The sequence below is a fragment of the Magnolia sinica genome, chromosome 12 (assembly GCF_029962835.1).
Source record: "Magnolia sinica isolate HGM2019 chromosome 12, MsV1, whole genome shotgun sequence".
In the NCBI taxonomy this organism is placed as follows: domain Eukaryota; kingdom Viridiplantae; phylum Streptophyta; class Magnoliopsida; order Magnoliales; family Magnoliaceae; genus Magnolia; species Magnolia sinica.
In genome coordinates, this window is record NC_080584.1 from 65,019,321 (window position 1) to 65,091,409 (window position 72,089).

Sequence of the window (72,089 nt, forward strand, 5' to 3'; positions counted from 1 at the left end):
GTATCATTTTCATTACGGCTAAGTGCGTCAACACATTTAATAAGCTGTCCTTCATATTCCAGTAATTCGTAAATAATACGAAATTACTGTGCTCCATACTCAGAAAATGCTCCAGCTCCCTTAGATCACTATAAGTTACTGTGCTCCTAGTATAACCAAAGAAAAAGATACAAATACAACTTCACCTTGAATTGTAGGGTACTGTTGATAGCATCACTTATCAGTTCCCAGTTTGGACCCATATCATGCATGAGGACAACAAGTGCCTGAAATAAGAAATTTTAGTTAGGGAGTTCTCCATTGTCCTTGCAATTATCCAAAATGATAATATGGTCAGGAGGAGCACACTGACCTGGTCTTCAAAAACTAACCATGGACTTCCTGACCCTGACTATCCAGCAAGTATCTACAAAGGTGAAAGGACAAAGGTACTAAAATTCTACAAACATTTGACTTTACTCTAAGTAATCTTTAGAAGTAACATGCACTAAAATTTTGCAACCATTTGACTTTGCTGTAATGCAATCTTTTGAGCTAACAAACACTCCTTAAAGTTTGTGGTATCTTATTAAAAAACCATGTTGAACATTAGATTTCATATTTATTCTATTTACATGGGTTTCGATTTCTCAAAACCATTAAAATGACCAAACAGAAATTTCAAAAACAGAGTGCCAACATCAATGAAAATACAGCTTCTAACAGGAACTTCATTTCCATCAATGAAAATATTCCATAAGTTCTCAAGACATAAAAAAGCATAGCTAAACCAACATGGAAGTCAAAAGATGAAAGGTTGTGCTTAAGAGAGATCTATGAGCCATGATATTAGAATGGTTAAAAAGAAAAAAATTGAAATGATGAAATAAAAATTCCAATTCACTAGCCCATAAGTGGCAGCCCAAATATGTTGAATCAAGCACTACTGTGTAATTACCGTGAAACAAGCACTACTGTTGAATCAAGCACTACTGTGTAACTACTGGGAAATGAGAAGCTTAGACCTTTGAAGGAAATTGCTAATGAGTACAACCTAGAATGGGACTCTTCAAGCACTAAAGAAGAATTTAGTAAAAAGTATGAAGATTTGTTGGGCAGCATCTTGTGTGTGTGGGTTAAGCTGCATCTTGAAAGTGCTCAGCTGGCACTCCACTCAATACTCACAAATCCCACCTGTGATTTGAAAGGCGTTGTCTGAAAAATCCAGAAGGTGCATTTTGCATTGGTTGCACATTAGATGGAAAGTGAGCTCATAAGAAACAAGTACGATGGCCATTCTATCACCAATGGAAATTTAGTACACCCAAAAGCAAGGTTGCTTAATGGCTAAAATTGCATTCTAAACTTTTCATCTTATGTGGCTATTGATTTTCTAAACAAATCTATCTGATTCCCAAACAGCTCTAAACATGCACCACTACAAGCCATGCCTGCTAACCTGCCATCGTTGTGGGACATCTTAGCCATGCATCATGTGGAACTGTGTAGATGACCTTGTCTGAAAGGCAGTCCTCTCAACTCATCAGGTGAGCCACACATATGAAACCAATAAGGCAATGAGACTGTTTGAGAGATTGCTACTGGTCCACATTCAGCATGCACATATGGCGTGCCTGGTGGGTGGACCAGCCTGAAATTTGGGTCAGGTAATTGTCATAGCAAGTCCCTCCTGATGCATAACTTTGATTCTTCACACAAAGCATGTATATGTTTGTTGAGATTCATTAAATTCCCAAGTTCTGGAGGAATAGAACCAAAAAATTGATTTTGAAAGAGGGAGAGGACTGTCAGCTTTGTCAAGTTCCTTAAAGTGGAAGGGATAGAACCTGTTAGACTGTTATTGGAAAGATTAATATTTTCGAGATTCATTAAATTCCCAAATTGTGGAAGAATTGAAATTTTGGATATCTCCTTTTTCATCACAAATTGAGAGTTGTGTTTCAGGAGACAATTTAAGCTGCTTCAGTACCTAAATGGCATCCACAAACAAGAAATGCTTCAAAATACCAAATGAAATTGAAACTATTTAAAGTACCAGAAAGTAAAACAGGCATGAACAGTGCAAAAAATATGGCTACAAGAGCATTTTCTTCTAACAAAGCCTGGATGTATTACCGCAATAGAGAAAGATGGCATAAAAGGCTCTAGCAAAGAGGCAAGCAGATAAACAAGCCCAACTGAAGTCTTCATTACAATGGAACAGGAAGCTGGGTCTTCCTTGTAAAGCTTCCAGAATTAGCTGTCCTGTATTACATATTAAAAGTAGTGCAGTTACAGTTCAGCAGAGAGATAAATCACAGGCAAAGGGGGCAATTTTACAAGCTTACTTGTAGATAAGCATTTCCCACACCAGAAATGCTCATTGTAGTTCTAAGACCTTGCTTCAGTTTAACCTAAAACAAATGACAAGCCAAACATTTGTGATTTGAATAATAGCATTGAGAGAAAGATTCCCAAAACCAAGCTAGTGCATGTTATAAGTTGCACATCCAGTTTTAAAAGAGAAAGATACGAGTTGCATGTCCAGTTTCAAAAGAGCAATAAAAAACACCAAGGATACATCAAATGATTCAAATCACCTTATCCATGGCTTCTAAATACTGATCAACATGGTTACTAACTTTCTCAGCTAATGTCGTAGTTAAGAGATGTGATTCTGCATTTGGAGCATCAGGAATGGTGGAATCGTATCCTAATTAGGTTAAGATTGTTAAGTCAATGTGATTTTTTCATTGTAGCATGAGGTTGAATGTTGAATCTAATGAACAGTCTAGATAATGGATTGGAATGTCAAAGTGTCTTAATGCAACTTGGAACACTATAACGTATAGGGGTATGAGAGCAATAGAGCATTTCTCAATCATTTCTAAATTGGATACATCCTAATAAAACTATGATTGTATATGAATCTATGCTTATTAATATTATAGTTTTAAAACTCAATGACTTAACTCAAAACATGTTTGGGGTTGTTTGGATGCACCCTCAAAAGGGCCTTTCGACATCTAAATGGCATTTTGAGCCAAACCCAGTTCGTTTTATGCATTTGGATACACTTTCAGAGACTCCATCTCATTCCCACTAGGTAAAATTGGAGCTGAAAAAAGTAGATGTGAAAACCCCTCTAAAAAGCTCAGCTTATGATTGTGACTCGGTACTGAATTCACATGAAAACTGAGTCACTGGTCTGTTTCTTTTTTAATTAAAGTTAAGAAAGCCAAAGAATTTCAAACTCACAACCTTCATTAAGGAAGCAAAAGCCTTTAACCAATGCAGAATTGGTGTGGATTGTTAGTTTAAGCTTTTTTCTAAAACCAGGGTGTTTTCACCACATAATTCTCAAGAACTCTGTTATTATCAAATAATGCCTTGCCTTATTTAAAGTACCAAAATGCGCTCATTGGTGAGTGAATGGGTTTGAGCATTCTGCAGCCCACATGATGCTATCCCACCATGATGATTATACAAATAAAAAAGCAGGCTGATCTAATCATTAGTTGGGCTACACCACAGAAAAAACCTCTAAAATCATGTGTAGCCAACCTAATGATTGGATCAAAGACTCACATTTAGTTCATATGATCATGATGGCAGAATGCTCCTGTTGGACGGGTTGGATGTCATAAACACACCACTTGAACCCCACAATGCTCGACTCTACCACTCCTTTTAGATTTTTTTTTTTTTAAAAGACAAACAAAGGGAATCTTAGTCATTTCACTCACCAAAAAGCACATTTTGGTATGAGTCAACAGGCTGGTAATCAGATTTCTTGAGGAATTTTTTGGTAAAAATCCTTTTAACCAAACATAACTAGAAATTTTTCTGCTAAAAAACAAGTTCATCTCTGTTAAACCCAGAAATGTTATATTGTGGAAAGCTGTAATCGTGTTGATTTCATTAACAATCAGATAAATATATAGAAGGGAGATTTAGGAAAATCCTAACAGATACATAGTATTAATAAAAGAGGTAGCATCCTAATTTATCTGATATCCTCTAACATTCCTCTTCAAACTCAAGGAACTCTGAAAGGAGGAACTCGAGTTTGAAAGGTACAATGAATATGAGCCAATCAAATGACAAATGATGAAGTGTGCATGAGGTGACGAAATGGCGAACAACTTCAAACAAGCAGATACTTTATTTACCAGTTATTAAGTATTTTATATATATATATAACAGTGATAAGAAATCATCCAATTAAAACAAAGAAGAAAAAGGCCTCCACAAACAATGGAAGAATTCAACCAAGCCATTGCAAAGAGACAAGAAGCCATGGCCCAATCAACCACAAGCCATTTGGCCTTCTAAAAGACCTCTTCTGGAGAAAGGATTCATCCTGTAAGGATCTCCTGTTGGGCTATTACGCTCAAGCCAAACTGACCCATAGAGTGGCAAGAAAAGATAAAAAATTGATTATAGATGTTTTATGAATGAGATCCCTTGCTAAGACACAAAGTAGAAGTGAACTACATCAAGATTAGACCAGGTCCTATTCAACACCTCTAGCCTTCTTGGTATTCTCATGCAGAATGACAACAAAAAAATAGCCTCTATCTATAAAATCATAACATTATTAACATCAGAGGTTTGAACTAGCTATATGGAGCTTGGCTCCTCCTTTTATCAAATGAAAGAAGCAAGAAGTCATTAAAACAGGAAAGCAGAGGAGATAGGCACGAATGGGTAATGGTACCAAGCTATTAAAATATACCACCTGCTCCTATTTTTGCAAGTTTATTAAACTTCCAAGAAATTTCCTTCACAGTGTGTGAATAGAAAATTTTGCTTCATAGTGTGCAAAACACATTCCACCAAGACCAATACAAGGATTCGCCAAGGTTTGGTTGGAAGCAGCAGAAATTCAATCCTGTGTAGCTTATACGGCATAACTAGCTCTATCCCTAGTTTGTCAACACCATTTCTGTGCAGTTGCCAGGCAAATTGAGGATAGACTATACCAAAATATGAGGATAGTCTGTCCTTTAAAGAAAGGTAGGATAACAAATCTTGGGCAGCGATTCATTACAGTAAATCCAGGCATATGTTTTTTTGCACGCATGGATCATATCTGCCACATGTACCACAATAGATGTGACAATGTGCCACAGGTGCCACTGTCAACCTTCAACCACTTACATGTGCCACATTCAACTTTCAACCATCCCACATGTGTCAATGTGCACATGTGACCCCAGTGATTCACATTTGGCCAACATGTGCCAACGTGCCATTGCACACATTGGCCAGATGTGCTAAATGTTCCTTCCCTGTCCAGGGTGTTTTGAAAAAACAAAATGCAGGACAGGTTTTCTTATCTTTTTCTTTTTTCTTCTCCTCTTAACCATCTGTTTGAATTAAGGAGCCTCATTTGATCGATATCACTGACAACCCAACTTGATTAGTGGTATAACTAACTTTGAATCAATACATGCAAATACATCATGTCTGCCCTTATCTACGAACACCCATTCGATCCTCTAGGCTCAAAAAGACTAGTCAGCCTATTATCTTTCACAAAAAAAAAAAAAGAAAAGAAAAAAAGTTAGAATAGAGGTAGTTTGTAGAATAGCCCACTACAGGGTGCTTACTAAACATATACAAGACAGATACATTAAGATGCATAGGCCATGCAACAACCCATTTAAATCAGGGGACAATTGAGCCATTTAGAATACCTATGAAGGTGAGAAATATAGACAGAAACCTCCTTATCAACCCCTGAAATAGCCATTACAGCCCCATTACAGTCAATTTTTTTAAAAGAAAATGTATCAGCCTAATATGGGACCATTATAGGCTCATATTGGCCTGTAATGGGCCCGTACGACTGTTATGGCTGTTACAACTTACAGGCCTATTATGGGCCATTTTTTAAGAATGGACATTACAAACCCATAACGCATAAGGGATCTCACCATTACCATTACATAACAACCATTACAGCCACTATGTACCCTTTTTTACTACCATGATATGAGCAAGTACAACTTATCAACTGAAGAATGCTAACCTTTCTAATCCAACAAGGTACTTCTCATATACAGAGAAAGAAAGCCGACCTCTAGTTGAATCTGTAAGTACATCAAATAGATGAGTACTGGTAAATACATCAGCGACAGTAGGAATTGTTGGCGCTATCTGAGAAAAAGCTTCTCCCCCCACTGTACTCTCCACATCTATCTGCCACAGAGATAGGAATGATGAATCCTGATGCATAAAACAAGCAACACCCTACCACATAGTGCTGTCAGTGAGCACCTACCAAATGGAGAGAAGATAATCAGTTCCTATACCTGGTAAAGAGGGATCCATTTCACGCTAGCACCTGCTTTACAGACAGCAAGTGATACTGCCAATATAGCATTAGCACCAAGCTGACCATATTAACACAACAACAAGATCATATCAGATACATTTTTGCAGCATCACATGCAAAATTAACACAAAACTAATACAACAAACATCAATAATTGAGGAACAACCATGATACCTTCTGCTTGCACCAGCCCCACTCATTAACTGTTCCATCAAGTTATTGTATCATGAACTTATCAATGCCAGTTTGCTTGGTTGGGTCCTGCAAAGATAACAAAAGCATCAATAAGCTCACCATCAATACCGGAACAACACATTTCAAGAGTGAAATGCTAATTTCTAAATACAAGCACTAGAAACAGGCTCGAAATGCCGATTCGAGCAAAGGAAATACACAATTCTAGCCCTGGGTTACTGGCGCTTCCAGCTGGACCAGCACTATGTGCAGGTGGGGCCATCTTTCAGCAATTCAAACCATTCATCTATTAGGCTTTACTGGATGTGTGATGAGAGGAAAATCTCCTTCACCAGACAATCACAATTATCCATTTGACAGACTTTTCCCCATTGCATTCAATCCATTCAATAAATTGGCCTTTTCCCCATCGCATTCAAACTACGGGATATATTTTCATTTTTTCATTTAGAGGCCATCTACCAGAGGCCCAGCATTGTCCAATGGAGAGTTTCTCTAAGGCCAACTTGATGAAAAGTCTATATTGCTAAAAGGAGCAACCTGTCTATACAAAACAATGATCTTTCAAAAAAAATCTATACAAAATAGTGGCCCGAAGTAATTGAGTCAGACCATTAAGTACTGTGTCACACAAACATACCTATAAAGTGAGAAAGATGGTGGTTTCAATGCCAACCCCAACACAGATTTCTGTTTTCACATGGTTGAAATCATGGTCTCAAGGAAGAAAGGTTTTATGCATTTGCAACACTGATCGAGACACTTGAACACCATTATGTTCACCCATACAATCTAGTAGTTCCCCTAATCAAACACCATTTCTTTTCATCTTTCAGTCCTATCGTTCTTTTCATCTTTCACCACCAAAAAAAAAAAAAAAGCTGGAAGACTCTCTCATCATCTGATCATGGTTAGATGATGACATACAAAAAAAAATGAAAATTTGCAATGGTCCTTATTCACCTAGAGCAGTTTAATAGCAATAGCTAAAAAACAGAGTAAAAAATAACCCAAATACATAATATTTCTCCACTAAATATAGAAAATCAAACATTCTAGGTCCACCATTAGTTCTGAGACACCAATAGCTCGGAGCAATGTCTCTAATATGTTTGATTGGTGGGACTTGGCCATTCAATAGCGATGATCCACTAATCAATGGTCCTAACCGGCATTGTTGCACAGAATAAGCCTATCCATTAGATGCTTGACTATTTTTTGTTAATGAAATTAAGCTCATTGATTCATTGGACACCACATTACATGAGAAACCCCCAATCCAATTCCGCAAAAAAAAAAAAAAAAAAAAAAAAAAAAAAAAAGAAAGAAAGAAGAAGAAGAAGAAGAAGACAGAAATATGAATAATCAAAAGAGAACAAAAGAAAATCGGTCTTGCATACCTAAAATGGTGTGGATTATGGAGTGAGAGAGGCAACTCTTTGTGAGATCGAGTGAGAGGGGATGGTTAGGGAGAGAAGAGGAGTTTGTGAGAGGGGAGATCGATCAAGAGAGAGAAAAGGGGCGCGAGAGATCCGGAGAGAGAGAGAGAGAAGGGGTGCGGGAGATTGAGAGAGAGAAAGGGATGGACGTGAGAGACTGGGATTTTTTCTAGGTGTATGAAGGTTTCATGAGAGAGAAAGGGATGAAGGTGGGAAATGAAACATCTCGTGAGAGGGGGAAAAGAAAAAGGTCCCATGGTTTTCCACATTTTCACCTGCTACAGTCCTGCTATGGTTTAAAACCGTAGCTAAAACCCTAGTTGACCATAGCCATTGTACCGTCTGTAACTGGCCCTCCACGTACGTACATTTGATAGGTTCTAGACGGATGACCTTGTCAAGGGCTTTGTGGGGTCCATCATGATTCAATCCATATATCCACTCCGTCCATTAATTTTGTAATTTTTTTATAGGAAATTACTCCAACATCTAGGCAAATCGAAGATCTAATTGAACCACACCATCGATCAATGGTATGTGTTAATCTCCATTGTTTCCTACTAGGTGGTCCACTTGAGATTTCGATCTACTTCCTTTTTTAGGCACTTGCCCTAACATGCTCTTTAAAACTGGATAGACATTTTAGATGGAGTACACACATTTAATGGGCCTCGTAGAGTCCCTTGTAGGGCTATCAAAGGTTTTATGAGCATGTGGAGGATGTAGCTTTTAGCTACGGTTTGGGTATTAGCTATGGTTTTAAGCTGTAGCAATATAGCTATGGTCTATATCCGTAGCTAAAAACTAGCATAGTCCGTAGCCTTTGGTCATTTTTTTGGTAGTGCTCACTTCTTATGCATGTAGCAAACACCCACCAGGCAAAGAGTTTTGACATCTTCTTCATTGTAATGGGAATCCTCTTTAGTAGTTTTAATTATCAGTCATCTTATGCAATTGATTTTTGAAGTTATTTGATGGAAGTTTACTAAACCCACACAAACATATACATGCTTTGTGTGAAGAATCAAAGTTGTGCATCAGGAGGGCCCCGCTGTGACAATTACCTAACCCAAATTTCAGGCTGGTCCTCCCACCAGGCATGCCATATGTGCATGCTGAATGTGGACCAGTGGCAATCTCTCAAACAGTCTCATTGCCTTATTGGTTTCATATGTGTGGCTCACCCGATGAGTTGAAAGGCCTGCTTTTCAGACACGGTCATCTGCACAGGTCCACATGATGCATGGCTAAGATGTCCTACAATGATGGCAGGTTAGCAGGCATGGCTTGTAGTGGTGCATGTTTAGAGCTGTTTGGGAATCAAATAGATCTGTTGAGAAAATCAATAGCCACATAAGATGAAAAGTTTAGAATGCAATTTTAGCCATCAAGCAACCTTGCTTTTGGGTGTACTAAATTTCCATTGGTGATAGAATGGCCATCGTACTTGTTTCTTATGATCTCACTTTCCATCCAATGTGAAACCAATGCAAAATGCACCTTCTGCATTTTCCAAACAATGCCTTACAAATCGCAGGTGGGATCTGTGAGTATTGAGTGGAGTGCCAGCTAAGCACTTTTAAGATGCAGCCTACCCCACACACACAAATGGACACTGATACGTAACCCTATCAATCATCAAATGGGAAAACCAGCAAATCTTTATGCTTTTAACAGAATTCTTCTTCAGTACTTGAAGAGTTCCATTCCAGGTTGTACTCATTAGCAATTTCCTTCAAAAGTATAAGCTTTTCATTTGCCAATGGAGCCTAAACCAATCCATGTCTTCTTTGTTGACAACCCTAGCTATTATGGTATGTATTGGCGAAGCTCAGATGTTGCATCCCATGGATGTGATTGGTGATTGTTAATGAATGCAAAATATTTCTCTTGGTCTCATGGGATTCCTAACAAATCTTATGTTATCATTGCAGGACCTAACAGAGCAAACTGGCATTGATAACTTCATTGTACAACAACTTAATGGAACAGTTAATGAGTGGGGCTGGTGCAAGCAGAAGGTATCATGGTTGTTCCTCAATTATTGATGTTTGTTGTATTATTTTTGTGTTAATTTTACATGTGATGCTGCAAAAATGTATCTGATTATTCACTGGCCTCTTCAGATCAACAGAAAATAATATTTTTTAGCATCTCTATCCAAACATAGTTCAAAATGTAAGATTATTCACTGGCCCTTCACTCAATGCTAAATATGTTTGTAAAGTCGCACTCTTTGTCATGCAGCACATTGCTAACCTTGCTGGGAATAAAATTCTAGTTCTACCTGTGCCTACATTTAACGTCATCAATGGAGGATCACATGCTTTCACTATCAACCTGAATTTGGCGAACCTTGCTTGGAACAGAACTCGATATGAATCTTCTTCTTCTTTTTTATTTTCTTTTTTTATTTTTATTTTTAAAAAACCTGAAATGGTTTCACTATCAACCTGAATTTTGGTTAGGTTGGGTTGCGTTGCATATAAAGGAAGTGCAAAGACAGGGTTGCTTTTCACACAACAATGGTAGCAGATTTTCTATACATTAAATACCATTGAAAATCCTTTTGTAGATTTTCTAAGGAACAATGGAACAATGGAAGTTGCTGTTCCATACTGACAATTGTTATTTAAATATATCTTAATGTTGTTGCTGAATAGAATAATGGTAGCAGATTTTTGAAGTGTGTGGAACAGTTGTTGGGGTATGAAGGGTTTAGTTGAATAGTTGTTGTTGTATAGAACAATTGGTGAAGGGTTTTGTAGATTTTCAGAGAGAGATTTGAATTTAGCTTTGTTCTTTTACTCTTTTTTCTTGAATTTGAGGTTGGAAGTTTGGAATTTCAGGTCCTTGGGGAGAGCGATGGATTTTGATGTGATCTTTGGTCTTTCTTCATGAACTAGAAGTGGGTATTTAGAATTATAGTTTTCTTTTTTTCCAATAGAGATTTGAATTTTAGATGTATTGCTCTTTCCATGTGAATTTGAAAATGGGCATTTAGGATTGCGTTCTTTTATAGAAATAAAGTTTAGTTTCAATATGTTCTTTTACTCTTTTTCATGAAAACAAAGATGGAAGCTTGGAATTACAGGTTCTTCTAAAGGGGGATTTAAATTTCGATCTGTTCTTTTGCTCTTTCTTAATGAATTTGGACATAGGTGTCTGGAATTATAGGTTTTTGTGGAGAGTGATTTGAGTTGGGATGCATTCTTTCACTCTCTTCCCATGAATTTTAAAATGGATGTTTGGAATTACAGGATTTTGTAAGCAGTCAATGCAAGTATGTAGCAGAGAAGAAGATACTGCTGCAAAAAATGCAGAAAGCAATGAGAAAATAAAAGGCCGGAAGCCAAAGGAGAATCCATCTCGGTTTCGTCGAAGATGATGGGGCAAATGCTGAATATGGTCTGGTATAAGCTTGTCAAGAACCCGAATTCATATGCAAGCTTGTTGGGTTTGAGCTGGGCTCTTGTATCTTGCAGGTGATTTTCGCAGGTCTTGAATTTCAAATTTCTTTCAATCTCTATCTCTTGAATCTAATTTTTTTCTAACATCTTTCTTACTGTAAATGGGATGTTAAGAAGCCTCAAATCATGGAAAATTCTATCACGATCTTGTCGAATGCAGGTCTTGGGATGGCCATGTTCAGTCTCGGTAAGATCATTGATATGCTCATCATGATTCTTAGTCCTTGTTTTTCAAGTGTTTTGAATTGACTTGAACTGCCTTTGAATTTTTTGAATTTTCAGGACTGCTCATGGCCTTACAGCAAGAATCATAGCTTGTGGGACTAAACTCGCCGCATACGGAATGGTTGCGAGGTTCCTCACTGGCTTGGCTGTCATGGGGATCACATCTGTTAGGGTTGGCCACAGAGGCAAAATCCTCAGAGTGTCCATTGTTCAAGTGGGTCCATTGCATTTTCAGCTCAATCTTCAAAACACACACAAACATATTTTCAACCTCTAATGTATAATGTCATAACATGCAATTTCTTCCATTTCGTATGATGAAATTGATTTTCAACCATGTGCAGTAAGCTTTCGGATCAAAGCGAAGCTGAGAATAGGGGGTTAGTTGATGGCAAATTGATAACTAGTAGAGGCACATCCATGGAGTTTTCACTTGCGATTGTTGAGAAGCTATTTGGCTGCGAGAAGGCTTTAGATCTTGCTGTTAATGAGAACTTTAAATAGACATATAACTATTATGCTGCCATTGTACTTTTGTGAATGGAAATGAATGATTGTATATGATTGAATGAATGAACGATTGTGTTTAATTGAATGAATGAATGATTGTGCTTATATGAGTTATTAGGGCATGTACTACAATGGTAAGAGATGCCATTATTATTAAATTTTTTTTTTTTTAAATATGCATTAGCTATGGCTATTAACCGTAGCCTTTTATTTGAAAACCGTAGCTCTTGCTAATTTTAGCCTATTGTTGCGGTTCTCACTCTACTTTTAGCTACATATATAATCCGTAGCTGTATATAATTTAAGCTATGGAAAGTATTTCTACGGATTTAATCTGTACCTATTGTTTCAATACTACGGCTATTAACCGTAACCCTTTATCTGGAAACCGTAGCTGTTGGTGATTTCAGCCTATTGCTACAGTTCTCGCTCTACTTTTAGCTACAGATATAATCCGTAGATGTAAATACCTTAGAGCTACGGAAGCTACGACTATGGATTTAATCCGTACCCATTGTTTCTGTGGCTACGGATTACATCCATAGCCATAGCTTTTAGACTAATGGCTACGGTACTAATGGCTACGATCATGCTACGAACTTTAACCATAGCCATAGGCATTTAGCTACGGCTTTTATCCGTAGACTTTTCCCAGTTTACTAGTAGTGAGTGGATATTTCCATCCTAGACCAACTGCTCCAACCGAGCTTAAACAGTGTCCAAAGACCAAAAATCAAGAGAACCAGGAGGACAGGGCTAGAAAAGACTAGACGGAGAATGGTACAGCAGACTAAGAAGGCTAAAGAGGAGGGCTATGAACTTGAGGCGTGTAACGGATGGATAAGATACTTGTTTGGAATGCCCATGGGTTGGGTAATGCACCCACAATCAGGACAACAGTAAGGCTCATCAATAAACACGATCCCTAGCTGCTAGCTATTCTTGAACCAATGGCCAAGGAGGATCACCGGGTAGGCATTGGCCTTAAACTTGGGTTCCACTCCTTGTCTAATGTGGGAGATGGAGGAAAAATATGGATCCTCTTCAAAAACTTGATCCGAGTCTTGGTTATCTCTTCCTCTAACCAAATGATTTTGTTAAATATTTCCTTACAAGCCAACTCGTTGTCAATTATTGTGTCCATCGTATATGCGAGCTACGAGAGAGTGACAAGGCGGCTACTGTGGGAAGATTTGGTTGTCATTAACAGATCTGTTCAATGCCCATGGGCAATTTGCGACGAATTGAAGCATCGAAGAGACTAAGTAGAAGAAGAGGTACTGACCTGGGTTCCATAGAATTCGCTGATGCGGTGGACAATGTGGGGCTGCTTGATGCGGGTTTCTCGGGCAACAAGTTTACCTGGAGTAATAACCAGTCAGGCAATGCTCGATCATGGGCAAGATTGGATGGGGTGTTAATCAATGGAGATTGGGCCAACAAATTTAGGCGATTCAGAGTGGAGCATCTTCCTAGAGTGAGGTCTGATCACTCTCCCCTCTTACTAGTATTTCCCTCGAATGCACCTAAAGCGGCATCACCATTAAGATTCCAAAGAATGTGCACCTTCCACGAATCCTTCCAACAGGTGGTTAAGGTGGCCTGGGAGGGCTAGCTTTCCTCTCAGCCTATGCTGAACTTCTAGCTGAAACTGAGGAGCGTTAAAAGGGCCTTAAAACTCTAGAATCTACATGTTTTTGGTAATGTATTTCATCATGTCAGCTTAGCAGAAAAGTCGGTAGAGAGGTTGGAGCGCAGGATGCAAGATTCTCAAGACCCAGACCTCCCCAATGAATTATCGACTACTAGGAATAAACTGGCTTCAGTGGAGCTAATGGAAGAGGTCTTCTGAAAGCAAAAGGCTAGAAACTATTGGCTCAATGAAGGTGACAGAAACACAAGATATTTTCATGCCTCAGCTCAAGAGGAATCAGGAGAGCAAAGATCACAACGATTACAACAGCTGATGGCAAGGAAATTACCGACGTCCAAGCCATTAAAGAGGAAGCAGATTCCTTTTTTAACAAAATGTTCAGGGTAGAAAACTCCACTGCTAATTCTGACATGCTGGATCCCATTCCTCAGTTCATGTCTAGTTTCGATAATGAGGCCCTGCGAGCCCCTCTCTCTGCAGGAGGTCCACCAAGCCATCTGCACAATTCCTAAAGATGGGGCTCCGGGCCCAGACGGCTTCTTGGGGGGTTTCTTTGCTTCTTGCTGACAGATTATTGGGCACGATATTCACATGGCTGTGATATCCTTTTTCCAAGGTGCTGCCCTTCTAAAGTCTTTCACTTCATTCCTAATTTGTCTAATCTCAAAATTAACAGCAGCGTCCTCCTTCGCCGACTTCGGACCAATCAGTCTTTGCAACTATGCTTACAAGATCTTCTCGAAGATCCTAGTCACAACGCCAAATTTGCCGATTTGCGACGCATTTTTGCGACGGTCTGTCCTTCCCAAAAATTGCTAGGTTTAACGACGGATTTAATCCGTCGGTAACGGAAAATGTCCGTCACTGATCCCCCCTTTCTCGAAAATCCCTAGTTCAAACGTTGCAGAATTTCGCGATGGACTGAACTCCGTCGCTAAAATTTAATTTACGACAGATTTACAACGGTTTTTGGTCCGTCGTAAATGAGTGACGGACTAAATCCGTTGCAAATTTTGATTTTACTACAATAAGAAGTTTCAAATTCCTGCCCAAAATACCAGTTGGTGACGGTTTTCAGTTGCTTTTGTGACGAATTGCAGTCTGTCATAAAAGGGCTTTTACCCTAGACATTAATTTTTTACATTTTTTTTTTAGAATATGGTGGAAATTTATGTTTTTTTGTAGTATAATAATTATTTTTTAATAGAATTTCAGTGGTTAATTGCACATATTTGTATATAAGATTATTTTTTAACAATTGAATGAATTTTAAAAAAAAAAAATTATTTTATTTTTATATCAAATGAGTGGAAATTATCATTTTCTTTAAATTTAAAACTAATATTTAAGTGATTTGTAATATGACAAGAAAAAGGTATATTGAAAAGTTTAAAATATTTAACAATGTTTGACAAAAAATGAGATTTTGAAAAAATAAAAATCATGATTTAATAAAAATCTATTTTGTGGGGGGGAAAAAAAAGAATATTGAATAAAGTTGATAAATTTGTAAAAAAAAAAAAAAAAAAGAATTTGATTTTGAGAAAAAAATAATATCCTGAAAATGAAAATTAAAAATATTTTTAAAAATGCGAAGTTTTTCACAATGTTGAAAAATGAAAATATTTTGAAAAAGAAAATGAGAGTTTGTATTTTGAAAAATAAAATAAAATTGACAAGTTCGATAAAAATTAACAAGTTAAAAAAAAAAATGCTTTAGAAAAATGAAGTTAGAAAGAATTGAAAATTTTAAAATAAAATGATGTTAAAAAAAAAAAAATCGATACTTTATCAAAAAACAAACATTTTGAAATGAAGAATAAAGAAGTTGAGAAAATTTGCGATTTTGAAAAACAATTGAAAATGTTCAAAATTTTGAAATTAAAAGAAAAAGCTATTTATAAAAAACGCTAAGATTTTGGGAAAAAAAATATCATTTTAAAAAAGAAAATTGAAAAGTTGGAAACAAAATGATGCTTTTGAACAAAAAATAAAAAATAAAAATAGCATTTTGGAATATTTGGGAAAAAAAATTAAAATTTGCGAAAATTTTAGAGATTTTGAAAATAAAAATTCAGAATTTGTAATTTTTTTGAAATATTTTATAATAAAAATGATATTTTGTTAAAAATTTTCAAAGAAAAATTAAGAGTAAAAAAATATACATTTTGAAAAAATGTTATTTTAAAATGGAAATTGAAATTTATTTGTGAAAAAAATATTGTTTAATAAATTATTAGGCACATCCACTAATTGAACATTTAATTGTTTTTAGATAATCGAATTAGACCAGATTGAAGAGTAAATAACTTCAGATGTTTAAATCAAACTCAAATTGTTGATCAATGTTGTATGCCTAATATCTTTCTCATATGTAGCTAGCCAAATCGGGGCGAGTAACTAGTCATATTGAGGGTATTGATCCGTGAAATAGAGTGAATGGACCAGACATATAAAATGGGCCAAATATTCTTGTCAAAATTGTGACCCAACTTATTGACCTCATGAGAACCTAAGAATTGATGATAGTAAGTTTTGTGGGCCCCATCATGATGTGTGTCGAACATCAACACTGTGCATTTGATGTGTCCCCTTTAGGTTATGAGATATCTTAAAAATCATCCGTATACGAAACTCAGGTGGGCCATACCATCTAAAACAATCCTAAAAAATATAAAAGTACTTGGTGGGGCCCACATGAGTTTTGGATGCAGCTATAACTTGGTCGGACCCCTCATCCAAGTGGGACACATAATGAGTGGGTTGGATATGTGAATCACATTTATGCAGGCCCAATATATGATTATGAATGTTTTCAGGAAACTCCTCTCCCCTACATTTAGATGAGTTCCTCATTACCATTACCAGAGTAAACTCTATGGGGTTCACCGTTACTTATTTATTTTATCCACTTTGTTCATCCATGTTAACAGATAATTTGAGGTCTAAAGAACAAAAAGAAAGCATATCCAAAGCTCAAGTGGACCACACCACAGGAAATAGTGTGATTGAACCTCTACCATTGAAAAATTCTTGGAGGCCATAGAAGTTTTGGATCAAGCTGATGTTTGTGTTTTCTATTAATTCATATCTTTTTTATAGTATGAACAAGTTGGATGGCAAATAAACATTACTGTGGGCCCAAGGAAGGTATCAATGGTGGAAATCATTATTCCACATTGTTTTGTGTGGCATGGTCCACTTGAGTTTTGGATTTATCGAAAATTTGGGATCAACCCATACCGTTCATCCATTTTTCAAGATCATTTTAGAGAATTATCCAAAAAATGAATCATATCCAAAGATTAAATGGACCACATCACAAATACCAACAGGGGCGATGATTTTCACCGTTAAAAAATTAGTAGGGCCCATCATAATGTTTATTTTCCATCCAATCTGTTCATAAGGTCACAAAGACCTGGATGAAGAGGAAAAACAAATTTCTTATTGATCCAAAACTTCTGTGATCCCCAAGAGGGTTTCAATAGTAGATGTTCAATCCCCCCTGCTTTTGATCGTGTAGTCCACTTGATAGTTAAATTTGTCTTATTTTTTGTCTCAAGCCTTACAACCAGCTTGCCATATCGATGGATGGTTTGGATATAACAGATACCTCATGATGGGACCCACAGAACTCGCTGACGTCACTCAGCCCATTCCCGGACGCGGATTGGCTACTAACAGTTGAGTAGCGAGATTGCTACTAAAGTGACGTCACAAGTTCTGTGGGCTGCACCATGATGTATTTTTTGTATCCACACCATCCATCCATCTGGAGAGATCAATTTAGTGTAAGATCCAAAGAATGAGTCACATCCAAATCTCCAGTGGACCCCACCTTAGAAAACAGTGGGGAGAGTGACGCCATCGTTAAAAACTTCTAAAGGCCACAGAAGTTTTCGAATAGGTTGATATTCGTGTTTTCCTATATTTAATGCATTTTTTAACTTTTGAATAGGTTGGATTTCCAAAAAAAAATAAAAAATCATGGTGGTCTTAGAAAGGTTTCAACGGTGGGCATCAATTTTTCCGCTGTTTTCTGTGGTGTGGTCCACTAAAGCTTTGGATCTGCCTCATTCTTTGTCTCAAGTATTAAAATTATATCTAAAAATGGATGGACGTTGTAGATATAACACATACATCATAATGGGGTCCACAGAACTTGGTGACATCACTGCAGTAGCGAGTCTGGCTACTCAACCTGTCTGTTTCTAATCCACGTCCTCCGTTCCCATCTGCGATATCTGGTTAGGGCGCCGGCCCTAACCAGCTCTGTTTCAACCCCTCTTTCATACGCTCTCCTCTTTCCCTTCCTATAGATCTCTCCTTCCTCTCTCTCAAATTGTTGATCTCTCTCCCTCCTCTCTTTTCCTTGCTCGATCTCTCTTCCCACTGTATCTCTGTCTATCCCCACCCAAGATCCTGTTGCTGAAATACTTTCATAGAGTGTTTGTACATGATTGTTGAAACTAATGTGCCTCTACTATCTTGATGTTTTAGGCTATAAGATTAACTAGTGGATCTTCCCTCACTATTCCTTCACTTCTAATGGTGATGAGATGTCCTTGTATATGTCGCATATGTACTTAACAATCCAGAACATTCAAATTGTGGACCCCACTGTGGATGGCCATATGATATCATCCACTGAATTTGGACAAATGTTTTATTAACCATCTATTTGATGGCCACTAATTGCATGGATAGAATCATCTCTGTGTGTGATTTTATAATATGCTACGTCCACAGTGTAACCTACAATTTGGGGTTGGATGGTTAGGATTGATGTACACACATGTATAGTGATGAGTGATGACTGCTGTGCCACCATTATTTAGATGGAAAATGCATTTTTTTTAATTCAAGTTCTGAATCCTGAAAAAAATTAGAAGGCTTACAATGATAATCTCTGATTCCTCTACTTGAGGACATGGAAATGTGTTTTCTTTCTTTTGGGAAGCTGAAATTGCATTTGTTTTTTCAATATGGTCCAAACGGAACTAGCAGTACTTCAGTAGCAGGTCCTGCAATGTATCGAAGGTCTGCAAGCCGGCCGCTGATCGTGTGAAGGATTGGGTTGCTGACTCCTTAGCATTGTCTCAGCTCTCTGTTGGCTGAACTGCTTGTATATAATTTTTCATTCTCTCTTTTGCTTCTATGTTTTCTGTTTTTTCGGCCCCTAGCCTTTTCGGAATAAATTAATCGTTTCAAAAAAGAAAAAAGAAAAAGAAATTGTATTTGTTTTATCACTTTTTTCTATCCTTTGTCCCACACGCATGTCTAGCACAGTCACATAAGTGCCTCCCACATGTGCCAATGTGGCACACATGCAAGATGAAAGAGTCCATAGAGGGTCCTAGATTCTATTTGCTTGCTCATCCAGTGAGGGCCACTATATAGCTTCTCTTGTACAAAATTCAGAACATCTTCTCATCAAACGTGCCATACATGTATGTTAAGTGCTCACTGCCCATTCTGTCCATATACTATTGGCTTACTTGATTTGTATCTGACCTGATTATTGAACCAAGGCATAAGCTGTGGGTGAGGTTTCCTAAGCCCACATGTGCGTGGAGCATTTCCCAACTAAATGCAACTACATCCACCAATGTAGCATAAGGGTGTAAGATAACTTTCCGTCCAGTATATTGCGGAAGAAACCTGGTAGAGTAGTAGTTTCTGATCTGCTCGAATGGGCTTGATGCTTATAGTTTCCATTTTGTGGTATCATTTGAATGGGAGAACCCTTGGTTATTGTGGTCTTGTGTGTTTTATAGTTTGTCAAGCATTTTTGGGCTTCATAGTTTCAAACAATTTCAATAGCATGTCTGTAGTTTTATCGTTTAGAGGATGGAATTGTTGAAATGGTTGTGCAGGTTCTATTTGGATCCATCCTATTTGGAGTTTCTTTTTTCATTCTAAATCTTGGTCTGTGAGCTCATGTTTTCTCCGTTACCTTTTTAATATAACTGTCTTGTGAAAATGATATTGGATCTATTTAAATGCAGGGCTCCTTTAAGACATTTGAAGATAGACTGTATCAAGAAATAAGAATATTGTCTACCATGTGAGTTCTATTAAACTTGTGAGCTTGTTCTTTGTTCTATTGTGTTAAAAGTGCTCGTGTCTTGATTGTGGGCAAGATAATGTTGTAGCTCTCTCATGTTACATTCCTTAATCCTCTCTCTCTCTCTCTCTCTCTCTCTCTCTCTCTCTCTCTCTCTCTCTCTCTCTCTCTCTCTCTCTCTCTCTCTCTCTCTCTCTCTCTCTCTCTCTCTCTCTCACACACACACACACACACACACACATTCTATAATCTCTTCATTCTCTATTACTAACCTTCTTTCTTTAGTGTGTGTTTTATTAAAAAAACCAACATTGAAAGCCCAAGAACCTTTGGTATGGTAAGCCCTACTTGAGTATCAATCAACAATTTCTAACTGTAAGATTAATTGGTCCTAACTTTTTAAAAATTAAATATTAAAGAATTATTTATTTATTTTTTAAAATTTTCTAAAAAAATAAATCTCCCCACTGCACCTTTAAAAAATAAATCTCCCCACTGCACCTTTCTTCTGCCTTATCTGGTTTCCTCTCCCATTGTCTCCATTGTTACCAAATTGGTGTGGCCCCCTTGAGTTATGGATCTAACTGAATTGTGGGATCTAGGCCCTACATGTAGCTCATATTGTAAATTCTTGATAGCACTAGACCCAATTGACTAAGGCAAAAGAAGAAGATGAAGAAGAAGAAGAAGAAGACGAAGAAAAAGTAAAATTAAACTAGAAGGATGATCAAACCAACAATGCCAAATATAAAGTTTTTCATCTTACTAAGACACTTAGTAAACTGACTTGAACAATTTGAATTCGAATGCATAATCTATCCTTCTCACATCTACCGCCAGGTAGTTGTTTTACCTTCAAATCTGGAAAGACAATGATCAGGAAAAAAAAAAATCACACTAATGGCATTCTCTTTTGTCCCTCCATCTATATGATGTATGAAGCAGTTAGATCTTCAATGTTGAAGATGGAACTGAATTGTACCTCTAGAGGAATGGTAACAAAATGTATTATTATCGATCGGTGGAAAATGGACAAAATCTTTGTTTTTCTACTCCAATTACTCATCTTCGTCCAAGGTGCTTTATACAAAGTTCATGGATTTGAAGCTCCTGCCCACAATAACTTATTGCTCTACATGCTCGGCTGTCGTTTTTTCAATTTGGTGCATATTGAAATTTTTACAAACAACTTACTCTTCATAGTGCTCTCACTCTTAGTTGCTTTTGACATTCATTTCATTTTGCTTTTCCTCTAGCAAATAACATTTTCCCTAACTTGTTAGGATGTTGTAATGCCAAGTCTTTTTCAAATGGAAATCTCCCAAGCTTTGATCAAACTATTACCATGTCACCTTCCTTCAACTAAAAAAATCACAGTCAATAAAGCATAGATGATTCCATTTAGATATGTTTAGAGTAAAAATTTGGATTATTTTTCGCAAGTTAGAGGAGGCATAGGGGACTCCATTTTGGCATCTTTGTGATCGAAGGCTTAAGTACATTTATGCATTCAAAGCAATATTCTGGCTGCTACCAAACCCGTGTAAAAGAGTTGGGTTGATGTCAGGTGGACAGCTGGTATAGGTTTTGTCAATCTAGGATTGACAACACATGATTCATGATGCTAAGTTGTCAACTCCAAATATCTGGGATAGGGCTATGACTATGATGAGTCTTTATCATTGCTGCATGTTAGATCTGTTTAAGACAGAAATCAAATTATTTTTAGCGAGTTATAGGACACAAATTTAGTGTTTGATTGACATCTGGTCTTTGACATAATAAAACTACTCTGAAGCTAAGTCTTAAGTGGTTGCAAATTTATTATTCACTTGCATGTAACCGAGACACTGATACAGAAAAGCCTGGAAAATTTTGTTAATATTGAATAATATAATTCTCATATTTTTGGTTTGTAAAAGCATAATACGCAGAAAATTTATCTGGAATCTTGATAATTAGACAATAACGATGTAAGTGGCATATAAATGGTACCAAAAAGAAATCAGTGGAAGGTAAACCATTTTTTTTCTTGCAAGCATCAGTGTGCTTGACACATCTTTTTGCTGCAGTGGTGCTATTTTTTTTTCAGTGTCTTTGTTTCATGCTGTACTTCTTCATCCTTTAGTGTTGTAATTAATTCATCTCCTTTTCTTTTGCTGGATTGCTGCATCTATTTGATATTTATGGCATAAGTTCTGGTTATTTAGAAAATCTGGGTTTTTGTGTAAAATTCTTCAACTTCATATTGCAAATTTGTATGCTTATTTTGGATGCATAGATAAGGGTTAACTCCACCGTCATGAGATTGTTTCATGAACTGCATCTCATGGCATAATGGGTTCAAACAGTTGTGGAAGTAGCTATCTGTTATATTATGATCCTCTCTGCTACTAAATGCTGTTGAGTATTTTTTTTGACACTGAGTTTCACTCTTCTGGCAGACTTTTTCCATCCTATAAGGAAGACGAACTAGAACAAGATACAGTTGTTCAAATCATGTATCCTACAAAACCTCCGGTCTATATCTCTCTCTCTCTCTCTCTCTCTCTCTCTCTCTCTCTCTCTCTCTCTCTCTCTCTCTCTCTCTCTCTCTATGAATTATATGCCAAGTTAGCTTTCAAAAAAAAAAGGGGCCAAGTTATCTGCTGTTGAATTCTCTTCCGTGTAAAATGAGATATTTTATAGACACAAAACACTTGCAAATGAACAAGGATTCAATTAAGACCAAGAACTTGGGCAAGATGACACCTCATGATACTCATGGAACTGCCTCAATCTGCAAGGGAGCATGTTGTGCTTCATTGGCAAAATTTTCAAGACTTGCAACTAATTTAACTTACAGAGGTCTGCGAGGTTGGCCCTCAAGCTGCAGTGGGGATAGAGTCTCTCATCTCCAGCATCTGTACCATGGGCCTATCAGAATGATTATTCTGATGGGCTACCTTGTATAGGGGTTTTCCTGAACCCAAGTCGCAACGTTATTTTTCACTATAGCACTCTTGTTAATCAAATTTCTTTTGTAGCCTTTTTTTTTTTTTTGAGGGCGCGGTTGGGGGGGGGGGGTGTTGGGGTTGTATAATTTTAATATTTCTACATCTAGTGTTCCGCTGGTTTTGGCAAGCAGGTCCCTTTCATAAATAGGTATTATGGCAAGGCTCACAAGGTCTTCTGAGGAAAACCAAGGCTCAGTTCACGACACCATAGGGTTTTCCTCAGAAATGCTCCTCTGCATTTTCGTAAAAGACTCAGAAGCAAAGATATTTATCTTGAAAGATCACAATGCACATGACTGTCTCAATTGCTTGAAGATACTACAAGTGGGGGCTGCCATGGATCTTGCTTCTCTTAATGTATAATTCTGAGAAAGGTATACTTAAGAATTTGAAAGGTACTTCTTACGCTTTCAATTTCAAAGAAGCGGTTTCTTTTGGGTCTTCTTCTATTCAGAAATGAAAATTTTGAGATGCATAATCAGAGTTCAAGATGAACTTAGAATTTTCTCTGCCTTAAGAGTAGGTATGATCTTTGTTTCTTTTATTTGGATTTAAATTCTCCTTTGTTTGGGTCTGTTGTACAGAACATTAGAGAGATGAAGCAATTAAAACAGTTATTTCATTTTATTTGTTTGCTAGTCTACTGGGTTTTTTTCGTTGAGAGGTATTCCAAAATTTCAGCAGTTGGCACTTTCAGATAAATAAAATTCTGGTTTACTTCTTAATGTGTAGTATCCTATGAGCCTTCTTTTGTGAGGGAACACTTAAGTATCAAGCCCATGGATGTTCTAGATGAGTTGCATCAGCCTCCATTTCTTTTGTATATTGCGCTAGACTTGAGGAGCAAAAAGACCGATTCTTGCGCGTGGTGCATCTAACGGAAAGCTGGGGTCTCATACACATGTTCCATATTGGCATGTGCAGCTGCATGTTGATGGTCATGAATCCATTTACATGTGGGTTTAACCTCTATTTTATGTTAACTTGATATGGTTTTTGACTAATTCAGTCCCATAATATTGTAGGCATTGCAGCATGTATAATCTTCAATTGCATAGTGTAGTTTTGTTGTATATAGAGAACTCAGTGAGGAGCCACTATTTTTGGATTTGTTTGCATCCAATTTATGCTATCAAGCCCATATTGATGAATATAGTTATTTCACATATTGATCAAAACATAAAACCATGTCTTATATGTTGCCTTGATGGATCTTTTTACCTTTTCCCTTTTCCCTGTTGGAGTTATAAAAGAAATAATATGAGATATAGTTTATCATCTGGTACATATTCTCTTTTCTCTATGCAACTCCAAGAAATTCATTGTTCATTTTTCTTAAGGGCTTTCTTATTGACTACAGGCCTATCTATTATTCAGAGATGAGTATTTGTTCATATTCCAGGAAGCTTACAAGGCTGCAATGCATTATCTATACCACGATCCTTGGTAATTTGTTATTATTTCTGGTCCACAAATCTTACTATTCATGTTTATGTTTCTCATTTAGATTTTCAAGTTGTAATTTTGACACAACTATTGGCATGTGGAGATAAACATGAATTCTGCTTCCATGGTGTGGCCATTATTTAATAGTCTTCAGGTATTCTGGCTTGGCCTTCAAGTACTTTTTCTTTTTTCTTCCTCCCTTTTCCAAGGATTTCTACAAACTTCATCCCAACAATATGTTTTGTGTCCTTGGATCTTGAGTTTGCATGAGTGGGGCCCATGGACCTGGTATCCAGGTAGTTGATCTGAACTCGTCTTATCTTTGGCTTTTTTTTTTTTCCATTTAATGTGAGTTGTTGCTGTTTTTTATTTCAATTGTCTATTTTCAGGCACCAATCTAAAGGTTATGAATGCCCCATTGGAATTTCAAAACTATTTTTGAGGTAAACTAGTATTACTTCAGTTGATCCGATTTTTAACATGGATGATTTCTCACACAAGAATGTTTCATGCAGTAATTCAAATGGTTACGAGCACCATACAAACCGATGGAGTTGCTAAAGTCTGATTGGGCAACAATTAGAAAGTCTCCACCATGGGCGATTGATTCTTGGTATGATGGGATCAAGGTATGTACCATTTTCCGTCAACCATTTGTGTGTTGGCCATAGTGGAGGTGAGACATAGCGGCAACTAAACTCTCTTTGCAATTCCATGTTTCATGTCCAACTTGAAACTATGGGAATTGTCGTTTGGGTTAGCCCCACTTAGGCCATTTCCTTTCTGTGAATTGAGTTGTTACCAATTTTGTGAATAGGATTCTTATTAAACAATCGTGTGAATTATTTTTTGAATGAGTATCAGGTGCAAGATTCAGAAAAATAAATAAATAATTCGACAGTATTTTTATTTATTTATAGATATTTTAGTGACGGACCAAATCCGTCGCTAATTTCTGAACATTGAAAATTAATGTTGGAATTGAGGTCTATCGCTCTACTCATTAGCGATGGACCTTATCCATCACTAATATTTTTAATGACTAATTTCTAGAATTTAATGACAGATTTTTTATTTTTTTGTGACGAATGTTATCCATCGCTACAATGTGACGGACCGTATCTGTCGCAGATTAAACGACGGATTTTATCCGTCAGAAAACAAAAAACAACCCCGTAAACAGCGACGAATGAAGTGACGAACAAAATCCGTCGTTTATTTAGTTTTACGACGGTTTTGGTCCATCGCAAATTTGCAATTTTGGTGTAGTGAGTGTCCAGACTTAGCAGCGTCCTACCCAAAATCATATTAGCCGAGAAGGGTGCTTTCACGTGTGACCGGTCCATTATAGAAAACATTATGATGGTGCAAGAAATGATTAGGGAGATCAATAGAAAGATTAGGAGGGGAAACATTATTTTAAAAATTGATATGGAGAAGGCTTATGACCGGGTTGATTGGAATTTCCTAAAAGAAATCCTCAGGAAATTGGGTTTAATAGCAGATGGATTTGTTGGAAGGTTGCTAGAATAACAACTGGTTTTCGATTTTGATTAATGGGGAAGCAGCATGTTACTTCAAATCTTCTAGGGGAATTCGCCAAGGCGACCCCTTATCACCAGGTCTATTCATCATCGTTGAGGAAGCTTTAAGGAGAGGATTTAAGCAACTCATGGAGAGAGGGATTTGTTAGTGGTTCCACCTCAAACAGGGTTGCTCGCTTATCTCACACCTACTCTTTGTTGACGATACCTCCTTTTTCTCAACGGTGGGCGTGCATCGATTCAGGGGGCCATGTCCTTCCTTCGCTCCTTCCTAGAAGCTTCAGGTTAGAAAAAGTTTTCCTATGTTCTAACAAGATCCCTAAAAGGAGGGTGAGATCGATTGAGCAAGTGCTGGGATTCCCTAGAGCTTAAATGGACCACAAAGTGGGGATTGAACGTCCACCATTAAAAACTTCTCGGGAGCTAGAGAAGTTTCAGATGAAGCTGATATATGCGTTTTCACTTCATCCACATCTACATGACCTTATGAATAGGTTTGATGGCTAAAAAAATATCACACTGGGGTTTCAACTGTAGGTGTCATTATCACTGCAGCTTCCTTTGGTGTGGTCCATCAGAGCCTTTATCTGCCTCTTTTTTTGCTCATATCTTAAAATGAACTGAGAAAAATGATGAACAGCATGGATAGAACACTTACATCACAGTGAGCTCCACAGAGCCCTGCCCAAACTAATCCGTCTAGGGCAGGGGTATCATTTGGAAGGAAGCAGATTGCATAATGAATAACTCAGTAAGCTAAGTGTATTAAGTAAACTCTGTGGGTCCCAGTATCATTCATACATTTTATCCACTCTGTCCATACATTTTAGTGAATAAGTGAAAGTCTTTATCCAAAAAATGAAGCATATCCAAAGCTCAAATGGACCGCACCACCAGAAAGAGTGTGAATTGAACATCTACCATCGAAGATTTCATGGGGGCCATATAAGTTTTAGATCAATATGATATTTGTGTTTTACACTTCATCCATGTCTTTGTGATATTATCAACAGGTTGGATGACAAATAAACATTACTGTGGGCCATAGAAAAGTTTCAATGGTGGAAATTTCGTGGGGGCCATATAAATTTTAAGGAAACCTCTCTCCTCTACATTTAGGTGAGTTACTCATTACCCTTATTATAGTAAACTCTTTGGGGTCCACCATTATTTATGTATTTTATCCACTCCATTAATCTATGTTAACAGATAATTTGAGGTATAAAGAAGAAAAAGAAAGCATATTAAATGCTCAAGTGGACCACACTACAGGAAATAGTACGTGATTCAACATCTACCATTGAAAAATTCTTGGAGGCCATAGAAGTTTTGGATCAAGCTGATGTTTGTGTTTTCTCTTCATTCATATCTTTTTAATATTATGAACATGTTGGATGTCAAATAAAATTACTGTGGGCCAAAGGAAGGTATCAGCAGTGGAAATCACTATTCCACACTGTTTCATGCGGCATGGTCCACTTGAGTTTTAGATTTACTAAAAATTCAGGATCAACCCACACCGTTCATCCATTTTTCGAGATCATTTTAGAGAATTATTGAAAAAATGGATTATATCCAAAGATTAAATGGACCACACCACAAATAAGGGAAACAGATTGGCTACTCCCACGGACACCATCCAATGGCTGGTGGTTGGTGCTCTGTGGCCCTCACCATGATGTATGTGTTTAATTCATGTCGTCCATCTGTTTTTAAAGATCATCTTACAGCATGAGACAAAAAATGAGGCATATCCCAATATGAAATGGACCACATTATAGGATACAATGGTGAATGAGCCTTAACCATTTAAAACATTTTAGGGGCCATAAAAGTTTTGGATGGAGATGATTTTTGTTTTTCCCCTTCATCTAGGCCTATATGACCTAATAAACCGATTGGATGTCAAATAAACAGTACTATTGGCCTTAACGAGGATTTTAATGATGGATAACCAATCACTATCGTTTTCATGTAGTATGTGTTATATCCAAACCATCCATCCACTTGGCGAGCTCGTCTTAAGGCTTGAGGCGAAAAATAAGACATATCTAACTATCAAGTGGACCACACTGTAAAACCCAGTAGGGGATTGAACGTGTATCAGTGAAACCCTTTTGGGGTCACAGAAGTTTTGGATCAATATGAAATTTGTTTTTACTCTTCATTCAGGTATTTATGACCTTATGAATAGATTGGATGTAAAATAAATCGTTATGGTGGGTCCTAAAAATCATTTAACGGTGAAAATCATTATCTCCGCTACTATTTATGTTGTGGTCCAAATGATCTTTGGATATGATTCATTTCTTGGATAATGCTCTAAAATGAACTTTAAAAATAGATGAACGTTTTAGATATAATAAATACATCGATGTGTGGCCCATGTAACTTTGATCTCCTTTGTTGCGGGTCCTTCTTTTTTCATTCCCTCCCTCTCAAACATCCCTCTCACGCCTCCACCTTACCCCCACGCCCTAGCTGCACCTCCACCTCTCTCTCTCTCTCTCTCTCTCTCTCTCTCTCTCTCTCTCTAAATTGGAAGAAGGTCCCCATGCCCTATCCGCACCTCCACGCTTTATCTCATGTCTAGCATCTTCGATGCCTATAAGAAGCGCAAATGGCAGATCAAGGCCTCCATATAAACCCTAGGTAGGGTTTTTGGGCAAAGGGGTGAGATGATAGGTAGGCAGACGGCGCAAGTGAGCTCCATTTTCTTCTTATTAGGGTAGGATTATCATTTTCCTCATACACTCCTTCGCTAATTAGATATTAGCTTCTCGTAAGTCATCTCTTTTGAATTGTATTTCCGTTTTCTGTCGTGAAAGCTAATACGACATCTAGGGTGTTTATGATGTTTTGTAGTTCTCGGTTCTTGGATGCGTTTAGATGCACCAATGAACCGAATCGCTAACCTTGAATTTCTTCTTTATGCTTCGTATTATTCACCGTTCATAATGACGATATGTAAAGTGTAGGCAAGGAAAATGTTTTTTTTTCCTTCTCTCAATTTCATTAAATTTCTAATAGAAATTCAACTTTTAGGCCATCTAAACGGGGTGCGAATTGCCTGTGCCCTAGCAATAGGAAGTTCCTATAAGCATAAGATGTGGGGTCCACCGGGATGTCCGTGAGATATCCACTCTGCTTGTCAGTTTCGCAAGCTCGGTATAGGACAGGAGTCCAAAGTGAGGCAAATCCAAAAATGAGGTGGACCATGTGACATGAAACAGTTCGGATTGAAAGACATCATTGGAAAATTCATGAATCGGGATGATATTTGTGTTTTCAGTTCATCCAGAAGCAATAACTTTATGAATGATCTAGATGACATATAAATAACATGGTGGGTTCCAGGATCATGGCCGTTTCCTGTCATGTGGCCCACTTGAGTTTGTATCTACCTCATTTTTGGACTCGTCCTATTTTGAGCTTGTGAAAGTGATGGATAGATTGGATTTTTCATAGGTATCTCAGTGGGCCCCACACCTTCTTCCTGCAGGAACTTCCTATTGGCGGGGGCAAGGGCAGAAAAGAAAAAGGGAATGGGCTTGCCCCTATTGAACTGAAGTAAATCCCAACCCCCAACATTAGCTAATGTATGTGTTTGTTAGATATTTGCTCATCTACATGTGCCATGGACCGAAAATCTCATTAGGTGGGCTAACCATGTTTGAGAAAGCAATAATTAAGGAGTGACAGTGATCCACCTTCAATGTACATACATAGTGGGGCCAACTTCATGACCCAAATAGTATCAGGCTACTACATATACATAGTGGGGCCCACCTAATGTGGAAAATTTGGGAAGAATAGAATGTAGATGGCTAATTTTCCTACTAGCTGTAGTCAGGCCTTTTGTCACCAAAATCCCAACCATTGACTATGGGGGAATTCTCGTCTCAAGGTGGGATTTTCCAAAATACTAATGTCTTCGGAGTCGAATACGTTCATTGCATATCAGATACCTTCAATGAGAAGACTTAAGGAATTCCCATCTTCTGCTTCTTATTCAATTCATAGGAAAAGATAACAAATCAATAGCCTAAAATTAGTAGCAATACCAAGTATCTAGATTATGGTGTTTGCCACTTCTTTTTGTTCAACTTATCAGTGATTTGACTTTTGTAAGTGCGGTGTACGAGATTGAATCTAATCATCAAGTAGGCTATACCTTGGATGGGCCATACTCAAGATCAAATCAAAAACCTTGACAATCCTAACCATTCTATTGGAGGGCGCTTGTGTGCGTACCACTTGTACAGAAAGTGAACGACTAGTCTAGCTTTTCTTGTTTCAAGCATAGTTCATCAATCCTTATGCATCTAGCATAGAATTTTTTGCAAGCTAAACATGCTATCCTAACATTTATTGATATGAGTTTGCTTAGATTTTTGTAGCTCCCAACACAATATTACATGGCAATGGTAAGACATCATATAAACAATTTTTTATTTATTTATTTTATTTTTTTACATTTGATTTGATCTCATAATGGAGGTTTGGTTGAATGCATCCCAACGTATTACAATATGATATGTCAGTGCTTTAGCCTTTTGAATTGAATTTTATCAATAACACAATCCATTTATCAGATAAGGCTTCTCTTGGATGGTGGAGTCCCGAAAAAATCTCTCAGATTGAATGATTCAATCTTTTGATTATACAAAGGTTATGGAAAGCATCCATTTTCAAAGCAAAAGAGCCGAATTTCGAAGTGTTAAGATAATCCAACTAAAAGATTTTTATTGTTTTCTATCCATGATACAAAGCAAGACTCATTGTATTAATGCTTTCGTTGCACCCTTTTTTCTTTTTTCCTTTCCTTTATCAAGAAACATCACAAAGGAAGTTGGACGTGTAAGCATGACTTTCACCATATCAATGTACAATGCTTCAAAGCTTCAGGTGAGTTGGTCTTTTAACTATAAAGGAGAATTCTACATGCTTCTTTCTTCATTTTTTTTCTTTCACCAGATAATCAGTCAAGCTTAATTTTTTGTTCATGACACATCTACACTAGATACCATAAGTTGTGCCTATGCCATATGTGCAATATCTAAGTAATTTATAAGTAATTTTTTCTTCATTCAAAGAGGCGCATCTTGTCTGATTGTAAAGGAATTGAGGATGTTAAGAAGTATCTTCAAATGCCACTTCCTAGCTAAAGATTTAGGCCATCATCAATATTTCCTTAGTTCAGAAGTTGTTAGAGATAATAATACCTTGTTCCAGTTTTGTCAAATTCTTATGTTGTTTTTAATCTGCTAGAGATAATAATACCTTATCAGTAGCAGCCCCTTATGTTGTTTTTAATCTGCTAGAGATAATAATACCTTGTTCCAATTTTGTCAAATTCTTTATTATATGATGATTGCTGCATAACATATGTTTATGTTGTGGAGGTAGTATGAATACTGGTAAGTATATTTGGTTATTTTTATTGTATTTTGTTTCTGAGAATGAAGCAAGAAATTAGTTGTGGAGGTAGTATGAATACTGGTGAGATGATTGCTGCATTACATATGTCCTTATAATACCTTTTATTATTATGACTTGTTAGTTTATAATTATGACTTATAATTGTGATTTGTAAGTTAGATAATTAGTTACCCGTTTGAGAATTTTTATGTGGCCATACATGGATATGGTGTGTTTTTAGTGGCATAGAAATTGCTTAAATTTTTTCATTTTGGACTGTTCAAAGTTAGATGGATAGTATGCTTTCATATAATTCATTTAAATGTTCATGCCTGATCCGCAGTCCATCTACTCGTTTCTCTCTGAATATGTTTCTTTCGTTCTGTATCTAATGTCAAATATCTTTACATTGTTTTAGATATTTAGTATCGGAATGTAACCTAAGATCAACTTATCTAGAGAGGCATGGGGAGATGTTGCTGAATTTTCGGCGTGAATGTTTAAATAGGAATATAAAAGTATTACAATCTATCCAACCTTGGATGGGTAAATAATTTAGGATTTAATTAAGCGGGAGTCCCAGAAAGGTGGGAACTGCTGTTATGACCATTATGAATAGCTGTCTATTTCCTTTGATAACAATATGGGTGGCCTAGCCATTTGGACAGGCCCGTGTTTATGTATTAGCTCGAAATTGATAGAGCATACCCGGATGTGCATCGAAGCTATCCGGATGTTGATCGAGGGTCCCTGGAAGGTGGGAACCGCTGTTATGACCATGATGAGTAATTGTCCATTTCCTATGGACAGTAATATGGGTGGCCTGACCATTTGGACAAGCTCGTGTTTATTTATTAGCTCAAAATTGATGGAGCAAACCCAGATGTGCGTCGGAGCTATCCGGATGTTGAGCGGGGGTCCATGTAAGGTGGAAACTACTGTTATGATCATGATGAAGCTGTTTAATTCCTATTAATAGCAATATGGGTGGCCTGACAATTTGGACAAACCTGTGTTTATGTATTAGCTCGAAATTGATGAAGCAGGCCCATGTTTATAAAAAATTTTAGGGCTTTATCCCAAAAATGAGGTAAATCTAAGTCGCAAGTGGACCACACCATGGGAAAAAGTAGTGATTGAATTTCCACCATTAAAAAAAATCTTAGGCCACGTTTTAATGGTTATTTGACATCTAGTCTGCTGATTATGTCATACAGACTTGGATGAAGGGAAAAAATATATTTCGGCTTGATCCAAAACCTTCATGGCCTCAAGAGGTTTTTAATGATGGGTGTTCAATCAACACTTCATCACGTTTTGATATTTCAATTTTCATGCAATGTTCGGTGTCCGAACCGTGCTATGCCCAGTCTGACCCTAGACCCTAAACCTAAACCCGAACCTAAACCTAAACCTCTAACCTATAACTTAAACCCTAAACCTAAACATATACATATAACCTAAACTTAAACCTAAACCTAAATATATAACCTAAACCTATAACCTGTAACTTAAACATATAACCTAAACCTATAACCTATAACATAAACCCTTTAACCAATAACCTATAACCTAAACCTAAACCTAATCTTGAAAACCTAAACCTAAACTCGAACCCATACCCGAATTCCTAAAACTATAACTTAAACCTAAACCCGAACCTAAACCTAAACCTAAACCTAAACCTATAACGTATAACCTATAACTTAAACCTAAACCTAAACCTAAACCCAAACCCGAACCCGAATTCCTAAACCTATAACCTAAACGTAAACTCGAACCTAAACCTAAACCTAAACCTAAACGTAAACCCGAACCTAAACCTAAACCCAAACCTAAACCTATAATCTAAAACCTATAACCTTTCATCTATAACCTAAACCTAAACCTACACCTAAACCTAAACCTATAACCTATAACTTAAACCTAAACCTAAACCCGAACCCGAACCCGAATTCTTAAACCTATAACCTAAACATAGACCCGAACCTAAACCTAAACCTATAACCTATAACCTTTAATCTATAACCTAAACCTGAATATACCCTAAACCCGAACCCGAATTCTTAAACCAATAACTTAAACCTAAACCCGAACCTAAAACTAAACCTATAGCCTAAACCTAAACCTAAACCTAAACCTAACCTAAAACCTATAACCTAAACCTAAAACCTATAACCTAAATCTAAACCTAATCTTGAAAACCTAAACCTATAACCTAAACCCGAACTTAAACCTAAACCTAAACCTATAACCTATAACTTTTAATCTATCACCTAAACCTATAACCTATAACTTGAACCCGAACCTGAACCCGAACCCGAATTCTTTAACCTATAACATAAACCTAAACCCGAACAGAAACCTAAACCTAAACCTATAACCTATAACCTAAACCCAAACATAAACCCGAACCCGATTTCCTAAATCTATAACCCAAACCTAAACCCAAACCTAAACCCAAACCTATAACCTAAACCTAAAACCTATAACGTAATCCTAAACCTAAACCTATAACCTATAACCTTAATCTAAACCTAATCTTGAAAGCCTAAACCTATAACCTAAACCTGAACCTAAACCTAAACCTAAATCTATAACCTATAAACTAAACCTATAACCTAAACCTAAACCTATAACCTATAACCTAAACTTAAATCCTTTAACCTATAACTTAAACTAAACGTAAACCTAAACCAACAAAGTGACAATCTCTTTAAGACTATTTTTCTTTATTTAGTTGTACCACTAGAGTCACAATATAGAGAAACAAATAATAATTATTATTATTATCATTACTTAGCAAGACATTAACTACTACTGGAAAACAAATTGTAGAGCTTCCTCTTCCCATGCAAACACAGTCCAAGGAAATGGAACTTATTCAACAATCAACCAAAATCACAGGTGAAAGCCTCACATTCAACCAAAGCTATACATATGCATTTGGATTTTCAAGGAGATGTCCTTCTACTGCCTTGAACATTCCCTCCATGTTTCCCATCATCTCCTTGGTTTCATCTTCTTTTGGCAGGTTACCTTCTACAGTCTCAAACTCTCCATGAAACTTGCATACACTTCCACCATTGACTCCATCTTTGAACTCCAGTGTAAATGTAGTTGATTTCACTTTGTTCCCGAGTAGGCCACCTTCAATCACTGAGTACTTGAACAAACGGTTATTGTCATCGATCTCATCTATGCAGTCCATCCAGTAGCTGAAGTCCTTGATGGCTACACATTAACAAGACAAACACTTCTTTTTCTTTTTTCTTTTTTTTGAAGTATAATGCTGTTATATCAAACTTATTTAAAGGCATATATATTAAGTATTAAAAAATAGAAATTATGCTAGTTACCATTAGTGAAGTTGGACTGTCTGATCGTGCCAACTCCACATCACCTTCGAGAATAACAATGCTTGAAATGATTTCAGGCATGAGCCTGAGCATGAGGTTGTGGGAGTCCTTCACCATTGCGTTCCAGAGTCTTGATGGTGAGATTGGAGACAAGATTTCCTGACCCACCGTTCCAACAACCATGATTTCAATACTATTAATGGATATAAACGTCTATGGTTGTTGTTTTTGAGTAAGTGGGTGGGCTTGAGCTTGTGAAAATGCATGGAGATTTATAGATATTGATGGTAGAAGGGGAGGTGGGAGAAATGATCAGTTCTCTTTCATAGGATTTGGCTCCATTGAATAGATTGAAAATACTCTTATATTCCAATGTTGGGCATTGTATGTAGGTTCGAGACAAATGATAACGAAAAATGCAGAAATCCCTTGCTTTGTATTCTAGTGATGAGAGGATATTGAGCTTCGATGAGTGCACACACGTGTGGAATTAGATCGTGTACATGTCACACACGTGTCAGCATGGCATATACTTGTGAGATCAATCCTTCCAAAGTAAAAGTTTTGTACCTACGAATGATTTCGTAGGTAAAAGTATGAGCAATTTATACCTACGAAAACCTTCGTCGGTAAAAGATTTGTCAACGTTTTTTACCTAAAACAAAAAAATCATCGATAAAAGTCTTACCGTTGCCCACAATGGCATTTTTCGTCGCTAAAAGCCTACACCCACAGTCTTTTACCAACGAAAAAATTCGTCCGTAAAACTTTTTGCAGACAAAAAAATATAATTTACTGACAAAAATTTTCGTTGGTAAAAGTGGAATTTCCTGTAGTGCTGGCTGGCCAACTTGGCAAGATTACACTGATGGAATGTTAATGGCTTCCAGGCAATGCACTTTACCCATTGAACGTTGGCCTAATTTGGCACAATTTACCTTGTGGATATGCATTTGGGTTTGTAGGGTCCACAGTAATTTAAAGGGAAAAAAATAAATGTGAACCATGTTTTTAGGTTTTTATGGTCCACAATGACCTTTCATTATTGATTATATGTATGGTGTACCATCAATAGGGGTTGGTTTTTTCCAACACCCAAAATTTTCATGATATGCCTATTTATGATGCTGCCTCAAGGGGGGAATCCGTACCCAGTAGGTCTTGCTAGGTCTCGGTCCGCTTAAGCTTAGGTCTTGATTTTGAGGACACGGACCCAGATCCCATTTGGTTTAGGTATGTCCGAGTAGAGTGGGTCGCGGACAATTTCATGGCCAAGATTGATCAAAAAAGGCCCGGTCGACGATAGAAGTGATCCGGACCGTTAGACCTTAAATCAGGCGTATCTCGCAAACCGGAATAAGTTATTAGGCGTAAAATATATGATTTCGGGGTAGAACGAGCTACATTAGCCACCCAACCCCTCTATGCCAAGTTGCGCAAGCTGGATTTACAAAATACCACCAAATTGATGGTCATTTCCCTATTTTAATTCCATTTTTACTATAAATAGTAAGTTTTACTTTGATTATAACTCTTCATCCGTTGGGCTATAGGAGTTACGCCCAATACGAGAAGTGCTTAAAATAATTAGGAGAACAACTTGGTGAAGCTAAATAAGACACTATTTTTGACTGAAAACCTTGTGCACTAGTAGATGTCACGAACGTCTATAAATAGTAAGTTTACTATTTATAGTACGTTGCGAATTCTAGGAGTTTTAGTTATAGTTTCATTCTGATTTCTCTCCCAGTGCTTAGTATCCCTATTTAAAGGGTTGTTAACTCATTTATTTCATTCATCAATCAATTACGAATTTTATAAAATTTATTTCTATTTTGTTTGCTTTCTTTCTTGTGAATTCAAGAAGTCTCTGTGAGGAGTCCAGAGAAGTTCCGTGAATTTGGAACAATTATTCCCCCTGAGGAAGACAGTGCTCGACCTCACGTCCCCTTGCGTCACAAAAGACGATAGGCCCGCCTACCGTGAGAATCCTGACCTGAACTTGAACCACAAACCTATTACCTTGGTTTCATGCTCTTAAAATTCATCACGCCCAAGACTCTCGACCTGACCCAAGCCATTTAATCCTAATTGGGTCAGGGTCGACTGACCTAATCCGAAACCAACATGACCAAACATGGGCTTAAGACTGGAATATGGGGCCAAATGTGTGCCTAACCCAATCAAATTATTGAGTACATGTACATGCAAATATTCATTCATCATGTGGATGGATCTACACTAGTTCCTTATTACTTTGTTTCAGTTTTTTGTGTCAGGTTCTATCTGAATGGGGGTGGTCAAGTTGGACGCGATTGGGAACTACCCCGCACAGCCCTAGGTCTGAATGGGCAGGTCTGTGGGCGGGCCCACTGTGATGTATCTGTCATCCAAACCGTCAATCCCTTTTCTCATATTATTTTAAGGCATGAACACAAAAATGAAGCATATCCAACACTCAAGTGGACCACACCAAATAATAAGCTTGGTTGCATTAAAATGCACAAAGCATTAAATGCAAGAGTTATCTGTGGTGTGTTCCATTTGATCGTTGGATCTGCCTCATTTTTCTTTTGATGCCTTAAAATAATCTGAGAAAAGGGATAGATGGTTTGGATGTACAGATACATCACGGTGGGCCCGCACACAGAACTACCCGTTCGGAGCTAGGGACAGGTGGGGGTAGTATGCAATCCGCGTACGGTCAGGTTAGATAGGGTTCAACCTGTGTCCGACACATTTGCTAAAGTGGGTCGTCTGACCCACTACACGTTTAGCTTGGCCCACACCCACCTCAAAAGCCGGTTGGGTCAGGGTCCTTGCTCTTGCTCCAGTGCTAGACTACCAGGAGTTTCAACACCTGGTCAAGGGTTCGAGTACCCATAGGTGGTGAAATCCCACTACAGAGTGAGTGTGTGCGTGTGTTTAAAATAAAAATAATAATAAAAAAAAATTTAAAAAAAAAAAAAAAAGAAAAAAAAAGAAAAAAAAGGTTATCTAGGGGCCAAATCGACCCATTGCCACCTCAAAACCTTCTGTCCCATTTCACAGAACCTCCGTTCAAAAGATGCAGAATCACATACTTGAGCCGAATCAAAGATGCAAGCTCAAGAGGCTGCAATTCAAATATGTGTGTGTGTGTGTGTTTTCTGACACGTTGATTGCTGGTGGAGCTTGTATTTTCGGATAGGAAGGAGTTTTGATCAGATATAAGGTTTTGGATGAATCCATGGTCATTTGGATTTGGATACTATGGTGGTTTTTGCTTTCATTTGGATGAATTTATAACTTTGGTTGAACTCCAATGTTTTTGGTTACAGTTATGGTTTTGATCAATTTGTAAGAACATTGCTCATGCATTTTCTGAAGCCTTATATTATATCTTTTCAAGTAAAAACTGGATAAAGTCAATGGTCGTCGCAGCTTCCCTTTTCCCATTTATGTGCTTTGGAATTGGGTTCATACTAAACACAATTCTCATTGTGAAGCTCAAGGTTTGTGTTTCTCTATTCCCTTTGGAATGTTTAAAGTTTTTTTGTTTCTTTTTTACATGCAATTGTTCATTGTGGTTGTATTATGGAGATCCTTATCAGTATCCTGTAGCATATTCTGGAAGTGGGATGATTTTCTTTTTCTCTCTAGTGTCATGTTCCATGGAGCAGGCCACGTCAAAAACCAGTTTTGGTATACGTGAATTGGATTTTCATATTAGTTGAGAACGCAACACATGTCGAAGGATGTAGTGAGGAGACTGTCCAGGAAGCAAAAAAAAAAAAAAAAGACTAGAATACGGGGCAGCGTCTTCAACTCTCATCTCTTCCCATCTACTTTGTGGTCCACTTGATTGACTATTCTTCTACAGGTTTTTCCCTATATCCCTGTAGTTTAAAGATTCGAACAATTAAAATTAGGATTTCGAATTTTAATTATATATAGATAGGAAATCCATCACTCATTAATAAAAAATTAATTTCTTAAAGTTCTTATATATGTGTTCATCTTTTGAAAATTCTTATAGAATCATATTAAGAAAAAATACCACTTTGTTCGAGAAAAGGTAGTAGATGGCAAGAACATCTTGAATCATGTTTCCACTCATAAGATGTTCGCTGACGTTTTACTAAACCATCAGTGCATTACTTTGATATAGGGATATATTTTCTTACATTTACATAATATTCATATTAAACAATAAGTAGGTTTATATAGGTACTGAACCTGACTTTATTTCTAAACACGTCGCGGATATTAGATCTGAACCCAACCTAAAACCTTTGGTCCAAAAATGTATCTAGATCAGTTTAAATCATGCGGATTTACTTGGCTACCCGCATATCTGACTACTTGTTGATAGCCTAAGTTTAAGAAACATACCTCCAAATGTTTTGAGTGCATCAAGAAGCAACATGTAGTAACAATGGAAACTTACAATGTTACATAATGGAAACATATATGGAGAAGGTATCCTTCCGAACATTTTAAAAAAATAAATAAAAATAAATAAAAATAAATAAATAATCCACTAGCTGAGGGTGAGCCATGGTATTCCTTCGGAACCGGCCTATTAGAGCATGATGTCGACCCCTAAGATGGGCCCACTCACCGGGGTTCAAGAGCAGAAATAGTTACATCATTGTTAGAACCGGCTCTAGCACTTGCATTAAAATTTATTTGATTCAACAACAACCCTCCAAAGTAAATTTCCGGCTGTTTAGGTTGCTGAATTGTTGTAGATTTGCTTCCAAGCATGACAATGACAGAAGACATGGTGGGCCTATCTGCCGCATCTTGTTGAACACACAACAACCCGATGTGGATCCATCTGGACACTTTATTGGTGGGACAATCTGCTAATAAAGGATCAATCAACTCTGTCGCTCTTCCGTTGCGCCACAAATCCCATGCCTACAATGCCAAACTTCATGTAAGAAAATGATATTAAGAAGGTCGATTTAATTTGATTTTTAGGGAGAATCCTACATAAGTTACGAGGCTCTGAGCATCTTCAGCTAGATGTGGACTGATGTTTTTTTTTCCGCTTACGATCTCTAACAGTAGAACTCCAAAGCTATAAACATCAGATTTCACAGAGAATAACCCTTCCCTTACATACTCTGGCGCCATATAACCACTGTTGGTGATGACCAAATTCAAGCACGGATTAGAAGTATTATAACTAGCAAAGGAAAAATGGACCTCAGACCCATTCACACGTTACAACATGACAAAAAGGTTCTTCCCACTCATCGGGTGAATCCCACAGTTTCAATACCCTGGTTAGGAAATCAGACTAGTATAATCAGCTGGTGTGTTACCCATTTATATTGAATCAAAGAGTACGATCAACTGATGAGTGTCTTCAATTTTAAAACCATGTATCACTTTGTAATGTGAGAAATGAGTCTTGATATGTGAGCTCATGGGGCATTAAGTGTAGTAGGAGAGGTAGAATATTGCATGACAACGTACAGTGTTCCAACAACTCTATTGGTATTGACCTGACTTTGATCTCCACCCAAAAATCGAGCCATGCCAAAGTCGGAAATCTTTGCTTTCATCTCATGGTCCAACAACACATTACTGGCTTTTAGATCCCTATGAATGATTCTGAGTCTCGAGTCTTCGTGAAGATAAACAAGGCCCTTTACAATTCCACCTATGATATTATCGAGTCCTTCCCAGCCTAATTGACGACGCTTGATTGGATCTGAAAATAACATGCAAATTGATTTAGATCACGTTTAGGTTGTGTTTTTTAGAATGAATGTTTAATCAAATTTGATCTGAAAATAACGTGCAAATTGAGTTATATATATCACGTCTAGGTTGTGTTTTTTAGAATGCATGTTTAATCAAGCATTTGAACTTCTGTATTTTACGATGCAAATTGAATTAAGGATGTGATTGGATATGTGAAATCCACTAGGATAGATGGCACTGTCCTTTTTTTATTATTATTATTATTATTTAGATGGCACTGTTTGGATAGACAAGAAATTATATATCCCTTGACATAGCCATTACACTTATTTATAGTGACAACTCCATTGCAAAAGAAACAAAGTGATTGTTGTGTAAAAAAACCGAGATTTCCACTCGTATCCAAAGAACACACTTAAGTTTTCTACATTAAAGTTTCTAGCATAACACAACCCTCCTCTCCTAGGCTTGGGACCGGTCGTATTATATCTAGTCATATCATTTCTCCCCTCTGGGATCATACCTTAGAGGGGATCCCCATTGAGAGTGACATTTACTTGTCTAATACATGGGTCGATTTATGTTATTCATAGAAATCATTGTCAGATGTTTTTGGTGATTTTGGCTGATGTATTCCCCCATTATATCTACCCTGAGCCATCTACAATGATCGGAACCAATTAGTAGTTAATACCTCAATTAGAAACAAAAAGAAATTACATCATGCAATCCTTAGCACACAAAAGGAGGTTAAGGAAATTGCTTGAAGTCCATTTACTTAAAGATTAATGACTTTTAAGTCAGTACAGCATTTTGCCGCATCCACTGTGGGTCCCGCTGGATGGTTGGTTCTATTCACAATCCAACGGCAAAGATTGCAAGACATGCAACTATTTTGATGATCTTGGCAAACTGACAATACACACACACACACACACACACACACACAAATTTGGCCCCATTCCACTGATCTCTGGCTTTGTTTAGCTTTGTTTATGGTGGGAACATATTGTGCATGTGTGTGTGTGCGCGCATATGCATATGTAGTGAAATTCATTAAATGAAGAAGAGAGAAAGGGTCCAAACCAAAGATGAAGACATCAAGGCTGGTGTTAGGCATGTATTCATAGATAAGCAATTTCTCTCCACTTTCAACACACCAATACAAGAGGCTCACAAGGTTTCTATGTTGAAGTTTAGCAATCAATGTGACTTCATTCCTGAATTCCTCGAGACCTTGCCCTGAACTCCTTGAAAGCCTTTTAACTGCTATTTCCTTTCCATCAGATAGCATTCCCTGAAATGATTGTTGATGCAATGGTTAGTTTTTTTTTTTGTTTTTTTAAGAAGCATTTTCCATTGAAACGAGAGAGAATTTAAAGTAATTCGAGCGGCCATGGACAACAAAAAGATCCACAAGGCACCTATCATATCCATGTACAAGACCCACCCACGAAGATCTGCTTAAACGGATTCCCTAATAGCACCTAGACCTACCTTATCTAACAAGAATAATCCCCTAATATTAATGGAAAGATCCTTCACCTAGTTGAAGAGGCTCCTGGACTGATTTTTGGAACCCAATCTGCAATGGTTGGTTAATCAGAAACCAATGAGTCCTAGTTTGTTTGAACATTATTCACCTACTCCAAAAGTAATCTTGCATTTGGATGACCAAACAACTTGAGCTGCAAATTTTCAATTGCATTAAGATGACATAACAAAATTAATAAGGTTTTTTAGTATTCATAATGAGCGAGTAGCCCTTAGATTATTGCAAATACATTTAGGGCTTACTTGGATTAAGGGAGAACAAAAGGAATGAAAACTAAACTCATTTTCTATTTATAAGATGTTTAACTATACTCGGATGGCAAAACTGCAATGGATTCCACCTACCAATTGTTCCACTTTTTTAAATTTAATTTTTGTAACCCAAGATATGAGGTGAAGATTGTTTCATAAAAAATGAGATTTCCACTTACTATCCAAACAAGGTCTCTCAAATTGGAATCTATGATTCAACAGTGCCTTGGAATCCTTGTGAATCCATCATTAGATAAAATTACTTTTCACTTCCTTTCTTTTGTCTTCCCCTAATCCAAATAGCATTGCAAGTGCTCAGGAAATTAAAACTTTGCTTATTTCTATTTTTCTAGACTAGTCATGTATAATGATTTTAATTATGCATACAAAAACACCTTTAGAGAAGTATTATTACCTTATATACAGGTCCAAATCCTCCTTCTCCAAGTTTATTTTCATCAGAGAAGTCATTCGTAGCAGCTTGTATTGAAGCCAAGTCAATGATCCGTACTTCTGGAGTTTGATCACCTTGCATACTCTCATTGACAGATTCGAAACCATTCTGAGTCAGTGGTGCATGATTTTCTTCTTCTCTATCTGATGTAAAAATATGAAATTGTTACTTAATCCTTACTAGATGATGATTCCATTAGATGGCGATAGTGCTCCCTTTTTCTTTTTTTCTTTTTTTACTCAACACAACTCATATATATTCCATATATAATGAAGAGTACATTTTTTTTTAATACAACTCGGGTTCCCCAGGATGAAAAGGACCTTGAGGGAACCTACCATGAGACTGAAAACAACTATGAAAAACAAAAGGGAGGCAGCGAGAAGCCGACAGGCCGTTGAATATATGATCAAATGATCCAGACCATTTATATGACTCTTAATTTTATTGGTGCTTTGAATTGGACATTCAAGATATGATGATAGTCAAAGGTCTATGTACAATAGGAAATTGGTGCCTTGTATTTACCATCATATGTTTCTATACAGTTATTGGTGCCCTGTGATCCAGCCCTTTTGTTGGGTGTCTTTTGTAAAGCTTGAGCGTAGAGGATAGGTGGGTCCTGCCCCTTTTTGTTGGGTCCCACCTGATCAATGATATTTGTGGCATGAACCCACTTTCTTTAAAAATAAAATAAAAATAAAATAAAATTTTATTTTTTTAAAAAAAAAAAGGGCTTTAGGAGGATTTTAATGGTGGACATTCAAAACAAAAAAAAAAAAAAAAAAAGTTTCTATACAGTTATACATTCATTGCAGGGCACAACAGCGGCATTGTTCATTCGTATTTCAGTTGGATTGGCCTTATTATTGACAGACCAAGTTGAAAGGATGGCAAGCACAATCAAGAGAAAATACGATCCTTCAAGTACATTCCAACTATTATTGCTTAAGGTCGTTAGCTGGTAAAGCTTGGGTTGGCCAAGTACAGCCTGAGGCCTGCCGACTAACATTCGGGCCCAATATTTAAAAATTCATTTATTATAGGCTGAAGAATGAATCAGGTCAAGTACAGCCTAATGCATGTTCATTAAATTTTAGGCCTAAAATTTAAAATAGGCTGAAGATTGGCCTAAGATTGGCTTAGAAAGATGTTAAACCCAGGCCCAACCCCTGGTAACATTGCTGAAAAAGGCTATGGCCCAACTTAGCCTGTCGATAGTCCTAGGCAATGGCTTCAAGTTTATTTAGTTTCTTTACCTTTGAGTCCTCCATTTCTTCGTTGTAAGTAGCAGTAGATGCAAGAACCAAAGAGAGCGGCCAATCCCAAAACCGATACAACAACGATGATGATTATAATCCTTGATTGGTTCCCTGTAGTAAAAGATAATGATTAGTCATTTCTAATGCAAAACACATTGTTAGAGATGCATTTATTTATTCAGTGAATGGTGGGAGCATGGGTATCAGACCATGTTCTACTAGATTCTTATTCACACATGTAGAAATTTATTAATTGGATTATACTGAATTTTTCAATATTTGAGGTTACTGCTCCATGATGATGTATGCACATGTTATTTGAGTTGGCCTTCACAATGAGGTGTGGCCATGATTTGTTGATTAAAGGCTTGGTTCGCTTCTTGCATACCATAGACCATTATGTAAATATACATCGAAGGAGTGATGCATATTAGGATGTGTGTACATACAAATGTACCTCTACTTTGATTTATGAGATGATTAGGATGAGATCACAAATAAATTGGGATGATCAGTTCTATACCCAGTTGGATCTCACATGCAAATTCCAATGATCAATTCCGTACCCAGTTGGATCGTGTAAGCCTATCTATAGTGGTGTGGATGGATCATTGTTAGATCAGACGGATCCCATACGAGAATCACTCATACAACAAATTCTCAGTCATTCATATTATGAAAATTACACCACATGTGTTGTGAGACCAATTACCTACGAGCGGTAGATCAATTCCAGCCTAGTCACTCTTCGATTATGCTAGCCTTGTAGGTGAGTCGTACACTTATTACTTACACTATGAGGTAAGGTCACAACGACGTGGCACTACTTTTCAATGCCATGAGTCTAAATTTGGTTAGGTCAGAAGCATGTCGAGAAAGTGACCGAATCAAGATCAGGACACATAGAAGGCATAGAGGAAGATCATGGATAATTGTACAATGGTGATGATGACAAGAAACCTATTTAAGTTGCCAGATCGAACAATCAGGTTTCATTATGAATTTTTAAAAAATATATTATATATTGTTATTAATATTTTAACAGGTTTTGATTAGTCAAATTCATCAAAATAAAATATATTTGATGTCAAAAGTGGATAAGTGTGCATCATGATTGAAATATTAAGTTTTGTGCGTATGCATGCATTGAATTAAACGTGTTTTCTTTAACTCTTCTGCTTATGTTGCTCTTCATTCTATGTCTAATCAATTGTTGTCCATCAGTTTAGCTCTTTCCCACTTGCAGACCCCCTATTTGCTTTCGATTGTCTATGCAAAGTGCTCGAGGTTGCTAAGGCGCTCTCTCTGGGATGACCTTTTCTCCATCAGCAGATCCAACAGCGGGCCGTGGGCAGTCGCTGGAGACTTCAATGCAGTTAGCAGCTCCTCGGAAAGGCTTGGCAGAGTATCTATTTCCAGAGCAGGAGATGATGAGTTTGCGGCTGTTATAAATAGTGCTAGCCTTCTGGATGCTGGGTTCTCTGGAAATAGGTTCACCTGGAGCAATAACCAAGCTGAGAATTCCCGCATTTGGGCTAGGCTGGATAGGTCCCTGTGCAATGATGAGTGGTTAAGGTGCTTTCCCAGATTCAATGTTTTGCACCTCCCCAGGAATAATTCAGATCATGCCCCAGTCTTGCTGAATTTTCCTGGCCTAACTAATAACGTCGTCAGGCCCTTCAGATTCCAGCGAATGTGGTTTCTTCACGACGGATTCCTGCAAATAGTTAAGGATGTGTGGTCCAGGGAATATGATGGCTCGCCAATGCTTGCGCTGTTGCTGAAACTGAGGAAGCCCAAGCTAGCAGTGAAATTTTGGAACAAGGCTGTCTTTGGTGATGTCTCCGCAAGACACAAATTGGTGGAGAGTGCAGTGGAGCAAGCTGAACTGAGATTGCAAACCTCTCCTGATTCAGTCCCTCCTCCGATCCGTTGGCCACCAAGAGCTACCTGGCGCAATGTGAGTTGGCGGAAGAGATCTTTTGGAAGCAAAAGGCTAGGATAAACTGGCTGACCGAGGGCGATAAGAATACAAATTTCTTCCATCTGGCTACAATAGATCGTGTCCGTCGAGCCGATATTCGCGATATCAAAGCCCATTCTGGTGTCCTTCTAACAGATCCAGAAGATATCAAGGTAGAAGCAGTTCGCTTCTTCACCCATTTACTCCAAGCCGAACATATACTGCCTCCGTGTTGGTGGATGATCTCATTCCGATGCTACTTTCAGATGAAGATAATGTGGAGCGCTTGCACCCCCCGTCCCTTGATGAAGTGAAAAGGGCGGTTCACTCGATCCCGCCGGATGGCGCTCTAGGTCCTGATGGCTTCAGTGGAGCCTTCTACTCAGATTGCTGGGATATTGTAGGCCTGAACTTGCACAAAGTGGCAGTGTATCTGTTCAACGGGGGAGACTCGCCCAGAGCCTTAACGTCTTCTTTGATCTGTCTCATCCCGAAGTCGGCGGCGCCAAAATCCTTTGATCAGTTCAGACCTATCAGCCTGTGTAACTGCAGCTATAAGATCTTTTCCAAACTGATAGCAGATAGATTAGCAACAGTGCTTCCCAAGCTCATCTCTCCCGAACAAGGTGCTTTCATTCAAGGGAGAGAAATTGCAGAAAATGTTTCCCTCGCCAAGGAGATCTTCCGGGACATCAATAGGAAAGTCCGTGGGGGAAACATAGCCATTAAGCTTGACATGGAAAAAGCCTACGACAGAATCAATTGGACTTTCCTGAAGCTAGTCCTCCGACAGTTTGGTTTCAGCTCGTCTTGGGTGGATTTGGTTGAAAGGTGTTGGAGTAATTGCTAGTTTTCCGTGTTAGTTCATGGGGAGGCACAAGGTTTTTTCAAATCCTCTCGTGGGTTAAGATAGGGAGATCCTATCTCTCCCAGCTTATTCATCCTCGCTGCAGATGTTTTCAGCAGGGGCATTCGGTCGCTGTTCAACAGGGGTCTCTATCAACCCTTTTTGACCAAAACGCGTTGTCCTATTGTCTCCCACCTGCTATACACAGATGACACGCTGATTTTTGCAAATGGTAGCTCCTCCACTCTCTCAACCATTAATAGTTTCCTTACAGAATATCAGTTAGTGTCAGGTCGGAAGATCAACCGGCCCAAAAGCTCATTTTTCTGCTCCTCCAAGCTGGCTCTCGGCAGAGTCCGTGCCATTGAGCAGAAGCTTCAAATGCAGAAAGCTGGCCCAGGAGCTATTTACCTGGGCGTCCCTATAATCATAGGTCGGACCTCTAAGGTAATGTTTAAACCTTTAATTGACAAGTTGGCTGCTCGTGTAACAGGTTGGAATGCTCGTATTCTTTCTCAGGCGGGTCGGGTCACCATAATCAAGCATGTTCTAGGAAGCATCCCGGTTCACACGATGGCGGCCATGATTATTCCCTCTCAGTCCTTAGCCGATATGGAGAGATGCTTTGCCAACTTTTTCTGGGGCTGGACTGATGGTAAAAGGAAAATGCATTAGACCAAGTGGAAGAGGACTGTGGTCCCCATGGAGGAAGGCAGTTTATGAATTAGGAGGCTGGACGACATGATGGCTGCGTTGAGGAGCAAGATGGCTTAGAACATTTACTTTAGCAGGGTTGATAACCTCTGGGCATCCTTCATGCATGTCAAATATGGCGAAATTCTCTCCAGAACAGCCCAGCTGGATGACAGTTTGCGGCTGGCTAAGGCTTCCCCTATTTTTAAGAAAATCCACTCCCTTCTCCCGTTTCTTTCTTCCAAGGTTCGCTGGCTAGTGGGTACAGGGGATTGCAAGTTTTGGTCTGATGATTGGTCAGGTCTCGGCCCTCTCCAAACTTCTACAAGCATGGTGATTCCACAAGCCTTGTCAAAGATTCGGGTTAAAGATGTCATCGGGTGCCAGGGCCCCCTCCCCCCCTCTTCGGTCTTCAACCTTCTCCCTCACGACGTCATCCAACACATATTCCGGGGAGGTTTCTGCACCACTGAGGCTGAAGATCAATGCATATGGCCCATACTCCGTTAAGCGATTTTTCTGTCAAATCTACGTGGGCTGCAGTCAAGAACAGAGCTGAAAGGCGGCTTTGGTCCCGATGGGTTTGGCACCAACAGGTTCCTCCGAAGATTTCAATTTTCCTCTGGTGGCTTATCTCAGGTGCTCTCCCGATGGATGAAAGAGTGCAGCAAAAAGGAGTTCTCCTCGCCTCATCATGCGTCTGCTGCGATGGTAATCGCCCTTCCTCTGAGTCGTTGGATCATGTCTTCTCCATGGGCCACCTAGCTGAATCCGTTTGGCGCCATTTTTATGGCCTGATGGATTTTTCAGGAGCAGCCAACCAGCCCATCCTGGCCAGGTTGCACCAATGGTGGGGTGGCCTGGGCCCAGGGACCCCCAATATGTAGATCGCCAGCCTAATTCCAATTTTCCTGCTTTGGGAAATCTGGAAAGCCAGGAACCTTGCCAGATTTGAAGACAAAATGATTGCTATTGGTACGGTCATCTCTCGAACCAAAAGGTGGCTAGGTTGGGCCTTTAAGGGAAAATCTCAATCAATTCCCATGTCCTGGTCCAATAGGCTTCTCCTCAGTAGCCTAGGTATCCTTGAATCTCCCCCTCCTCCGATGCACCCCACGGTCATTAAATGGGGCAAACCAGTTACTCCCTAGGTTAAACTCAACGTTGATGGGTCGGCGCTGAATAACCCAGGGCCATCTGGTGGTGGTGGCATTTGCAGAAGGCAGGATGGCTCAATGTTATTTGCCTTCTCCAGTGGTTACGAGCAGGGAACAAATAACTCTGCAGAATTCTCGACCCTTCACGAGGGCCTTTCTTTTTGTGTTGGCATGGGTTTGTGCCAGGTTATGATTGAATCAGACTTCAAGATGGTGGTGGAGCTTGTAAATGGCATTTCCACCCAACGGTGGCTGGAAATGGCAGCATTGGATCGCCTGCATCAATAACTTATTCAGACTCGGTTCCTTTCAGTTTTCTCATATCTTTAAAGAGGAAAATGGCCCGGTTGATAGTCTGGCAAAGGATGGTTGCAGGACCCAAACATGTTGTTTTTACTCTTCCTTGAGGGAGCTTCCTCAGGAGGTTAGGGGTAGGGTAGCTTTAGATTCTTCAGGCATTGGTGCCATTAGGAGGAGAGTCCATGTATAGTCGGTTATGATAGGTTGCCCATTGTCATTTTTTGAGATTTTGGGCAACCCGAAGTACATCCTTGTAATCAGCCTTATCAATGAAAGATATTTTGCTAAAAAAAAATTAATTAAACGTGCTTGATTGAGTGTGATTAAATCGGCAGTCTAGGACTGTTGACCTATTTTTGGATTCGTATATGGATTGTGTAATATTTCTTTAAGATATTTTACTAATATATAAGAGATAAGATCGAAGTAGACCAAGGGCTATTTTATTTCTCTTGATTCATATATATCCGGTTGTGACATGTCATGACCGTTAATTACATTCGAGAGGAATAACCCTTATTTTTGAAGTAAAGCTCAGTGAGCTATAATGCAATGCATGATGCTTGTTTGCATGGTATGCAAGCTAGCCTTAGTTGTTTAACGCATTACTTTAGGCTATCAAGTGCATGGTTTTCATAGCATGTGCTACAATATGTGCTACTTGGGCTAATAGTATTGGACAATACCTGAAAGATAAGTGATCACTCTGTAAGCAATATGGACAGTATTATTATCAACTCATGTGAGTTGTCTTGTTCTCAAAACTAGCTACGGTGGTATTAATCTTTTGAGTGGGTATGCTTAAATACCCTATAAAAGTGAGTCTGATCTCAAAAGCTAAAGCATTTATCTTAAGAGTTTGTTGTCATCAGTAAATGATATGAGTAGACATATAGTGTAATATAGTATATGAATAAGGCTATCGAGTGATCACGGACTTCTAGAGGTTTATTTGCTATTAAGTCAAGCAGTCATTTTGCAGCATGGTAATCTTCCGGACATGGTGAGAGGTATGCTTTTCCTTGACAAGGTCAGGGTCGGCTCCATCAGGGAGGGGTCTTGAGCAGACAGAACCCGCAGATAAGTCTCTGTTTCCCCCTGTCTTTTTCTATTCAGCTTTGTTTTTTTCCTGTTCATATGATAGGCGTCCTCTGGCTCTTTTTCTCCTGGGGGACCCCCAAATGTAATTGGCCTCTCATGAATGATAAGCTCCTTTTGTTTTTTTTTTTTTTTTTAAGTCAAGCAATGGGCATAAATCAAATAGCTAAATAAAAGAATTGAGATGGCATCTATGGCTTAAGAGACAGGGCAAGTGATCTCATCTTTATTCAGATCTAGCCTATAGATGATGAATGAAATGAGATGCACATGAGCATAAGTACATGATATGAATGCAAAATGGCACATAATACTATCTCAACAAGTTATAGAGTGGTGGGAATATTCTAGGTAGCCGAGGATAGTGTGTAAATGAAGTCGGTTAGTGTTACATTACGAGGGCTCCTTCTGCCGAGGAATCATGTGGTGTAGCACGACTTCTCAATCAACTCTAAAGAAAGGAACCTGTATAGCATTGATGAGCTCAATGGTCGTAATGACCTGGAGAAGTGACCCAGGTGACTTAAGGACACATCTAAGGCTTCGAAAGGCCAAGCTTTGGTGTGTAAAGAGTGCTCTAGATGTTACTAGAAGGATTTAATGCACGATCTTAAATGAATGGCGCATTGGTAGTACAGATTGAGATAGATGAGCAAGTTAAGTCTGCATTTAAAGGAAATTGCATCTAAATAATCTCTATAAGTCACTTCTAGATGAGTTGACTAGTATCAGATTTAGGCACTGCTTGGTTGTTGGAAAACAGAACTAGTAGTTTTTCTTCTTTTTTTTTCAAAAGACCAAATTTTATTTCATGAAGGGAACTTTACAAGACAATAGATATTCTGGTTGCCCCATGAATATAAAAACACCTAAGACAACCTATCATAAACCCTCTCTAAGGAGACCAAGGCCAACTCAACTACTCCCTCGTGTTAGATTCTCTAATAGAACCCAACTCTACTCTATCTAAACGGAAGAGCCCTCAAATGGGGAGGGGGAGATTTGAAACCTCCCGGAAGAAGAGCCTACCCTAAAGCTCTCTCCCCAAAAGGGCCAATGCATCTACCATGGCATTACCTTCCCTTAATACGTTAACAAAATGAACCTACTCTCTCTTCTTTAGGCCTTCAATTCTAGTGGTCCAATACCGCCAATTCCAAGCCATCTAGAACAGGCGATTCAAAGACTTCACCCTGACTTGGAGTCAGATTCAACCACTACCTTGGAGAACCCTTGGTTCAAGCAATAAGAGAGGCCATCATGCACCGCTCGCACTTCTGCTCTATTATTGGAACCCACCCCATACCTTTGAGAGAATGCAAAAAGGAGGTCTCCACTTTTCCCTCTATAAATACCGCCAACTCCCGAAATCTCTAAGTTCCCTCTAGGTGACCCATCCACAATCAATTTAACCCAACCCTTCTCTGGATTACCCACTTCACTAGAGCATTACTCTTTCCTAGGAGGGCTTTTAGCCGTAACCCCCAACACCTTGAGGGTTAGCCGATTGGCCATCGTCGTGGTTTTTGGAGGTTGGAATTACCTTACTAACGCACGCCAGCCACCACTTGACTCAAGATATCAGGCCAGCAGCCAGAACCTTCTTACTGTCGAATCTAATTACATTTCTGGCCTCTAGATTTCCCATAGAATCAGGCATGGGGCTAGCCCATGCAGCACAATTATGTTGCCCCCCAAAGAAGCCGTGAGCCACCATTGACTCGTTCTTTCCGAGACCAATTGGCCAACCATGAGGACAATACCAAAATGGTACCAAAATGATGCTATACCTTAAAAGCCAGACTATCGCCAACGAACAGGTGGTTTAGCGATTTTCTGTGAGGTCGTTGGTCCAACTCATCTCCACAGCAAGCACACTTAGATGTTAACGGAACCCCTTTTACCTGGACTCTTTCATTAACCGGGATCGCCCCTTACAGCAATCTTCAAACAAAGGTAAGAGATCTTAGGTGGCATTTTAAAGTGCCACACCCAGTTAGCCCAACCCCTACAATCCCCTCATTTCTACAACCTCTCCGGCCGATTTCACCAAGAATTTACTTGAAGGTTTAAGGGGTCATATGCGAGAGTCCATTTAATTTGATATTCAGAAACCCCCTTGAAAGATATGATATCTAAAGCTGCCTGAGGAAGAAAATCAGGAACCAACGACAAGGGGAGGGGTCCCTCAAGACCTAGGAAATCCTACACTTTTAGCGACAACAACGAATCTGGAATCAACCTCTTAGCCCGTTGTTCCAGTAGGCCTAGCCCTGTCTAGTGCACATGCCAGATGTCACAGCTACCATGGCCTATAAGCCACTACACTATTTCATCCAGCAGCAGGAGCAACTTCCTAATGCTTTTCCAGGGATGAGAAGGGGTAGCAACAGATCCACTTGCCCCTATGCTTGACAAGTGGTAACCGTGTTTTGCTCGCATGAATGATGCCCACAGACTATCTCCATTCCTATATTTCACAACCCATGCCATCTTGATCCGAAAGCCTTTCATGTCCTCTTTCAGCTTTCTAATACCCAAACCTCCCTTACCTTTAAGCCTTGCAATATTATTCCAAATAAGCTAGTTCATCTTTCTTTTGCCTTCTAACCAACCCCAACATTCTTTAAATCATTTCAATAATAAGCTACTTGCATTATAGAGAATCAATGATAAATCACTTAGAAAGTAGTCTGCGCACAATGCCATATCAATCTGGCACACTTGTGATAAATGGCTGAAATCTCTTTCTTTTATAATAGAAATGAGATGGAGTCAATCTTATTAAGAAGCCCATTCAATTAATTGTTGAATGGACAAAGTGTGCTTAACATGCTCTTCGTATGGTTACATGCATGGGTCAACCGGTGACCTTTTTTTCTTTTTTCTTTTTTGGTAAAAAAGTTCATAATTTTTTTTTTTCAAAATTGATTGTATTCATAATAACAAAAGGAAAACATGTACAACAATGAAGCAACTAATTCGGGAGAGCCTGCCATGACAAGGGGCAGGCCCTCCTATCGTAAATAAGAAAACAATGAAGAAACCTAAGTTTCACGAATCGAGTCGAAGGCCACTCGATCCAGGAATAGGAGGCCTCGGATGGAGGGCGGAAGATCTCTAAACGAAAAATAATCATGGTTACCTTGCGTACCACCACCAAGCCTTGCGAGCCCATCCGTCACCGTGTTGGACTCTTTAGGCATGTGAATGAAGGGCGAACACTTGCAGCTACACTTCCTCCAACGAGGGCTATAGAAGCAGCCCTCTATTCTCTTCATTAGAGACAAGGGGAGGGATCACGTCCAAGAAGCCTTCTAGCTGGGGGTTGTCTCCGCTTGTAGGAGATTTTCATAGACTGACAAGCAGTAGACTTGATGTAGTTGTCTGATAGGACCTCTCACCCTTTCAGCTTGATCTCTAGAATTCTGGATTTTCTGGCCCTCATTGAAGCCGAAGCATGGAAGAAAGAGGTGCTTCTATCGCCTTCAAGAAGCCAGTTGTTATACGACTTCTATTTCCAGAAAATTTCCTGACACGGTTTTAACCGCACCAGTTCATCCATGGCTAGCCACACTTGCTGTTGCTTAGCAGAGTCGAAGGGGAAGTTTTAGGCGGCAGTTTCAGCCGAGAGGAGATTCTCTTCCGCCTAATGGAGGTTATGGAATATATTACCAAAGATGTTGTGGTTCCAAGCCTTTAGGATGTGTTTAACACTCTTCATGTTGGATAACAGGCACAACATGGGATTGTCATGGAGGCCAAGGTCCCAGGCCCTCTCTGTGAGTTGATGAAAGGAATCATGCTTGGTCCACATATGCTGGAATCTGAACGGCTTAGGCGACGACACTCGAGGAGGGGGTCAAGTTAGCACCAGAAGGGCATGATCCGAATTGAGCCTTGATAAATGCTTAACTTGGAAAGATTGGAACGCTTGGAACCACCCACTTTTGCAGCAGGCCCCATCCAATCTGGCCTGCACTAGGGCTTGGCCCCCCTGATTGTTACACCAAGTAAATATGTTTCTGGAGAAAAGATCCGATAAGCCTGCATTTAATAACCCTTCCGCAAATTCTGACGAGCTTCTAGCGTTGAAGGGAGATGCCCCTCTTCTTTTAGAAGATTCCAGGACAACATTAAAATCTCCACAGGCTACCCATGGCAAGGAGAAAGCCCTCCAAGTTTATGAAGCTAATCCTACAACTGCTTTCTTAAGATTTTGGAACATTTTGCATAAACTACCAAGATAAAGACCTTGTTTGAGCTGCCTTAGGGAGTTCAATCGTTGCCTCGATATGCTATGGTGCTTTGGTTACATTGATTGCTTTGAACAACTTTGTTAAAATCACCACAACTTTATTTTTTAAGTCGAAATGAAGTGGTTCAAGGCTTTTTAGGAAGGGTTTTCCTTAATTTTTCCAACAAGCTATCATTTGCTTGGATCGAATATCATTTAGCTTGTCAAGCAATGTCTTGAAATGGGCAGGAAGGCTTCGGAGCTTATGTGCAAACTATGTGATGGCTCATGATGGGTTATGCACAAGGTTGTGCTAGCACAAGATGGCCTGCACATAGGTAGGTTTGCCTTGTTCTTCGGCACTCAAAGACCTAGAGGATTTTAGGGTTTTCCAAGATAGAAATTTTGACAAAGTATCCCCTTTGTTGGGTAGCATGGATGGGCCTCGACAAGCACTGAAAAAAAGGTTGAATGTCTGGATGGGCAACACAATAGACATGGGCATGTGGGCACAAGGGCACGTGTTGGTGGTAAGTAGGTCGTGCATAGACACAGGCCCGTGCATTCTCTAACCATGCATAGGTGTATCTAGGGCATGCACTGACTCCCTTGGAGTTAGCCATTTTGGTGGTCTTCACCATAGTGACTCATGAGTGGGGGGACCGTGGAAGCACATAAAGATGAATCAAGCAAAGTATTCCAATCATACAATCAAGTCTAATCACAAACACTTCAAATTTAATCTAGAAAAATCATATCAGGAAAAAAAAACCATGGCATGAAGTGACAGTGATGCATTATGAAAGTAGAAAATTATAAGAGATAGAGATTACCAGATTCGAACAAGCCTATAATATCCCTTATAAGCCATTGAAACCATTTAGAATAAATTAAAAAGCCCTGAGATACACGATATTTCTAATTACACCCACATATATAGCCTCTATGAGAATCACAATCAAAATAAAAAATATATCCAATACTTACGCAACTCTATATAACTCTGCGCGATCGTTCAATGCCACTTCGATGGCATCGACAGACTATCGATGGCATCAAACTTAACACCAAAACATTCTAGTGACTAAACATGATTTTTTTTATATTTTTCTAATGGCATCAAATCATCAACGGACCTATTGATTTTCAAATTCAAAGACATTAACAATAATCTCCACCATGTCTTCAATCGTCATTCTTCATAGCTCCTTTTTCATCAGCTCTAATGTTGCCTTACATCATAACTCCACCATCACTTCTCATGCACACTCCGTCTTCTTTTATGCCTTCACCAAGCCAAGAGAAGTTGCACAAAACTTGAACTCCTTTGCGGGAACTACCGTAGTGAGCATGGTTGTCGAATACACCTGGTGTGAATCTTTTCTAAAGTCACATCTCCTTCCTCAAACACCTGTTGGATAAAATGATGATGTACATCAATATGTTTAGTACATGAGTACTAAAAAAATTTTTAGAAAAATTGATCACACTTTCATTGTAACAATTAACCGACATGACCTTCTGTTGAAGTCCCATCTAATTTATCATCCCTCTCAACCAAACACCTTCCTTGAATGCCTTCGTTATTACCATATAATCAGCTTTAGTTATGCAAAGAGCCACCACAGACTGAAACCTCGACATCCAACTGATCACGCTACCCGCTAGCACAAATGAGTAATAGGAAGTCGACATTTTATTGTCCCCACTATCCATGTAAACAGAATCCACATAACCTACTAACTTGGCCTCTAATTCTTCAAAAGATAAGACGTAGTCTTGCATATCTTAAATTTATTGAAGTAATCATTTTACTACTTTCTTGTGTTGCTTTCCGGAGTTAGACATGTATCTGCTAACAACACCTATCGCATGTCAAATATCCGGTCTCGTATAGACCATGACATACATCAAGCTACCAACTGTGCTCGAATAAGGTACATGAGACATATTCTACTCTTCTTCACTATTTTAAGACACTGCTCTAAAGAAAGCTTAAAGGGAGACGTCTGAGGAATGCTAACTAGCTTTCCTTGTCCATCCTACACTTAATCAATTCATTCTCAAGGTATTCTGCCTGAGATAATCAAAGCATGCTCTTCTTGTCTATATGTATATCAATGCCAAGAACTCTCTTTGCAACCTCCTGATCTTTCATCTCGAATATCCCTAATAGTTGTGTCTTCAGTATGTCGATCTCAGACATGCTATGACGGGCGATCAACATCTCACCTACATACAAAACCGGGTTATAGTCATTGTATCAAGGAGGTCGATTGCTCTAGAAACATGTTGCACTTGGGATGCTGTCCAATGGGAGCAAAATCAAGATTTTAAGCTGAGTGACTCACGTCATGCCTCGACTCAACTCTATAGGTCTTCTATCTTAATTTTATTTTCTTTTTGGTTTTCAATTTTAAATAGTTTATTCTATTCAACTAAATATTCCAACACATATATATCAGAGAGGTAGAGGTGTCAATATCTATCAATGATGTGGATTTGGATGATGTGGATCTGGAAACAAGGCAATTGGATTGGGGTTTTCCACGATAGTGATGATGTAATATGGTCCCAGGAGTGCAATAGAGATAGCAGCGACGAGCAGCAAGATTGAGGTTTGGTTGCCGATGGGTTAAATGACAGAGATGAGGACAACGGTGCTGTTATAGGTTTGATGGAAGAGGATATTGTCACAACATGCAAAGGGGATCTACAAAGAGCAGCACCTGATCAGCGACGATGACCACTGTCACAGTGTGCAACGACGAGACACTCTCGTTGCAATGGAGAAAGAAGGAAAGGGTTGGAAAAGAGAGAAAAGGCCAAGAAGCTTTCTTTTACAGGTCAAAAGCAAGCAGAGGTGCGTGGTGTTGCTCTGATACAATGGTAAAGCACGGTGTACTACATTGTGGAAATTGTAAATATTTTATTTCACAAATAACATGGAGAATATATAAAAGAGTGAGAAGATCTCCAGAGATTTAAAGAGATCTTAACAATACACATTTTTAACAAATGATAAAATGTTCTAAGCTAGAATATTACCATAATCTATTCTAACAATTCTAAAATCATTTCAATTCACTCTACAAAACCTCTTTCTCCAAATCCTTTCTTACAATCTTTTAAAAGTCCCTGTCATTGTGCTACTGCGCAAAACTGAGTTTTACATGTCATATCAGATTTTTTTCTGAATCTGGGTAAAATAGTATGTCGTTTACGTTTGGTAGGTGCTACTTCAACATTACAAGCATTTGGTTGGAGTTGCTTCAATATTGCCAACTAAAATTCTCCAAGAAAGAGGAAGGCTTGAGTAAATCGTTGAAGAAAATTTGCAGTGAATCCTTTTGCAAACCAATTTAAAAATCAATAAAGTGCAAATATCGCTTCAATGGTAAAGGCTATGTAAGATGACTCAGCTTCTTCCCAATCTCCTTCCGTTTCATACTCTCTTCCAGTAGTGTATAAACCAAATGGAGAGCTAAAATAAAATTACAATTTTATCTTCACCACTTATTTGTTTTGTCGACTGTGGCCCACCTGATGAGTGGACAATCATGGTTCTTCAAACAGGGCTTCTATAAAGTGGGACCCACCTAGTAAACCACTCACTTAGTGGACAAGTCTGGTTATTCAACCACGTAAATGAGCGAAAGGAATCCACAAAATCTCTTTATACATATACATACTGTGCATCGTGATATGGTGTAGGTGGGCCATGGTATGGTGCAAATGAGTCCTCTCTTTCTCCAGGGAGAGGTGGGGCATCTCGTTTGTCCCGCTTTCTGCTCTGGCTTTTATTTCTGTTTAGCCGATGTGATAGGCGTGACCCAAAACTTGTGTGGGACCCACCCCAAATTCTACATTGTACATCTTCAGCTCGTTTGATCAATGAAATAGGGGCATGGCCCTTCTTTTGGAAAAAAAAAAAATGGTGCAAATGAGTCCTCATTATTTCTTCAACAGAATTTATATGTGAAATGCAAACAAGGAATTGAAGAAAAATAGTAGTAGAAGAAACTAATCCGACCAACAGTTTTAGTTGCATTAGAAACATTTCACCTGGAAGATGCCGGGGCAGCCGTGCAGCACGAACTGGAGGAGTTGCAACGGATGGTGGAGGTGGAGGTGGTGGTGGAGCAGGATTTGCAAATGGTGGTCGAGGCGATGGGGCTTGAATGAAGGGATATACCTCATATCTTATATGACAACTCAGCGACAGAACCTGCCCTCCTAATTTTCCACTACAACAATTCGGAATCCAGTCGATCATCGATTGCAAACATGAGTGGCAATCCTTACTGGATATATCTCGAACGCATTCAACTGATCCGTATATTGTAAATTCAGGAGTAGTCATTGAGCTGGTCGCAAACATGAACGGAGACAGATCTGTAGAGGATAGATTGGTCATCAACTCTCTTACCAGTTGATCGAAAAGTTCGGGATCCTTTGCAGTATTCGGATTTGGAAAGGAATACTCGGGGTCAAGATCAGGTTCGGAAAAAAAGCGTCGTTGCGAATAACGTAAAAGGCACTGGTCGTATGTAATGAATGCTTCGTTCTTGTTGGCACAGTCTCGGATGATCTGGACCGTTGAAGTTTTTAGGCAATCCTGGCAGGAAGTAGATGAAACGTCACTCCGGCATTGGGCGTGGCCATAGACCTGATCGGGGTCTACACCGAAGGAGGTGTTGGAGTAGTAGTTGGAGGAAGTTTTGGTATTTAGAAATTGAAGGACGAGGTTGAGATTGGTTTGGTATGTGCTACCGTTGTTGTAATTGCCTGGAGACTGACAAAGATAAACAACTTGGGCTCTAATGGGGATTCGAAAGAGCAAGAGTAAGCAAGTGTATTGGAGTAAATAGATGGTTTTTGATGGAAGATGCATTCTGCAGAGAGAGAGAGAGAGAGAGAGAGAGAGAGAGAGTGGGGTTGGATATGAAATGATATGATAGTTTTCGGTTTCTTATGTGTAATTATTACGAATCGATTAGATTGTTTCAGGAAATTTACTGCAACGAGTGCCGATCGTCTGTGTTGAAGGCACAGGTAATTCCTGTGCCGCCTCATCTTTTTTTATCGACGTGACGTCACTGTTTATGACGTTAGGTGAAAAATTAAAAATTAAAAATACATTCGTATTTAAACTATGGTCATATACGTACTTTCACATTCGCTTCCCTCCTTGTCTATTTACTCGAATTGTGTAGCACATTGAACTAGCAATGAATACGCTGACGTGGCAAATTTCTGTAAATGTCCAGACTGTCCATTCATCGTGCAGGATCATTGCAGGGCATGAGCCAAAAAACAAAACTAAGTAGATCTAAAGCTCAAATACACCACTTCATAGAAAGCAGTGGGGATGATTGGCGCCCACCGTTGCAATCTTCTTAGGGTCTACCGTGATATTTGTATGCCATTTAATCTTTGTATAAGGTCACAGAGCTTGGATGAAAATGAAACACAAATATTAAATTTATCCAAAACTTCTATAGTCATAGGAAGCTTTCAATGATAGGCATTCAATACCTACTGCTTCTTATAATGTGGTCCACTTGAGCTTTCTGCGTCCTTCAATTTTAGGGTTATATACTAAAATTAAGTGGTAAAATATATTAACAATGTAGATAAAACATATATCACTATAATTCTTGCAGAGTCCTTCACCACGACCCATGGTGGGTCCCATAAGTCCTCACAAGCGGAAGACACCGCTTGGCTGATGACCCCAACATGAGCCAGCTATCTGGTATCAAAAGAAGGCTCCCGCGCTGCGGCTTAAGGCCAGCTTCAAAGCCAGCAAGCAAAGGACTAACGGAGCTGTGGACCCTACTATCATGTAGGTGTTCTTTCCACCCCGTCCATCCATTTTTCCAGCTCATTTTACTACATGAGCCCAAAAAATCTTATATATCAAAATCTCAAGTGGATCACACTAAAGAAATCAGTGGGGATTGATTTCATAACCTTGAAAAGTTCATAGTGGCTAAAGACTTCTCATAGATAATTTTAGGACAGCTTGATCCGATTCAGAGAGATGGAAAGCGGAATGTCACTACGTACGAAACTTCAGTGGGCCCCACTATAATGTAATGTGTTAGACGAACACTGCCTCTCCATTTTGATAGATAATGTCAGGACATGATCCAGCAAGATGGCAAATGAAAAGCTTAAGTGGATTGAAAACTCTCGAAGCCAAAGAAGGCTGAATCAAGCTGATATTTGTGTTTTCGCTTCATCAGTTCTGTGTTACCTTGTGATCAGGTTAGATAGTAAATAAATGGAAGTGCGCCTTATAAAGGTTTCAACCGTGGTAATTAATCAGTCCTTAATTTTTTTTTTTGTGTTGTGGTTCGTTTGAGCTTTGCATGTAGCTCGTTTTGGGCTCATGCCCCCAAATGATTGAGTAAAATAGATGGATGGTGTGGATCTGACACATACATAATGATGGGGCATACGGAAGCTACACATTTTAAAACATTTTGTTGATGTGCTGCTTAGTAATTTGGGGCAGAGAAAATCCGTGTGCGAATGCGGAAAAAAGTAGATTTACCTATTCCAAATCCTTTTAATTTTATTGGGATGATGTCAGCTGATGTCATCTACACTGATGTGGATGAATGAAAAAAGCGGATTGGCTGGTGTACACCAGCAATTTAGCTGCTGTGGGTGCGCTGACGCTCCCCGAGCTCCGTTCAAAGTATAGCAAGGCTACAAGACCCCAAAAACGAGGTATTCATTATATTTATACTGTTCATTCATTTTTCAAGATCATTTTATAGCATGAGCTAAAAATTGAATCATGTGGAAGCTCAACTGGACTACACTACAAATGGCATGGGGGATAATGATTTTCACTGTTTTATTCGTAGGGCTGCCATAATGTTTATTTTCCATAAAATCTATTCATAAGGTCATAAAGACTTAGATTAAGAGGAAAAATAAATATCATACTGATCCAAAACTTTTGTGATCCCCAAAAGGGTTTCAATGATAGATGTTCAATCCCCCACTGCTTTTTGCAGTGTGGTCCACTTAATCTGTAGATATCTCTTATTTTTCGGTTCAAGCATTATGACAATCTCTCCAAATGATGAACACTTTGAATATATAAAATACATTATGATGGGACAACTTATTGACATCAACATAGCAGCTAGATGGCTGGTGTGGTACACCAACCAATCTGCTTCCAATCCCACGTGCCTTCGAGAAAGACCATCCACGCTATCTTGTCAAATCAAACACATTTAAACAAATACTCTTTCTAAGGGAACCAAAATGCCAGCATGACGGCGGTCTTAGTTAGAGCTGCAACATAGAGCTTTAGGTTAACCTCTACGTCCAACCTGAGTTTGGGTTAGGTTTGATGGGGCTGTGAATGTCCCCGGATTCAGGTTGAAACATACCAACCTTATTTAATTCCGGTTGGGTTTGGGTTGAGCTAGCGACTTCAGGTTAGATTAGGTTGGGTAGGGATGGGTCCATACTCTTGCTCGGGTGGTAGACTCTCGGGAGTTTCAACACCTGGTTAAGGGTTCGACTACCCATAGGTGGTGAAATCCCACTAAGGCATGAGTGTGTGGAGTCTGTGTGCGTATTATTATTAAAATAAAATAAAATAAAATAAAATAAAGGGAAGAAGAAGAAGTTGGGTAGGGATTAATCAAATGTATCTTGTTGTGCAGGTTGGGTTGAATATAGAAGACCCCAATTTGTGTTTGTGTTGGCACCTTGGGTTGGCATTCAGTAAGGTTAGACTATGCGTTGGGTCCTCATAAGGTCCAGGCGGGATTGAATTGACTCTAAACATTACCCAACCGGCCCCAGTTGCACCAGGGTATTACCATTTCCTGATGTGGATGGACAACTTCATGTAGATGAGGTCTACCCTCCCCATCAAGTGGGCCACCCCACGTAGTCGTTGATTCTAAACATCACACTGCCCTAATACTTAGGTGGCCTCACCATAGAAAACATCTAAAACCTGACTAAATCCTCTAAATTCACGTGGTCTGGTCCATTTGAGTTTGGAAAGTTTGATTTATGGAAGTGCTTTTTCATTGGTTAGAGGAGTCACACGAAGAGGTTGGTTAGCATATATAAACCACCGTGGGTCCCATACACAGTTATTAATGGATGTCCGTCCTATCAAATCCTTCTGGTGTGGCCTATTTTAATCCTGTACCAACACCATCTTTGGTTTCCAAGGTGAACACGAGGCAGCCCACCTGTTGTACCGCATGGATATCATGTACGCTCTTCATGTGATGCTCTGTTAGTTGTAAGCACACCTGAAACGACTGAGTATCATGTAATAAGGTAGTGCGGTCCTTCCAAGGAGCTATTGTGTTTCTTTAGAAGGAGATTTGCTCGATTACATCCCCATGATTATAATAAGATACATGGGAAATTGCGCATTTGATAGGGATTCCATTGGATGTGGGACCCTAAAAAAACTGTGAGATGGAATAATTTAAGTCATTGGTTATACAAACAAGGGATGTTTGTATAAACAAGGGAAAATGGTTAATAATTACTTTAGAAGGATGTTTGTTTAAAGATAAATATTACTCATAGTTACGTCTGGAAAGCAATGCCAAAAAGTACAAAATCAGGTAGGCTTGAGTACTATCAACATTTGTGGGTCTCATAGTAATGTATGTATGTGATTTATGCCATCCATCCATTTTAATATTTCATTATAGGGCATGAGCCCTAGAATGAGGTAGATTGGAAGCTCAAATGGATCATACCACAGGAAATAAGCACGTTAATAACGTCCATTATTTAAAATTAAACCCATCATAGGGCCCACGAGAATGTGCAACTATTATCCAACCCGTTCATAAGATCATGCTAACATATATGAAAGTTATACACAAACATTAGCTGGATCCAAAACTTCATGGTCCCCAAAAAGTTTTTTACATTAGTCTGTTATGGTGTGGTCCACTTGAGCTTCAAATCTTCCTCATTTTTGAGCTCATATCCTAAAATGATCTTGCCGAACATATGGATGGCATGGATAAGATACAAACACCACAGTGGACTCCATGGTTTTTATAGGAAATTTACTAATCCAGTTGTGGAAAATAGAAAACTTTTCCAACAAGCTCACTGTCACCGTGCTGTAATTATATGTAAAATAATCATTATTTATTTATTTATTAGTAATTACTTGTGTAAATGAAAAATCAAACACCCTAAGGGCCCGTTTGGCCGGGTGGATTGGAAGGCATTGAATGGTAATAGGGTGGATGGCATGGATTTCTAGGTAACTATGGCGTTGTCAGTGGATTGTCTGGAGATCCATGGGATTGCTATATCCCTGGATTGCTAAATCCGGTCTGTTTGGCTCGCCCGGCTAATCCCGGGATTAAACCTTCTCATCCCTTCCAATCCCTCAAACCAAACACGTCCGGGGCAAATTTGAACGGTTTAGGGTGGATTGGATGGGATTTAAAGGTAATGATGGTGTTGTCAGTGGATTGTCTTAAGATCCATGGGATTGGGATCACACCACCGACTCTGTTTGGCACGCCCGGCCAATCCCGGGATTTACTTCCAATCCCTTCCAAAACCATCCAATCCCTTCCAATCCGACCGGCCAAACGGGCCCTAAGGGTAATTCCACGAATCAGGCTTACTCTTACCCGGATGGTAGACTCCCTGGAGTTTCAACACCGGGTCAAGGGTTCGAGTACCCACGGTGGTGAAATCCCACATCGTGCGTGTGTGCGTGTGGCGTGAGTGGGGAGGGGGGGGGGGGGGGTCAAGCTTTTGAGTTACACGATGAGTATAGAGGCACGCACCGTAATTTGGATGGTTCATACTACTTAGTGACACCACCAGTAGCGACCTCAGATGGGACTCTCTGATCCCCCACCATGATGTATGTATTTTATCCACGCCGTTCATTCATTTTGGATCAATATTTCAGGCATCAGCCCCAAAATGAGGCACATCCATATCTCAGGTGGACCACACCTTGGTAAAACAGTGGTGATCAAACTCCCATCATTAAAAACTTCACAGGGGCACACTTTAACATTTATTTGCCATCGAACCGGTTGGTAAGGTCATGTAAACCTGAATGAAAGGAAAAACAAAAAAAAACAAAAAACAAAAAATAATAATAATAATAATAATAATAAATAAAATAAAATAAAATTAGCTTGATCCTAAACTTGTATGTCTCCATAGAAGCTTTTAATGGTGGGCATTCAATCACCAGTGTTTCTTGTGGTGTGCTCCACATGAGATTTTTTGCTACCTCATTTTTTGATACATGAACTAAAATGAGCTGGAAAATTGGATAGACCGCGTAGATAAAACACATACATCATGGTGGGGCCTAGAAAGCACCGTGCAGTAACTAGTGGGAACTGGCCGCGTCCCTCGAAAGGTTTTGTACGTGGCACGAAGTGCCTTAATCTTGTCGAGTAGGTTAGAATCGTTTCGCTTGCAGGTGGTGAAAAGAAAAATAATCAAAGGCGTCCATTTCCCTAATTTTTTTTTTATTTTTTTATTTGGAAAGGGAGGGGAAAGGCCCTTGTATTAGATGAGTACGTACGGAAATTACAAACTGAGACTTCGGGTGGGCTCAACAGAGGATATCTCCACACCTATCACATAGAGATTAGCGAGGAAAAGAAATGACCTTGGGCCGGGAAGAGCAGGGACCTTTGCCTAAAATAATATATTTTTCACATTATGTTATTATGACCTGCAGGCGTAATAATCAAAGAGGTGTGACTTTCAACAAGCTTAGATTTCTCCGAATGAAAACACTTGCTTGATTCCCAGGTAAGGATGAAATACTTCATGTGCATAAGATCCACACCATCCAGTAGTTGTGCCACTTAAAGTTTGGCATTGACCCAATACACCGCACATCCAAATTTTGGGTGGGCCTCACCATAAGCAAATGTGTAAATCATGAATTGGACCTCTAAGTGATGTGACCCTCCCAATTTTAAGAACACTGATTTTTGGAAAGTCCCATCATCAAGATGAACGGATTGAATGGCATATATAAATCACTGTGGGTCTCACACTCAACTAATGGGCTCGTTCCATCCCAACCCTTCCCAACGTTGTGGTGTACCTGAGTTTTTTATTGGCCTGATTTTAGGATTATATGGTGAGCACGTGACAACGCACCTGATGTACTAGGTGTATCTTGATTGCTGGTAGGCAGGCGCTGGTTGACTACTGGTGGTTAGGGGTCGACGGTTCTTTCAATAAACGAACTTGTCCCGTTCATAGTCATACGGTTCTTCCAATAAAATAGTTTGTCAATTTCATATTCTCACAGCTGTCTGCCTCTTTTTTCTTTTTCTTTTTTTAAGGAAAGTGGACTCCTGCCACAAGAAATCATTAATTCATGAAAAATTTACATCCATTCGGATCAGTCCCAGCAAAAAAAATTCTGGACCACACCTATCATTTAAACAGCTACTAGCCTAAACAGAGGGCCCAAACAGGAGAAGCAGATGGGGAGGAAATCAAGGAAACCTGAGAGCTCCTAAACCAGCATTATCTAACACCAGAGCAGCCCTAACAGTCATCGGCAAGTCTGAACGATTGCTATCAATGAGATCCGGGCGACCCTCGCTAGCCAACCTAGCCAATGCATCTACAACTGAGTTTCCCTCTCGGAATATGTGGTTAAAAATAAGGTTCATGGGCCGCCGTCTGAGCTGAATAGCACCCATCCTATACCAGATTTTCAAAGGGATAGGGCCATGCGGGTTGATTGCCGAGTCCGCAATGAGTTTCAAGTTAGTTTCAACAATGATATTGGATAAACCGAGATATGACCATATGTCCAATCCATCTAGAACAGCCTGGGCTTCCATAATTGTGTTGGAAGCGATCCCATAGTATCTGTGGAAGGCGAAAATCATCAGGCCTAGATGATCCCTGTAAATTCCTCCTCAGCTCTCGCCTAGATTACCTCTTGAGGACCTATCAGAGTTAAGCTTCAACTAACCTTGAGGAGGTTTGGACCATTTGACCAACAGGGATTTACCAACAGGAGAGAAGGGAATGTCAATCATCAGGGACTTGAGAGTGATGTTCTCCGCCAAAGAGTTCCTGTCAGGGCCTGGGATAGCTGAGCCCACTTCTCTTAGCCAGCGGGAGACAGAAGAGATGATGCGACTGGCTGACATATTATGGCCTTCAAATCTGTCCAAGTGTCTGCTGAGCCATAACTCCCAGATGATGAAACATGGGGCGATACCAATTAAGCATGTGAATCAGGACTTTCGGCTGGCCTTGGAGGTCCACTGCTGAATCCTCTGTTGAATGGATTGGTTGAGGATAGGGGAAATCTCAAAGAGGCTGCTAAAATGGCTCCAGACTTTAGCTGCAACCCTGTCGTGACAAAAGAGATGATCAAGGCTCTCCACTGATGCTTGGAGAGCGGGACGGGGGCAGGGCTGCTAACCCCTGTTGGGCGAAATACCCAGCGGGCTGTCGATAGAACTGGCACGCCCCTCGAGCATGTTACCGAACCCATGACGAGCAAAAGTATGGGTAGGGTTGAAGGGGAGGGAAAGGGGCCTACAGTAGGGAGGCAACATTCGCATCTGGATGCCAAGGAGATGCCAAAACGCTACATAGCTGCGTCAACAGGGATAGCCCTGTGAATTGTTTTCCAAACAAAAATCCCCAGTTTTGGAGGCAGAAGGTCATTCCATAGCCACTTAGTCCAGGGGAGAAGAGGTTGATGATTTCTGATCTCATTCCAGGCAAACTTCAATGAAAATTTACCAGAAGAGGAATGGTCCTAAATCAGCTTGTCAGCTCTGTTTGACAGGGACACGACGTTGTCCGCAATGGACTGTAATGCAGTGGGAGGGATGAAGGGATAAATATCAGCCAGGTTCAATGTGCCGGTAAAGGGGCCAAAGTCTTTCACCTTTGCATTCAGCATGTGATTCGGGATTTGCCCCACTGCAACTCCTGCAAGAATACCGCCCCTAAACCAGTTCTGATTCCAAAAGCTGATGTTACCTTTCCCCACGAGCCATCTAGATTGTTGCAAGACAAAAGGTAATGCTCCGAAAATGTCCTTCCAATCTGCCAACATAGCAGCTCCAATCACGCCTTTGTTGATTATAGTTTTCTGAAAATATTTTGCTCCCATTAGGTTGGCCCACAAGGATGACCCCTGTAGCATAAGCCAACCCATTTTCACTCTAGACGCGCGCATCATGTCTTCAAAACTTCTAATACCAAGGCCTCCCTCCTGGGTAGGGGTACAAAGCCTCGACCACCTGACCCAGTGTCTTCTTTAGCTGCCATCAGAGCTGCCCCAAAAGAAGTTAGCAAGAGCTCTTTCAACTATTTTGATTACCGACCTGGGGATGTTGATGGCAGACAGGATGTTAATGGGGATGTTGGTCAGCATGTGGTTAATCAACACCGGTTTCGTTGTTAGGTTGAGAAGCCTTGCCTTCCACCCTTCAATCTTGCCCGTGATTTTCTGGATGAGCTGCAGGAGGAGGGAGCTGTTGTTTCAGCCTTTGGTCAGGGAAACTCCAAGGTACACTGATGGCAGGAACGATTGTCAGAATCCCATAAGTTTGATCAGCCGTTGGACCTTGTTGTTGGTTGTTTTCTTTGGGGTGATGAAGGACGTTTGGAGGCGTTAACCTTCTAGCCTGATGCACTCTCGTACTTTCGAATAAAATTGAGAAGAACTCTCAAGTTAGATTGCCTACAATTAAGAAATAGAATAGCATCATCAGCAAAAAAAAAAAAAAAAAAGGTGGGAAATTCTAGGGCAAGATTGGGGGAGTTTGATTGTCTGCCATTAAGAAATAAAATAGCATCATCACAGCTGTCTGTCTCTTGGAAAGGAAAAAAGCATGTCTGGAAAACACCTAGGGGACAACTTTCTCTGACTTAGGAAGAAGCATGAAATCCACCCTATCCATCAACTACACCAACCCTTGTAGGGCCTTGATCCCGAAAATCAAAGCGAATCAAGATTCATGCACTTAGTATAAAATTATCCAAAAACCTCCAAGTTCATGTTGCATAGCCCACTGAGTTTTGGAATATTTAGGATATTTTGTTAATCCTTTCATCCTCACTGGAATGCCAGAGTTGTTGTAGTTGGAGCTATGTACGGCCATAGAGATGTCCATGACAAACCCTACAAGAAAAAGAGTCAAACATTACGGATAAAAGCCGTAGCTAAAAACCTATGGCTGGGGTTATAGTCCGTGGCAGGACAGTAGCCATTGGTACCATGGTCATTGCTTTTTAAGCAACAATCCGTAGCCATAGTACTAATGGCTCAGATCTAATCCATAGCTATAGTTTCTGTAATGAAATGTACATACAGTTATAGATAATATTTCTAACTAAAAATAAAATGACATCCGTAAAAATAGGCTGAAGTTAGCAATGACTACGGTCAATAGTACCGTAGCTACTATCTTTTAAATTTTTTTTTTTTTTTATTGTATTGGTATCTCTTAACATTGTAGTAGCACTGATAGAATTTATAATAATGGTGTCTCTTGTATACTAACAAGAACCAATTTCACCAAGAGATGAATGATATAGTTTTTAAAAAAGAAACTAAGTTACCTGAAAATGGGCATCATGAAGAGCATGAGTAGCTGCAATGCCTGAAAATCTATTTCCACGTATGAAAAATTGATTTCCAAACTGACGGCAATTTGGAAAGCCATAGATTTGTACAATGGTGTTGGGCCATTGGTCTGATCTCAATCGGGTGTGAACAAAGTCCTGATATGCCATACAGTACAAGTGGAGCTCATGGTTTAGTATACAGACCATTGATCTCATGGGCCCCACCAAAGATCAAGGACCCCCAAAATTCTTCTGTAGGCTTTTCTTCAAACTGAAAGTTAAGTGCAATTTCCTCAAGATTTTGTGAAGTAATGCAAAACCAGGATATTGTATGCTGGAACCTATTTAAACCACAAAAGACAACAGTTGAAGCTAGTTGAGTCAGGGATACTCACATTGAGACAGACTGCGACGATTGTCATTATAATGAGAGTTTCAATATCAGGAGAACTCCTCAGCAGACTAGCAATAATCCCTAGAAGAAAGTAGAATTACCTAGTGTTCTCAATGTGAATAAAGAGATTTTAGATTCTTCCATTACTTTGAATTGGGCCGCATTATTGACATTTCATGGCATGCTTCAACAGCTGTCAAAATAAATAAATAAATAAATATGTAATAGCAAAGTTCCATTAGTCTGTTCTCATGCCAAGTTGATAAGGAATGGTTGGTAAAAAACACTTCGCTCACACAAACAATTAGGCTATAAGCTAGTGTTTGCTTGTATGCATGAAATACAAACACAAACAATGCAACAAATTTGAAGTCCAAGAAACTATGGCTACAGACAAAACTCCACCTCAATCTATAGTTCTCATCTGTGAGCATTTCATGCAAAAGTTGTAACTAATTTTGCAAATTGTGCACATATTAATGATGCTATAACTATTAACTGAGCTTCTAGAGAATGTTATGTTTACAATACATCAACAGATGCATTCCTATGAACATACCTTGGTTCTTTGGCTGTTGTGGAGATATTACATAAATAAAGTAAACATAGGATTGAAAATATTAGCAAGTGGATAGAAATTTTACATTTGAAGGAGTTAGTCCTTCTTGTGGATGCACTTCTACATAGGACAAATATAAGGTCCCCCGCGTGTGCCAGTGTGGCATACCGCATACGCATGTGAGATCCATTCAATTCATTAGGTCTACCCCTTGGTGAAAGTGTCCTAGTGTAAAAGTTTGGTCGATCAACTAATATGGTGAAATAGTGATCCACTCATGTACCATTGGTTATCATCTTATCGATCTTTTAAGCATCCATTTTCTCAATAGAAGTGTCACTCACCTTATGAATGGACAAAAACTGATAGTAGGTGAAGAGATATTCATCATGACGCTAGTGTGTTGAAGGGTTTAGATCACCAACATGTATTTCAAGTTTTGACTTTTTGTGTGACAGTTGTATTGGGTGCCTGCAGATGCATGCTTGTAAGTAGCATGCCTGCATTCACCAGCTATTGTTGCTTCTCATCTTAGGCGTTCTAAGTGTCCAGTTCCTGCATGATGATATATCAGCACTGGAACAGCTTAGCGAGTCAAAAAAAATGCAATTTGAAGGGAAGTTCCTGGCATTTGCAACCAAGCATGGAATATGTGAATAGGAAAAAAGAAAATAGATGAGAGAATGCAATCATTACCCAATGCAAGTTAAGAGAGCTTTCTTCAATGCGGAAAGATCTTTCTATGGTCATTCTCCATTGTGGGTAGAGGTGGGCATCGAGCAGAGTCGAGTCGAGGTGGGCCAAGCTTGGTTTGGCTTGTCCATGATGTACTCGAGTTCAAGCTCGAGCTCGAGCTTGGCCTCGAGCTCAACATTGAAGCTTGGCTTGTTTGCCAAAGCTGTCGAGTCGAATTCGAGTCAAGCTAGTGGTTCGAGTCGAGTCGAGTTTACCTCGAGTTGAGCTTAAGCTTGTTGGGTGAGAGACTAATGGATTCAGTTCTTGATCCTCCTCCATTGATGAAAAATTCAAAAAGCTTAAGAGAATCAAAACAAACCCCATGAAAAAACCAAATAAAGCTTCGAATCGGATGAGGAAACCTGTAAGAACCAATCTGTTCTTGATCTTCTTCCACCAGCAGAAATCCAAGTACTAGAAAAGAAACAGAGTAGAACACAGATTAGAAATCCAAGTAAAGAGCTCGAGTCAATTAAATCATTGGATTTCCTTGAAGCTCTAACAAATCTGAGAAAAACCCATATCGAATTTCTTAGGTTTCTCCCCTAAGAAGTAGATCTCAAGAGATTGAAATTATATTATTGTGGAGCTGAAATGAAAACTGGTGGTGGTGGTAGGGGCGGGCGTGCGGCTGGCAGTGGGCAGAGAATGAGAAGAAAGGGAAAGGGAAGGGGGTGCGTGTGGTCGGGTAGAGACTCTAGGGTTTTTTTTTTAAAGTTTAAACTTAAAACTTTTATTAATAATATATATATATATATATATATATAATATATAATATATTTATTAATTAAGCCGAGTCGAGCTTGAGTTCAAGCTTCGAGTCGAGTCGAGTTGAAATGCCCCCTGGTTGAACTTGGCTTGAACTCAACTCGAGCTTCAAGTAATTAGCTTGGCTCGGATCGAATTGGCCATTTAAGCCGAGTCGAGCGAGCTTTTCGAGCTAGCTTGACTCATGAACAGCCCTAATTGTGGGGATGTTGTTTACAATGCTCAATTTTGAATCATGAACCAAAATCGACATGGGAAACAAAAGCAAGAAATGCGAACTAAAATAGCAAAAATTTTTACGATGATTAGCAGATTTGGTTGGTATAGTTCTGATATGATATTCCCCACTAGATTAGCAAACAATTTCATAGGTTCTATAACCATATTTTACAACAGAGCAATCTAAAATTAATTATTCACCTATCATGAGATAAAACAAGTAGTTCTTGTCAAATGATCTATCAGACTGAGAAAAAGAATCCTTCGAAGAAAACAATTTCACTGAAATGGGTGAAACTTATCAGAACATTTTTAAAAAAATAAGAAAAAGGAGCCTTCGTTCACAATGAAAAATTACAGCCTAAGACATTCGGGTGGGAAGCAGGAAAAAAGACATGCCCCACCTATTATATACTATACAAAAAAGGGGGCCTGAGACCAGATAAAAAACCAAGATCGAAGGCAAGAGCCCAAGAGGGCACCGGAAGAACCTACAAAAGGGGTTAAACTTGGGGAAGGGGAGCGTGTGCTCTCAGATGGCCCCTAACCCATTTTTATCAAGAAGGACCTGGCTTTTAATGAAACGGGGCAAGGAGGAGATATTGGGAAAATTCTTAT

General features: G+C 39.1%; 3 protein-coding genes and 2 long non-coding RNA genes across 7 annotated transcripts; 2 read left to right on the plus strand and 3 right to left on the minus strand.

Annotated features, from left to right (window-relative positions):
• Positions 1 to 5,492: 5,492 nt before the first annotated feature.
• On the minus strand, positions 5,493 to 6,631 carry LOC131221534 (uncharacterized). Of its 3 annotated transcripts, XR_009159386.1 has the most exons (5): positions 6,497 to 6,631; positions 6,300 to 6,380; positions 6,017 to 6,186; positions 5,682 to 5,724; positions 5,493 to 5,507 (listed from the first exon to the last, which is right to left on the minus strand). It is a non-coding gene; the product is annotated as an uncharacterized LOC131221534 (long non-coding RNA). The 3 variants fall into 3 exon arrangements; XR_009159384.1 differs by lacking the exon at positions 5,493 to 5,507 and having other exon boundaries at positions 5,559 to 5,724; positions 6,497 to 6,630; XR_009159385.1 differs by lacking the exons at positions 5,493 to 5,507; positions 5,682 to 5,724 and having other exon boundaries at positions 5,906 to 6,186; positions 6,497 to 6,628.
• A 12,626-nt stretch (positions 6,632 to 19,257) lies between these two features.
• On the plus strand, positions 19,258 to 25,227 carry LOC131221536 (uncharacterized). Its single transcript, XR_009159388.1, has 3 exons — positions 19,258 to 19,885; positions 23,013 to 24,327; positions 24,843 to 25,227. It is a non-coding gene; the product is annotated as an uncharacterized LOC131221536 (long non-coding RNA).
• An 8,997-nt stretch (positions 25,228 to 34,224) lies between these two features.
• Positions 34,225 to 34,768, minus strand: LOC131220173 (pathogenesis-related protein STH-21-like). Its single transcript, XM_058215138.1, has 2 exons — positions 34,696 to 34,768; positions 34,225 to 34,526 (listed from the first exon to the last, which is right to left on the minus strand). The coding sequence occupies exons 1-2, from the start codon at positions 34,766 to 34,768 to the stop codon at positions 34,225 to 34,227; spliced, it is 375 nt and encodes a 124-aa protein (XP_058071121.1).
• A 4,482-nt stretch (positions 34,769 to 39,250) lies between these two features.
• On the minus strand, positions 39,251 to 44,271 carry LOC131220176 (cysteine-rich receptor-like protein kinase 10). The gene is made up of 7 exons (XM_058215139.1): positions 44,262 to 44,271; positions 43,871 to 43,984; positions 42,573 to 42,754; positions 41,438 to 41,648; positions 40,121 to 40,358; positions 39,641 to 39,827; positions 39,251 to 39,556 (listed from the first exon to the last, which is right to left on the minus strand). Exons 1-7 carry the CDS (start codon positions 44,269 to 44,271, stop codon positions 39,251 to 39,253), a joined length of 1,248 nt encoding a protein of 415 aa, XP_058071122.1.
• Positions 44,272 to 45,071: 800 nt separating this feature from the next.
• Positions 45,072 to 45,878, plus strand: LOC131220177 (uncharacterized). Its single transcript, XM_058215140.1, has one exon. It carries the CDS (start codon positions 45,072 to 45,074, stop codon positions 45,876 to 45,878), a length of 807 nt encoding a protein of 268 aa, XP_058071123.1.
• Positions 45,879 to 72,089: the final 26,211 nt, after the last annotated feature.

Coding starts and splice junctions, on each gene's coding strand:
- LOC131220176 (XM_058215139.1), bottom strand. Junction 42,755..43,870: donor AAGAAATGGAGGACTCAAAG/GTAAAGAAACTA, acceptor TTTTTACATCAG/ATAGAGAAGAAGAAAATCAT. Junction 39,828..40,120: donor AATAGAGTTGTTGGAACACT/GTACGTTGTCAT, acceptor TTCCTTTGCTAG/TTATAATACTTCTAATCCGT.
- LOC131220173 (XM_058215138.1), bottom strand. CDS start 34,768: ATGGTGAAGGACTCCCACAACCTCATGCTCAGGCTCATGCCTGAAATC. Junction 34,527..34,695: donor AAGCATTGTTATTCTCGAAG/GTGATGTGGAGT, acceptor GTTAATGTGTAG/CCATCAAGGACTTCAGCTAC.
- LOC131220177 (XM_058215140.1), top strand. CDS start 45,072: ATGTCTAATCAATTGTTGTCCATCAGTTTAGCTCTTTCCCACTTGCAG.